The 72,089-nt window shown below is 40.4% G+C and overlaps 1 protein-coding gene across 1 annotated transcript; it reads right to left on the bottom strand.

The window, feature by feature from the left end:
* Positions 1–21,240: 21,240 nt before the first annotated feature.
* LOC126092839 (serine/threonine-protein phosphatase 2A 65 kDa regulatory subunit A alpha isoform-like) lies at positions 21,241–70,257 on the bottom strand. Its single transcript, XM_049908569.1, has 8 exons — positions 70,189–70,257; positions 66,440–66,659; positions 65,002–65,162; positions 64,548–64,706; positions 22,906–23,125; positions 22,061–22,221; positions 21,761–21,919; positions 21,241–21,321 (listed from the first exon to the last, which is right to left on the bottom strand). The coding sequence occupies exons 1-8, from the start codon at positions 70,255–70,257 to the stop codon at positions 21,241–21,243; spliced, it is 1,230 nt and encodes a 409-aa protein (XP_049764526.1).
* Between the last annotated feature and the right edge of the window lie 1,832 nt (positions 70,258–72,089).

Raw genomic sequence — 72,089 nt, 5'->3', positions numbered from 1 at the left:
GCCAATGGCGGAGATTTTTTGTTAGGGAGTTTACAAACCTATGCCCGGCGGGAAAAGGCAGGATCAGGTAGAAAATACAAAGTACTAGTTACGACAGCAACAGGAGTACTTGTCACAGGGAAAAAAACGTTTTTTTTTCCAACAAGTGTCTAAGATACTGTCATGATGAAATACGTAGACTAACTGAAGATAAGGAACAAGCATTCTTAACAATGTTAAATGCGTCTGATAATCAAGACATGAGACTATACTGTAAGAGAAACTCAGCTCTAGTAAAAAGGAAAGTGAGGAAACTAAGAAATAATAGCTGGTAAATATATTAGAGATTTTGAAGCTGACGTAAGAGGAAGAGAAGACAAAGTACACAAAATAATGAAATCTTTAAATAACGATTGTAAGGACAATCTAGAAACAAATACAGTATCTGAAACTAATTGGTTAAAATACCATACAAAGCTTTGGACAGACGGGCAAAGACACACGGACAGTTGTGGTTGAAGCAGACTGGAAAGCACAGTTAGTGACGTTGAAAGAAGGATAGGGTGTAATGACGTATAGCAAGAACAGAAAGACTTCAAGATGAGATTTAATCAGTATAGAACTGATAAAATACGCACCAAATATTGTAAAAATAAGAATATTCGGTTTTATAAGCATGTGCTGGAAAAATGGTTGTATACACTTGAAGATTGTAATATAGCTGAAATATGGTCAATTGGCGGGATAGGAAATAGACATGAACATCATAAGTACAGAGGTATTAGCCTCAGAAATACGTGCTATAAATTGTACGCTAGAAATTTCACAATACGACTGTCGTCATTCGCTGGAACTGTGTTATTAAATTTGCAAATGTTTTTCGCAAAGGACTGCATCTTCACCATGGCAAATAATAGAAAAACACAATTACTTGAATTTACCAGCCTTTGTTGCTTCCTTTCATTACGAAAGGGCCATTTGATAAAGTAGATCGAATCAAACTGTGAGGAATTTTAAGCGACAGCGGATCCCACCTCATTTTATTAGATCAGTGCAGTGTTCATATACGAACAAAATAAAAACTACGGAGAGCAGACACTATATGGCTGAAATAAACCACGACTTGTATATACACTCCTGGAAATTGAAATAAGAACACCGTGAATTCATTGTCCCAGGAAGGGGAAACTTTATTGACACATTCCTGGGGTCAGATACATCACATGATCACACTGACAGAACCACAGGCACATAGACACAGGCAACAGAGCATGCACAATGTCGGCACTAGTACAGTGTATATCCACCTTTCGCAGCAATGCAGGCTGCTATTCTCCCATGGAGACGATCGTAGAGATGCTGGATGTAGTCCTGTGGAACGGCTTGCCATGCCATTTCCACCTGGCGCCTCAGGTGGACCAGCGTTCGTGCTGGACGTGCAGACCGCGTGAGACGACGCTTCATCCAGTCCCAAACATGCTCAATGGGGGACAGATCCGGAGATCTTGCTGGCCAGGGTAGTTGACTTACACCTTCTAGAGCACGTTGGGTGGCACGGGATACATGCGGACGTGCATTGTCCTGTTGGAACAGCAAGTTCCCTTGCCGGTCTAGGAATGGTAGAACGATGGGTTCGATGTCGGTTTGGATGTACCGTGCACTATTCAGTGTCCTCTCGACGATCACCAGTGGTGTACGGCCAGTGTAGGAGATCGCTCCCCACACCATGATGCCGGGTGTTGGCCCTGTGTGCCTCGGTCGTATGCAGTCCTGATTGTGGCGCTCACCTGCACGGCGCCAAACACGCATACGACCATCATTGGCACCAAGGCAGAAGCGACTCTCATCGCTGAAGACGACACGTCTCCATTCGTCCCTCCATTCACGCCTGTCGCGACACCACTGGAGGCGGGCTGCACGATGTTGGGGCGTGAGCGGAAGACGGCCTAACGGTGTGCGGGACCGTAGCCCAGCTTCATGGAGACGGTTGCGAATGGTCCTCGCCGATACCCCAGGAGCAACAGTGTCCTTAATTTGCTGGGAAGTGGCGGTGCGGTCCCCTACGGCACTGCGTAGGATCCTACGGTCTTGGCGTGCATCCGTGCGTCGCTGCGGTCCGGTCCCAGGTCGACGGGCACGTGCACCTTCCGCCGACCACTGGCGACAACATCGATGTACTGTGGAGACCTCACGCCCCACGTGTTGAGCAATTCGGCGGTACGTCCACCCGGCCTCCCGCATGCCCACTATACGCCCTCGCTCAAAGTCCGTCAACTGCACATACGGTTCACGTCCACGCTGTCGCGGCATGCTACCAGTGTTAAAGACTGCAATGGAGCTCCGTATGCCACGGCAAACTGGCTGACACTGACGGCGGCGGTGCACAAATGCTGCGCAGCTAGCGCCATTCGACGGCCAACACCGCGGTTCCTGGTGTGTCCGCTGTGCCGTGCGTGTGATCATTGCTTGTACAGCCCTCTCGCAGTGTCCGGAGCAAGTATGGTGGGCCTGACACACCGGTGTCAATGTGTTCTTTTTTCCATTTCCAGGAGTGTATATATAAGACGTAGACAAAACTTGGATTCAGACAAACAACATTTTTAAATTAACAGCATCGGTGTGAGCAGACAGCTGTCTGCTGACGACCAAGTACCTGTTGCTCAGAACGAAAATGACCTACAACAAGCTGTTTTTAATTTAAGTAAAATAGCTAGAGAATAAAATCTGAACATCTCCATTACGAAGACAAAAGCAGTGGCATTTTCAATACACTAGTCCATAAAAGCTTACATCGAAGTTGACAAGCAGAGCATAGAAATATTTGGGGTGCAATATTACATATAGGGCAAACAATGATATACAAAATAAGTTAGACCTGTTTAACTATTTCTGCTGAGCTGCTCGTAGAACGTTGGGAAATAAAGTCTATAGAAGTACTCTACTAAAGTTCTATAAGATTATGGCAAGACCTGCAGTGTTCAATTAATGCGAAAACTGGATAGTTTAGAAGAGAGATGAAAAGAGAGTAGAAGAATGTGAAATGAACTTAACATTCAAACTGAACTCAATATGTAAAATATAAGTGACACAATAAACCAATATCAGTTAAGGTGGAAAATACACATAAACCGTACGCCAGATTCAGGAATCACTAAAACAATACAAGCCAAGAGACAAAAGTTCTTTAGGAAGAAGAGTGAAGATAACCTTTGAAGGAGATGGAAAGAACCAGCAGGACTCTTCATGTACATGACGATGATAACATTTGTTCTGAATATGCAGCTGTTAGAATATTAACTCTGACTAAATGCAGAAACAAAAACGAAGTCCGATAGCAACAAAATTGTTGCGACTTGAAGAGAAAGACAGTTTCGTGAGTAATGCTTGCTTCATTATAGGCCGCTATTTAAATATCCCAAGTGTTAACGAATGTTACGTCGTGAGGTTTTCTTTCTGTAGCTGAAGTGATGAAGTGAAGTATAATATTATCAAGCCAAAGTTATATATGTATAAAGACAAGAATAAAACCTAAGCAGAAGACCACAGTCAAAACCGAAATTCTCTTAAAATGCAACAGTCCTCTTGAAAACTTAAAAAATGGTGTTGAAAAATGAAAACTTGTTCAAGGAAAAAATTCCTCTTTCAAAAATTGAAGAATAAATTCCTTTTTGAAAACTAAGATCTCCCTATAAAACCACTTTGAAAACTAAAACGCTATCTGAAACTAAAGATCGTCTGGATGTTAAGAATCTTTTTGAATCGAAAAATCATCTTGAAACTAAAATCCAACTTTACCACCAGTTGTGTGGCCCTTCGGATGAAGCAGAATGAGCGCGCCAGCGCGCGGGCGCGCGCGCGCCTGTGTGTGTGTGTGTGTGTGTGTGTGTGTGTGTGTGTGTGTGGAATGAGGGAAGTGCTATTTCTTCGAGAGTTCGCAGCCGCCTCCTCCATAGTTATTCACTTCTAACAGTAGACTGCCAGACATAATCATGGTGTTCCCTTGCGTCGATGCAATGGCTGAATAATTTCGTGCTGGATGATGAGAAGGCCCTAGCATACACAGTGCATCTCGTGGAAAAATATCGTGAATACCCATCTGGGGCCAATAGAGGGTCCTGAGTGACAGTTCACAGGCACACAGAGAGCTTCACAATCTACACCAACTTTTAACAAGATGTCGTGTTATCAAATGAAGAATACTCATTGATACTGATTTAAATGCGTCGAGACTATTTTCCTGTACGAAACGAAAGTAGAAACGATAGTGTGTTACGCAGACGGACTTCCTTCCAATTTTTTTTTATTCCGCAATCACGGAATTCGGATAGAGGGTCTAAATATCAGGAAAACAGTTTTTAAACTTTAATCATTCATTCAGTTGTTTTATTTATGATGTTATTTGTATTTTCACTGGATTCTACCGTGTTAAAAACCAAATAAATTACAAGAAATCCTCAAATTGTTTGTGTGAGGCTCGTCAGAGTCGAGATATTCCGCGTGCACTGATTCTCTGACTTGAGGAGAGGTCTGTGGACTGGCAGCGCATTCTGCGCCAGCGAGAACCAGAGCCTACGGCCAGGTTTCCACATGCAAATAAAAGTTGCGCCACTCGAGTGGCACCGTCGAAGTTGCATGCGGAAACAAAGTTAGGTCTCCTCACTCGAGTGTCGCCCCTTTTTTGCCATGTCACTAAAAGTTTAAATCGTTGTAACTCTGTGACGCGACTAGCCTTTCACAACCAACGATTACCGTCTTCCGACTGGCATCAGACAGCTGCGTAGTATCGACCTGTTCACGTTTTTGTCAGATGCCACAGCAAAATTAACAGAGAATGATTTATTGACGACAGTGTGAGACCGAATCTGAAGGAATCTGTTATGTGCAGTTATAATGGCTCTGAGCACTATGGGACTTAACAGCAGAGGTCATCAGTCCCCTAGAAGTTAGAACTACTTAAACCTAACTAACCTAAGGACATCACACACATCCAAGCCCTAGGCAGGATTCGAACCTGCGACCGTAGCGGTCGCGCGGTTCCAGACTGAACCGCCTAGAAACGCTCGGCCACTCCTGCCGGCTATGTGCAGTTATACATGGGTTATAAAATCAGTATTGATTTTATTATTGACTTCCTTTTGTGTGTGTTACAACGTTGTGAAAATATAAGTGGAGTAATTTGTGTTAGTTAGATTTAAGGAAAGAAGGTAAATTAGTGTCTAACGTCTTGTCTGCATTGAGGCCATTAAAGACGGAGCGCAAGCTCGATTTGTTTCAAGAATGGGGAAAGAGAAAGGCCGTGTTGTTTAAAAGGAACGATTCCGGTATTTGCTTGGAGGCATTTAGGGCAATCACGGAATCTGGATGGCCAGACACGATTTGAATCGTCGTCCTCCCGAATGCGAAGCGCCACCTCACTCGGTAGGCTGGATTTACGTTTAATGTTTTGCGAATATACATTGCAAACATTAAATAACAATATGAGCACATTATAAGTTAACGTAATATACAAAGAAGCAGGACAAAATACTAATAAATTACACGTTAACAAAAGCCCGATACTCCCTATTTATATTCAATCTACAAACTCGATGACATTTAAGAGCTTTGTAATTTCTCTTATGAACACACAATAAAAAATTTATGCTCTGAATGTGTACGAGGTTCATATCACCTGATCCATGTGTAAGGCTTTATTGCACATAAATTACTTTGTAGGTAAACAAATGTAATCTATACATTTTATTAAATTTGATGTGTGTATGTGTGTGTACGTATGTTCCACATCTCCTTCTAAGCCACTACTTTTTCTCAGTTGCTAGCATTAATGCGGTGTAGGGTACAGGTTCCTTACATAGTCCACCGACTACACCCATATGTTGTGCTTCTTCCCGTACATCGCTGATGCTAAATGTGAGACATATACATAACAAATGGTAAATATCTCCAAAAAGTATGGATATGTTGACTAATGAAGAGTTGGCCGATATTCACCTCGTGCATGGTTTCACTGAATGCATTAGCCAAAAAATATGTAAGGGAACGTAAAGCCGTTGAACTTTTGAAACGGGAGAAAGGTCATGAAGCAGTTATGTAGTTAACAGCTGTAGGCCAATAAATTTGTTATCCCACCTATTCAAATTATGTGACACACTAATACTATAAAGACAGTAGCCACTCACAGAACATAAACTTATACATCAACTACACTACTGGCCATTAAAATTGCTACACCGCCAATATGACGTGCTACAGACGCGAAATTTAAAAGACAGGAAGAAGATGCTCTGATATGAACATGATTGGCTTTTCAGAGCATTCACACAAGGCTGGCGCCGGTGGCGACACCTACAACGTGCTGACATGAGGAAAGTTTCCAATCGATTTCTCATACACAAACAGCAGTTGACCGGCGCTGCCTGGTGAAACGTTGTTGTGGTGCCTCGTGTAAGGAAGAGAAATGCGTACCATTACGTTTCCGACTTTGATAAAGGTCGGATTGTAGCCTATCGCGATTGCGGTTTATCGTATCGCGACATTTCTCCTCGTGTTGGTCGAGACGCAATGACTGTTAGCAGAATATGGAATCGGTGGGCTCAGGAGGGTAATACGGAACGCCGTGCTGGATCCCAACGGCCTCGTATCACTAGCAGTCTAGATGACAGGCGTCTTATCCGCATGGCTGTAACGGATCGTGAAGCCACGTCTCAATCCCTGAGTCAACAGATGGGGACGTTTGAAAGACAACAACCATTTGCACGAACTGTTGGACGACGTTTACAGCAGCATGGACTATCAGCTCGGAGACCATGCCTGCGACTACCCTTGACGCTGCATCACAGACAGGAGCGCCTGCGATGGTGTACTCAACGACGAACCTGGGTGCACGAATGGCAAAACGTCATTTTTTTCTGATGAATCCAGGTTCTGTTTAGCTACATCGCGGTGAACGCACTTTGGAAGCGTTTATTTGTCATCGCCATACTGGCGCATTATCCGGCGTGATGGTATGGGGTACCATTGGTTACACGTCTCGGTGACCTCTTGTTCGCATTGACGGCACTTTGAACAGTGGACGTTACATTTCAGATGTGTTACGACCGGTGGCTCTAACCTTCATTCGATCCCAGCGAAATCCTAAATTTCAGCAGGATCATGCACGACCGCATGTTGCAGGTCCTGTACGGGCCTTTCTGGATAGACAAAATGTTCGACTGCCGTCCTGGTCAGCACATTCTCCAGATCTCTCACCAACTGAAAACGTCTGGTCAATGGTGACCGAGCAACTAGCTCGTCACAATACGCCAGTCACTACTCTTGATGAACTGTGGTATCGTGTTGAAGCTGCATGGGCAGCTGTACCTGTACACGCCATCCAAGCTCTGTTTGACTCAATGCCCAGGCGTATCAAGGACGTTATTACTGCCAGAGGTGGTTGTTCTGGGTACTGATTTCTCAGGATCTATGCACCCAAATTGCGTGCAAATGTAATCACATGTCAGCTCTAGTATAATATATTTGTCCAATGAATACCCGTTTATCATCTGCATTTCTTCTTGGTGTAGCTGTTTTAATGGCCAGTAGTGTAGAAGGATTCAGACCTGGAATGAGCGACATATGCCTAGTTCTAAGCCTTACAGAACACACTGAGCAGGAATATCACAGTAATTAATCACGGCATCGGCTCTGGTATATCTGTCTCCTCATTACGATACAATAAATCACAAAATCGTACTGAATAAGCTGTGTCGCTGATCCGGAGATTGCCGTTTGACTTCAGTTACTCAGTTATTTCATGAGAACAGAAAGTACTATATATGTTTCGATGAAGCAGGTCGAGAAATCAACGTAATGGTCTTCCGCAGGGAAATGTACTGACACTAACTTTCTCAGTAACATGAAGGTTTTCCTGCAAGCGTGTCAACATATTACAAACAAAAACCTTTAAAAACACAAGTATGTCCATTTCATTTAAGAGATAAATAAACACGGCAAAAACTCGAAATATATGAGATGGCCAGCAGCATGAACACACAGATACTCCCAAGTATCTAGTATTATTCCTTGGCAGGTCTTTGATATTTAAAAGTCATCACATTTAAACCGCTAAGAAAAGCAACGAGGATCAACGTTTTGAAGAAACATTTTCAATAGTGGGGAACAAATTCTTCTGGTTTCAGAATTACTGATACGGCACTACTTTTTTCCTCTGTAGTAGACACTTGCCAAGTCTGTGATGGGTCTTCCAGTACGGTAAAAGGTGTCATCCCGAATGAAACATTCTTTTTGACTACTGAGTGTACGAAGTTTACATCCCCAGATGAACTGTATAGAGCAGCTGTACAAAGAAGCAGTAAAATACACGGGATAGTTCAAATAGACCCTCAATGAAAACTTGTAATGTACCATCCAGAGAGCAAGTTTCGAGTAAATTTAAGTCCAGAATAAGGACCATGGACAATGTCGACATAGAACCTCAGAACCTGCCGAATGGTTATCATTATGAGAAACTTGAGCCAACACGTACCCAGCTGGAGCGTATAATGTGGAGGATAGGTGTTGCACCAGTTGAGACAAATATATCAATGTGGAGGCTACAACGTAAAAGGCATATTTTCTGTGATTGTGGTGAGTTACAGGTTATGTCAAACACATTATATTGTTCTTCCTACGGCTCATAAGTGCAATCTCGAAAATCTATCGCTGGTAAAAAAAAAAAAAAGCATTTACTGACGTCGCTCAGTACCGGAACAAAATTTTTAGAAGACATAACAAGGAATGGATACCATGGCTGAAAACTCGTCCACACACGTAAAAGTAAGAAGTAACACTGAACACAATGGAAGCGCTATTCTGAATGGTAATTGGCATAACAAACTGAATAAATCATAATAACGTAATTAGTCTGTAACATCTCATTATGCTAAAATAGTCGGGGCATGTCCTGGAACAACCTCCGAAATTTTTTCGGTGCAGTTCAGGTTTACCCCGTGTAGAGGTCACAAGATGTGGAGGTCTCTCGATGTGGCTTTGAATCTGGTAAGAGATAAAGCAATAGAACAAATTGTTATTAATATTTTTCTGTAAAACCCCGACGAGCAATACCAAAGGAACAAATCCAAAAACTCTTCGTTGTACGCTATCTATCAATGATAGGTCTCCAACCCTACTACTAGGAGGTAAGCTTAACAGAGAAATCAAGAAAGTATACCGCCTTTATTTTTGGGGGAAGTTCATGCCAACTTAAAAAATTGTCTTTAAGGCTGAATGTGAGTGCTGGGGTTTTCATAACAGCCATAGACACTATACTAGGACTGGAACTATTAGAGAAAGTTACACCCTATGTGGATGACCTGCTGGTAGCAACTGTGCCTTTGGAGGAACCTCTTAAACTGCTCGAGGAAGTGCTAAAGAAGTTCTCGAACAGTGAAATCTCAGCTATCTTAGAAAAGTCAAAGCCTGTGAGGGACAGGGTCAAATTTTTAGGTCACATTGTCTCGTCCCAAGGAATAGTAACAGATCCCAGAAGTTAAAAGCTATTGTAATTCTCAGCCCCCTGCCGAAAAAAAAAAACCTGAAAGCGTTTCTATGACTTGCTTACTTTTTCACAGAGTTCGTTCCTAATCAGCTTCGTTACTAATCAGTTGCTGAACAGTTGTCAATTGCTCAATCTCCTGCAGAAGAATGTAAACTGGTTCTTCTCTGATAAGTGCCAGAAAGATTTTAACAAAATAAAAGAATATTTAGTTAGCTCAAAAATCTTATAGCACCCTGACATGCAAAAACATTTTCTGCATACCCTCTGGCATCTCTTGCTCTGGATTGGGAGCAAGTCTATTCCAGGTATTAGAGAAGCATGGTAAGTCTGAAGTAAGAATAATCAGCTTGCTACTCGAGTTCTCACCAAGTGCGAAAGATCTGACTCTGCAACTGAATTAGAGGCCTTGGCTGTGGTTTGCTCGTTTCATTTTCTACGTATATGGTAAGCACTTCAAAGTTTATTCGAATCATCAAGCATTGAGCTTGTTTCTCACATGTAAAGTGCTCAACCCAAGACTTGTTCGATGGTAGCTCTTTTTACAAGAATTTGATTATGAAATTGTTCGTGTCGGAGGCAAAGACAGTGTAATTGTGGATGCTCTGTCAGGATACCTGAGCTTTCCATTCTCACTGAACAAATAGCTAATTTTAAAGTATTGCTAATGTTGGTTACGCTACATTGATAGTTTTACCTGGAGATGTGCTCGGATATGAGAGTTTCACAAGACGCTGATCCTCGTTGAACCAAAGTTAAATAATTGATAGCACTCAATATTACAAGATACATGACAGTGGTCTGTTCCATAGACAAAAACCCAGTTCAAATGCCCAGTGTGTATGTATTCCTGTTGCGTACCACGACATCTCATATGGCACATGCACCTGATATGAGGCACTTCGGCAGAGAAAAGTATCAGAAGAAGATTGCACTCCACTGTTACGATCATAATATGCATTGTCGGATACACCAGCTCTTATGCACTTGCGTTTTCTGTCAGAAGGCAAACCCATGCACACATCCAATAAGGTATCTTGACATCTGATATGTACTTCTAATCCTGGAGAAATCGTTTCCCTTGACGTAGTGGGACCAGTGCCTCAAGCTCGTGGGGATGCTAAATACATTGTAGCGATGTACGATTTGTTTTCTAAATATCTTACACTCTACGTCACAAAATTGCTACAGCAGCCCAACTATCAAAAGAATGAGGGAAGATTACTTCCCGAGCTTTGGCAAACCACATGCTCTGCTGTCCAGCCCCGAATTTTATACTTAAGGCTTGGAAATCCTTTATTCGAGAACAACAGATACGGCAAATATTAATTTCGAAATTTTCTCCTGAATCCAGTTCAGTTAAAAGAGTTTTTATGGAGTTCAACTGACTCATTACGGCGTACACTCCCCAACAACAGACTGGAATTGTGCAACTCGTAGCCCCTTCTGAACAAACAGTGATTAATTTGCCCCACGCATCCACGCTCCACGCTGCAGCTGAAATCATGTTAGAAGTCAAATAGAAGAATGAATGGATAAACCCACTCCTGCACCAGCCAGGTTGTGGCATATCAAGAGAAGAAAAAATACTCCACCAAGACGCGTTTCAAGAAGTCAGTATATGGCAAAAAGCTGTGAAATGTTCAGAAATTCAAGGTTAGTGAAAAATACTGTTGAGAACTCACCTCAAGCCCTCACTTCTCCAAAATAAAAATAAGAAATGGTAGTTGCTATATATTGGCCCTTATATGATTATAAGAATACCACATGAAGGATCGTATCTCATACACTAACTGCTGTAGCTGCTGTATATTCTATCAGAATTAAAGCATTATCTCACCAGAGAGATTTAAAGGAATATGCGCAATAAAGTGCACGAAGTCTTATTTGTAAATATTATTACTTGTGTTTATTTATTGTAGTTCTATGTCTTATAGTCTATGTGGATTTAGTACCACAAGTCTTGTTTACTGTTTAAATATGTTTGACTAGCTAAAACCCCAATTGATCTTGTACCTTTAATGTTGCGATCATTTGTTTAAAAGGTAGACAGTCTGTCCAGCATGAAGAAATTATTTGTAAATAGTTGTATAAATGCCAAAGGTGAGGAGACACTGGTTACTAAGCTTTGGCAGAGAAAAATGAGAAACCATTTATAGTAGTCTTAAGCCTCGTTGCTATACTGAAAATAAATATTTCAATAAATTATTAAACATGAAGTAACTTATGCCATATAATCTTTGGCATTAAGGATAAGAGAAGCAAAAGATTTCACCATCACTTGTATAACTAAGTTTTCGATTTGATAGTACGTTAGTAACACAGTGACATAGTACTCGAAGAAACGCGGGATATGAATTGTGACAATGAGGGTTTCACTCTACTTTCTATTTTTTCGCGACGCTGTCTTTTTTTTTGCTTTGTTTTGGTTGGTTGTCATTACCATCCGTGCTCACGTAAGTGTCGATTTGTCGCATTTGGCATAAAACCATTGTGCCCAAGTATTGACATTGATATCTGCATTGCTCGATGTATCAGGCCATTGAGTTCCACAAGACAATTACGCCCAACACTGCATTCTGTGTAATGCAATACAACTATTGTAAATATTCGTCGACGAAAGCACTGAAAACAAAGTTTTACAATCTGTGGACTGCCAAAGAAAAAGACTTTCGATATGTTCCTGTGTATAGTTACTGGAGTCCGACTTGCATCAAAGCAGCATATCCGACGCTCATACGAGCGAAGATGCTATGTGGTGCACGTAAGCAGACGATTAGAAATGACATTCAAAAGTGCTTAGTGCCGGTGTACTCACCTCTGAAGAACTGGAAGATACGTGGAAATGAATGATGAATCACAGGACACTAGTCATCTTCTGTATATCCTGCAGTTGTTGATAAACACTCGCACTTGCCAGAATTCGTTGGTTCGGTGCAAGCCGCGGACTACACCTAATTTCCTGGCCAAGCAGTAGGTGTCAATAATGGAACGTAAAAACCCAACTGCCGACGTATATCTTATAAACTAAATTGGATCTGATTGCATTAAATGCGAATCACGCACAGTTGCACTATATTGACATTTACATGTTGCTAGACATGAACTCGTAAGTGTCTTCAAAGCAACGCTAAGCAACGAAATCTTTCGTGTGTTAAGTATTATTTATTTATTTACACGTCAAGTTCCGTAGGAGCAAACTGAGGAGTAAATCTCCAAGCTCACGGAACGTGTCAGTACATGAAATTACAACACAAAAGTAATAACACATAAAAATAAAATGTTTATGAATCCAAAAAAGTTAGCCCATAAGTAACGCAATCAATAATACAACATATGATTCAGCTTAATTTTTCAAGGAACTCTTCAACAGAATAGGAGTGACCAACTAGGAAACTCTTCAGTTTCGATTCGAAAGCACGTGAATTACCGCTAAATTTTTTGAATTATTCTGGTAGCTTATTAAAAATGGATACAGTAGTATACTGCATACCTTTCTGCACAAGATTTAAGGAAATTCGATCCAAATGCAGGTCGGATTTCTACAGAGTATTAACTGAGTTTGCCGTGCTGAGTGGATGTGCGGTTAGAGGCGCCATGTCACGAATTGCGCTACCCCTCCCGATGGAGGTTCGAGTCCTTCCTCGGGCATTGGTGTGTGTCTTGCCCTTAGCGTAAGTTAGTTTAAGTAGTGTGTAAATGTAGGGACGGATGACCTCAGCAGTTTGGTCCCTTAGGAATTCACACACATTTGAACAGATTTTAACTGAGCGAAAGCTGCTTGTTCTCGAGAATAACCTGATATCGTTTACAAGAAACGACAGTTAAGAAAAATGTCAAACTACCCAGACCAGAGAAGCGGGGTCGAAAAGAGGTTCGCGAACTTACACCAGTTATTGCCCGGACCGACCGTTTCTCTGCCAAAAATATCCTTTTAGAATGGGATTAGTTATCCGAAAATATAGCGCCATACGACATAAGCGAATAAAAATAAGCAATGTAGACTAATTTTCGGGTCGAACCATCACTTACTTCAGATACCGTTCGAATATTAGAAGTGGCAGTATTAAGTCTTTGAACAAGATCCTGAACGTGGGCTTTCCACGACAGTTTATTATCCATCTGAACACCTAGAAATCTGAACTGTTCAGTTTCACTGATCATGTGCCATTCTGTGAAATTAAAACTTTGGGCTTTGTTGAATTGTGTGTAGAAACTATAAAAACTGAGTCTAAATGTGATTTAGCGTCACTTTACTAATATTTTCTACAAGTCATGATAAGAACTCATGAACAGCACTATTTGAAACTGAGGCAATGTTGCACAACATCATTTAATAACAAGCTAGTATCATCAGCAAACAGAACTGTTTTAGAGTTACCCGTGAAAGATTACCGTCAAACCTCCTTGCCTAGGGACACCAGATGAAAGTTGAAGTTGTCAAGCCCTGAATGAAAATTGCGCAACGGATAACTGGGGAGGGGAGTTTGAGAGCGCTACCTAGAGAGCGTGTCCTTTCTGTACGATACTAGGCAAGAAGCTGGAGGGCTCACACGCCGATGTGTGTGTCCCTGCATTCTGTATCTTTTATTTTAAATAAATTCCTTTAACTTGACCTTCTTTGTGATTTTTAAGGTATGTTAAAGATTGAAGACGGTTGATTACCTATTTATTTTAAACATTATCACTCGACTTTACAGCGATTGCAGCAATTGTTTCAGTTTACAGATATTACAACTTTACAACTTAATAGCTCGGGTATATTATATACCTATCTGCACGCACCTTTCTACGTGTAAGACGGAATTGCGTTGACCAAATGTATACCACCAAAGTCTCCCAATATTTTACATAGGACATTCACTATGTGAGGAGAATAACGGGCAAACTGGGGACCAGATACATTAACACAGGGGGTCAAATTTCCGAAATTAAACGAGCATATTCATTTCCTTACAAAATCCGAAGCTGGAAATAAAAGAATTAGTACAAATATTCAAATACCTCTCTTCCATGAGTGAACATTGAGACAGACGCACTGAGGGAACATCTGCTCACTTACCCGTCTTCTGTAACCCTCCCAGAATATGGCGGGCACCCGGAGGTCTTCCTTGCCCCCGGTGGAGGGGCTGGTCGGACCACTTGGCCATGACCTACTTCTCCACCTCAACTCTTGTGACACTGGAACGTCTTTCACTTTTACCTACCCGTGCTGTCTCTCTGATCCCCTACCCAGGAGTAAGGTTGGCACTACTATACTACAGAACTACTTCCCAACTAACATTTTGCCACGCTTTACGGAAAGGTGTGAGGAGGATTAGGAAAGTTCATGTGCAGGTTCACATTCACGTACAAGAAATGCATGATACGCGACACATATAAATACGTATTATGAAGCCTGACACTTTTCTTTCCACCCGTCCACATGGGTTCTGTTGCACCCGCGGCCGGCCGCGTCGTGTAATAAAACTGGCGGCGGAGCCGCCTCTGTTTGTATTTCCCAGTGCGAGCGAGCAGCGAAACCTGCTGCTTATGGAGCGGAAACTACTGTACCGTTTCATCACCCAATGCGTGGATGGAAAGAAATAATCCGGAATGTTCTTCTCATGGGAGGACAATTCTGGTTCATTTCTTTTACCAATGTTATGTTCTATGCTTACGTAAAAAGAAAAGTGGAAACAATTGCAAACAATATTTTGTGCTATAGAAAAGATAAAAACAAATTTGCAACGTCCTGCTCTTTGGCATGAACGAATATTCCCTCTACGAGCGGATCAAATATGCGGCCACTTGGCATAAGGCGATGGCATTTAAACGACATAGCAAGTGATTAATATAGGAAATGTCTAAATTAACATCCTAAGCAAACAAGTGATGACCATTCAAAATCATTCATCTCGTGATGAAAATTTAAGTTAAAATGAACTACAGAAATGTCATTTCTAAAATCAGATGGTGCTGCCAAGCACATGTAAAAATCTAAGTGAAAAGTGCAAGATCAACAAACAAATCCAATAATGCTAAAATAATTAATGAAATAATTTACGTTAAGATGAACCAAAGAAATGTCATTTGCAAAATCAAATGGTGCTGACATACACATAAAAAACTAAGTGAAAAGTGCAAAATCAACAACTCATTAATAAGTTATGTGAGAGTGACACACGTGTCTAAAACTTAATTGATATAAACAGACAAATGCAACGATGCTAAAATCATTAATACAAGCGAACTACAGATATGATAGCAAATTATGAGATAGAAAATGATCAATTATCCTTACGTACAACTTTAGCAAACACTGATGGCACAGAAATAGGTCTAAAATTGTCTACATTATACCATTATCCCTTTTTATAATGTGGTGTTACTACTGAGTACTTTAATCGTTCAGTAAACTGACCATTCCTAAAGGAATAATTACAAATACTGTTAAGTACAGGGCTAACTGTGCAGCACAGTACTTTAATATTCGGCAAGGCACTCCATCGTGTCCATGAGAGTCCTTACTATTCAGTGATTTAATTATTGACTCAGTCTCCTCCTTGTCTGTATCCCAGAGAAGTATTTCCCACATCAATCTCGGAAAGGCATTTCCCAACAGAATATCTGAGCAAGACAATCATATTTGTAAACAGGTTAAGTGTTGCTTTCAGCTGACAGTATCTTCAACTTACAGCCAGGGAAAAACCGGATGCCGCACAGATTAGAGTCGCACAAGAATAGTGTGTGTGTGTGTGTGTGCGTGTGCGTGTGTGTGTGTTTGCGTGTGTGTGTGTATGTGTGAGTGAGTGTGTAAATTATTACTTATATGTGAAGGAAAATTTTCACAGGGCAGCACTGCATGTCAAGTCTTAATGAAAAGCAGTTACTGCCCCTGTCAATGTTCCGTGTACGCCGTGGCGAGCAGTTTGAAGAATAACGCGGCTGGCAGCTGTCTTCCGTGGCGGCTGTGCTTGTTACGTCGCCGCGCCCCACCTGACGAGACGCCACCTAGCTGTTGTAGCCTGGCAAAACTCGACGCCCGCATTAGCCACTCGCTGCAGCACAATGATGCAGCAACTATGGTTCAGTCCTCGACGACATGATTTCCTTATTATGTACAAAATGTTTATCGAGAATTAAACTTCCGCAAACAACATGGACGTTAAGCAAAAAGAGAGATTTCTTCACTTTCTTTGGCAATTATCTGTCGATAAAACAATTTTGTACACTCGATGCACCGACCTTTATTATGTGTGTAAATAACGAATACTGTCCAATATATGACACTCCGTGTATATAATAAGCATGACAGTGACTCATGAACACGTTACTTAATACACAGTTTGGAGTTAGAGAACTAAATGTATAGAATACATGGTGATGTTCCTCGCTTCGTTGGTTTTTTTCTCCTTTGCCCCATTTTACCAGTTGGGGACAGGAACGTCAAAACGGGAAATGAGTCAAGAATATTAGAATAACTATTGAGTTCTCATCAAGTACTGAAACATAAAACATAATTCTGTTTTCATTTGTATACTTATCGGGCCCGGATCTAGGGGGTGGAAAATCGGGCGGAAATTCCAGGGGCGCCAAATTCCAGTTCTTGAAAAAAACTTGGTTCACAAAATTCCAAGTGTGTAGCGCATGTCTGTCTATCGATTATCCACGGAATTTTGAAACGCATCCTTGTTTGTTTTTGACTATTTTTGAACACATTTCAAGTCGATTTCTGAACGAATCATTATTTGTTTTTTGCACGCTTGCATACATGACGTCCCTTCCAGGGGAATCCCTGTCCCATCTAGAAATAAAAAACTTTCCCGCAGACAAAAGAGGACGGATCTATATGAGCTGAGCCGAATAAATCCGAAGGGGTGAGTGCCAATCGCTGTTTGTTTATATGGTTGATTGGGTGCGCGAATGATCAAAGTTGTTATAATTATGAGCGAAATCCATAGAGTCACACAACCAGGGAGCAAAAAAGAGTAGTAGTAATAACAGGTAAGCAAGATTACATTTTATCCTCTCTGTGTATCCAAGAAGTTGAAATTATGACAAAAAAATTTAACCAGAACGCTAATTACTAAGAGCTAGTTGTACAGTCCCTGGTAAGCAGCTGCTTAAGTTCTATTCTCGGAACAGCGTGGAAAACGCGTTGTAAAAACATGTAACAACGCCTGACTGGACGATAAACGCGTTGTAACTAAACCGGCTATTCTGGCAGGGTTAGTGAAGTTAACGGAGAATACGTTTTGACAGTGACAGGAATAGTTACGGAATAAGTGATGACAAGATAGTTTGTAAGAAAAAGGAAGGAAAAGAAACGGAGACGAGACACGAAATTATATAGAAGTACATGACTATTCCAAATTTATACAAAAATTTGGTGCTACTACTTTTCGATCCTGTGTTTGAGAAATTTGAGCGTATGAATGAAATGTGAAACTGTTTGATAGCAAAAGTTTGTGCTTGCAGTAGGCCTAATAGGCATTTGATATTGGTATTTCGTGGATTATAGTGTGTCGTGTTATTTATATAAATGAGGTACATAAAATTGACAATTTGTGCTAAACCAGTTGCGCTTATTTGGCATGTTCTACAATTGCTGCAATACTGGAAAGACGTATTTCGTTTAATCTAGCAGACAGTGACAAAATTGACGTAATCAAATCTTGGATACTATTTTTCCTAACAGCTTTTTCAGTATTAGACAACGAAATTTTGATTTTTCATGTAGTCAAACGATTGACGAACTTTGATGAGGTACTACACAACAAACGCAACCATTATTAACTGTGAGCTTCTTCTTTTACGGGGGAGGGTAGGATGTCAAACCTGACGACTGAGAGCAAGAGAGGCACTACAGGACATTTTAATTTACACTGTCCTGAATATAGATTTGGTGACTTCCATTGCTAAATATACATGTTTGAATTCCACAGGGCGAAGTAGTGACGTGCGAAAGAAAATTGCTGTGTGTAGAGTCGTGGAATTTCACTTTGACACACTTAGGAATAAATAACATGTCTTACATTTCTTCTGACATATACGTTTTGTATAATCAGAAAGAAGTTTGCTACAAAATAAACATATTTTTCGCAAGTCGATTTTTTGTTTAGATTTTCACGTCACATATCAAACATTCTGGTGGGTTAGGGAGGGGGGCACTATCAAGTTTTTACTCTGGTTCGGAATTATCGTATATCTGGGGCTGATACTTATCAATGAAACAATTACCCTGAGCAATTTGCAAGAAGTTACTGTATTTGTAAAGCTTCCTTAACGATTCATCCATTAAATAATTTTGTTTTAATTCTTATGTTACGTTCTGTCTTTATACCTAAAGGTAACATGAAAATAATTTGTGAGAGATAACGTCCCCATACAATTGCTGTTAAATGTTTCTGGTGTACGAAGTTGACAAGCATTCATGGGAGGCGATAAAATGTTTCATTACTTTTTACCATAAATTTTTGTTCTGATAATTTACTTACAAGAGAAACTATGACTTTTCTATATGTTCAAAGATTACATTTAACGTGCCGATACTTCCAGAAGTTGTAAACATGGTGAATGTAAAATCACTGACTAAAACGGAAAAATTGATGCTCTTTTATCTTCTGCTTGCACTATCACTTTTTTGTCATTGGAGTTCGAGCAGAACAAATGTAAGTGTATATCAATCTATCCGTGGTGAAGGATATTTAAATTGCGTTGTATCGGCTCCGTTGTTAAGTCAAGCCATTACCGTGTCTCTTATTCATTTATGCTGGTTTCTTCGCATGTTACCTGCGAAATAGACGAGATTGGCGGCGCACAGTTCGGACATGAACGATCGGGCGTAATTAGTGACCTTTCGTTAATTACTTTTCAGTTAAGCGTGAGAACGTCCCAGAGATATTGACTCCGATCATTTCTCGGCTGTTTGCAATATGCTTAGGTCTGATGTGAATCACGTTTCCGGGCACTGATGTGTGCTTAATACCATGTAGATCTACAGATAAAAATAAAGATGCTGGAGTTTAATCGGGTAAATTGTCCTGTTATAGTAGGGAATATTTCAGTGGCCCACTACAGTGTGCATTTTGAGTAAAATCATCCAGCCCCAATTAAAGTTGACCAAGTGTCGCGGTAGGTGTGTAATTTGCCTGTTATTTTAGCACCTTCAAATTTTCAAGGTCCCGACGATTCTATCGCTTTCTCCTTTACCTCTGCAAGATCACTAGTTTGTCACTATCAACGTCAACACCTCATTAACTCTCAGTGTTCAACCAGATTACCGAAGCTTTATTTTACTCTTCAAACAGATTTCTGAATCTTTGTTTTACTAAACTATAGTCGGTCAGATTCCTTCTTTGATACCCTGACATCTTCAAGGTAGACATTTAGTTCTTTCATGTTAATAAAATAAAATAAAAACTTGACATTAACGGAACAAATTCTTTTGTTAGTCATGTACACTTCCATGCCGTTATAATAATTCTTTACGGGCCTTGTGAACCCACATTCACCTCTTAGTGGTTTATCGTGTTTATGTGCAGAATTCAGAATTACGATATGGTATTTGCTTAAATTGTTTCCCATTTGCTATAAATCATTGAATTACAAAGAAGACGCATCTTACTGCACCCTTTTCTCCATTACAACACGAGAAATTAGCAGTCATGAAAGTCAGGAATCGTGGAAAACATACATCGACTTCATTACGCTATACTGTAATGTTTGGATATATGATGGAGGAAATTAAACCGGGAAACATGAATTGTAACAGATTTCCTTACACGGAGGGAGGTAGATGTAATAATCTTGGCACAACTGAAATTGCCCCCCCCCCCCCCCCCGCCATTCACCCATCACCATGCATGCACTGCTTTTATTTTTTGCCGTAGTAGTAGGGCAAGAAACATCGATTCCATAAGAAAACTCTTTACACATAGTATGTGATGTGTATGTGAGTGTGTGTGTGTGTGTGTGTGTGTGTGTGTGTGTAGACTGAGGGGGCTGTGGGGGGCTATGTATAATTGTAAGTGTGATTAACTGGTACTGAGGGAGAGAGGACAGAATATTGAGACACACAATACATGTAGATGGAATTCATGATGCATTATCTGTATGCATTTATGTGTAGTGCATCATCTTATACTACAGTTGCTATTAACTCATTACATTACACAATAACTTTTGGTTTATTCTCCTGATATTTTGTGTTTACCTTTTGCTCTGTACAAAACTGGTGTGAAATCAATTTATCATGTTTCATTTCATGAAAATAAAAGTAGGAAAAAAAGACAAAACGAATCAAACTGTAACACTGTACTTTATTGCTTCAGATTTAGAAGACCAGGCACATTCGTCACACTAATATTTTAATTTGGGTCAACCAAAAGTACCACTGTATATAGCATGAGTATGTCTTCCGTTTCAAGATCACTGCAGAAGCCTTGCAATTGATATGCTGCACCTGCCCGGCTGTTATGCCCAAAGTCCTTCAGCAACTCTAGTATTTAAGAACACCACACTTAAAACACTTGCAGATGATGTGCTTCAGCTGTCCCTCGTTATACCGCAAGAGTCCTACAACAAATTGTGAAGAATTTGGAGAATAATAACACTTAAAATGTGTGTAACTGATGGCCTGCGGATACCCGTTCTTAATTTTCAGAGTCCTTCAAATAATCTTCAGTAATTTTGAGACGATCACACTTGAAACAACTGATACTGTTGTGTTGCTGCTGTCCATCTTCCTATGTCAGACTCTTGAGTAAATCATCAAGCATTTGGAGAAGATCTGACTTCAACGTGCCTTCCTGTAGACCTCTTAAAACCTATAAAAGAGGAAAAAAATCATATAAGTTATACCGATTTCAGTAACTTCAATTACGTATTAATCTCCATCCCAAAACCTTCATGTACAGTAAGATGGTAAGTTATGAAATGTATACTAAATGATGATATATACAGAAGGAAAATGTTTTTAAACTCACAATGTCATTCGCCCTCGTCTATTACAGAACTCCTACTAAATAAATCGTGTCTACCAATTCCTTGTTTCTGTGTAATTATCAGACCTCAGGTATACTATACTGACAAACAGGTTTCTTGTAGTAGAATATAAGTGTTCGGAGTTTCTCATCAATAATCATGCTGCATTAAATATTTCAGCACATCACCTAGGATTTAACAATGAATTTCGCATTACAATCTAATATTTAGAGACAGTATGGATAAATCCAACAGTGTAACATATTTTCTTGACATACATACCTCGACAATTTTGGTGACGATCAGGTAACGAACACTCGAAGACGGATCATTAATATACTTCTGCAACTCTGAAAGCAGCTCCCTGCAGAGTTCGTCAGGAACGCGCTGGTACATCAAAATATTCACTAACGATTCAGCAGCTGCCAGACGTATTATTACCTAAAGAAGCAAACATAAGAGTTGATAAATACCTCAGATTAAGGTACCCTTTCTGAGTTATAACAACATCTAGTGCATTATTGATAAGAATATTGAAATAGCAGAGTATCAATTCTAAATAGGCATAATAAATCGGCATACCTCTTTGTCCTTCTGTAGCATATGAAATAGGGGTATAATATCGACTTCAAAATGGCTTAAATCCACCACTTTCGCAAACTCATCCAGTTTTCTGGCTGCATTTTCCCTCACGGCAACACTTTCATCGATACACAGACGATAATATGTTTGGCGCACGAAGGCTGCAAAAAAAAGAAACGGGTAGGTTAGATTTTTTAATCACAGACTGACATTAGGAAACACGTTTGTGAGAACTTAATATGAAGGGTGGTCAAAAACAGTCTGAAAAGCTTGTAAGTCTGTTGTAGGGCAATATGTGCCAGAAAAAACTGGTAAGAAATAAATTCGTTCCATTACGCCTTTTACGAGTTATTGAGAATTAAAGTTAGCCAATCAGCTCGTTTTGTGCGCGCACTCTACAGATATGGGAAGTTTGAGATTGGTAAGCACTTCCTTTACCGCGAAGAGTACAACTAACGTCTCATAAAAGTATCATGTGATATGAAATAATCCTTCACCTGACTGCACATTCTTTACGAAATGCGTGTGCTGTAATTTTAGAAAATGTAACCCGGCATCATCGATTGCTCTCAGTAGAAAGTAGTATCCCACATGTTGATACTAATGTATAATGTAGTATCACAGCTAGAAGAAGTCTCTATTTTTGCAAAAAGCCACAAAACCTACTCGACATCAAACGTACATTGCCTGAGTCAACTCATCACAAGCTGGTCAGTCCTTTGTGGAAAAAGAAACAACATTTCTACACAGTAATAAAATAATTTTTCGATATGTAAAAGACAAACATTTCCTACTGCACTCTCGATAATCCAGAATAGTACAGTTAGTTGGACTGGGCGAATTACCTTTTCCAGCCTGCGAAAGTCCTGCATAGCACTTACACATGAGCGTGCGTGCTAAAATTCTAGACTTAATTGACTCTTCTGCTGTCAATATACTCAAGAGTGAGACGAATCGATCTTCGAAGTATTGACGAAATATTGTTGGTGTTGTCTCCCTCTTCCAGCACTGCGCTGTGTCACACACATCTGGTTCCTCTGTTGTTGGGTTGTACTCCAGAGCAGTCTGAAGAGAAAATAGAACAAATATAGAAACGAACATAGAAAAACTATGAAATGTGAATATTCTATTAAAACATTTCAATTAAAAGCTCAGAAAAAAGTATCTCTGTATGTGAAGCAAATGGCTATTATAACAATCATGTGGGTTACAGAACACATGTTTCTAGAAATCAGGAACTCTCTGATACACTTATCAAAGGCACGTCACAATGTGTCACCGAAGGCACAGTAATTTCTTTGAAAGTACCTACTAAATGTTTGCAAAGAGTTCTGAAAGTCGTTACTAATTTTCTGTTTTCTTTATCGGTAGTTTGTAAACTTTTTGTCCTAAAACAAGTAACAACTACATGAATACCATTTCGGTACTCAAAAGCATCAGTCACACAGTATGTTCGGGAATAAATAGTTGAGATGCTTAGCAACTCAGTGATGATGATGATGAGCGTTTGGCGTCATTGGCCGGGAGGCCCCTCGCGGGGCAGGTCCGGCCGCCTTGGCGCAGGTCTCATTATATTCGGCGCCACATTGGGCGACCTGCACGCCGGATGGGGATGAAATGATGATGAACACAACACAACACCCAGTCCCTGAGCGGAGAAAATCTCCGACCCAGCCGGGAATCGAACCCGGGCCCGGAGGACGGCAATCCGTCACGCTGACCACTCAGCTACTGGGGCGGACAGCAACTCAGTAATTACAGTCGATCTATCGCAATTTCCACTTCAGGTATGAAATGAGTCCACAGATTTGCACAACAAACCTTTCATTAGCCTCAGTCATTTACTACATACTGAGGCATACACCTCGTAAATTAAATATTTTATAAAATTAATAGTTTCATAGTTCCACTTTTTATTTCATAGTTCCATCTGGTTACAAAAATTCTGTCTACTGGAGAATGGTACTTCTGATAGAAGTCGAACTGGAGAAGTTAACTAGGAACACGGTACGCAATACTGTCTCTGCGACTAATCTTAGAAAATAGACTGATGACAACCCACACTGCAGATTTCTAAAGAGACTTTGATTGTTCTGATTACTATAGAGTATTAGAAATTTCAAATAGTTCTCAGCTATGAATAACTAGTGGAAGCCTATCTGCGTCGTGTACAATAAAACTGCAATTATAAGAATCGGAGAATACAAAACAGAAGTAGTAAAAATTAAAATAGTTTTTTGCCTTTCGTTGATGTTATTCAATAACTACTTCGAGACATTTGTTAAGGAAACCAAGGATCAATTCTGAAAGGATGTTAAGTTACAGAAACGGAAAGAAAACTTTTTAAGGTTTGCCACTGACATTGCAATTCTGTAACATACGGAAAGTGGCTAGAAGGTCATTTGAAAAGAAAGAATGGAGTCTAGAAAAAAAAAACATTAAAATTTGTTGATGATATTATTTCAGTGATGACAAAGTACTTAGAAGAGCAACTGAACAGAATGGACTGTGACTTGAAATTCAGGTGATGGTGAGGAAATTAAATTAGAAAATCAAACACTAGTCGCCGAACTTTTATGGTTCGATAAATATGGTGCCAGCGTTTACTGTTACTTGTAAACTGTGAATGTATTATGGCAATACAGACGAATGTCTTGCAGAGGTTCAGCAGCCTAAGCTGCAGTTGGAGCCGTCACAACTATCAATTGTCTAGTAGTTTCTGTGCGGAGTGATTCAACATGAAACGGCAACATAACTGTATTCTTTATCAAGACATATGTTAGACTCATATTGCTTAAAAGAATCCTAATAAACAGAAATTAACGCGCGAATGAAGTCACCCGCGAACGATTAGACCTCGAGCTCGGTTTGTCGGTGTGGAATGCTTGCCACGTTTGAAAGAAGAGCTGGATGATTTTATAAAACACCTTCTTTCGTTACCAGTTCTTTTTCGCTATCAATTATTTCTTGCACGACCTTTTTCTGGTAATGGTTCCCTTTCTCAAGCGCATTTTATCGTGTGTTATAGTACTTATAAGTGATGTTTTCGAAGTGTGTGGTGCTGCACTTCTCTGTAGCCTTTACCGTAATACGCAAACACGAGAAGTTATCTAATTAACGCTCGATCTTTACATATAGGTTATGTTGAATCTTGAATAAGCTTTTCCTTACGGCTTACTTCTGTTTCATTTATGCAGAAGCTCACACACATTAAATATCAGTCACACAACTTACACGGCACAATACGCGCTGAAAACAGCAAACATACAATAACAAACAGTAGCAAAGATATTTTTACATGTAGCGAGCAGTGATTACGCTATAGATCGCTCACGGAATATGTATATTACTCTTTCATGGAGAGGGTATTTTTCGTCTGTAATCTGAGTAACTATTTCATTTTATTTTGTTTACAAAGTTAGTAGTTCTTACGCAGCACTATTTCATTTTCGTCTTTAAGGATCCTAATTAAGCAGCTAAAGGAATTCACTGAATCACTTTCCAGTTTTTCATTGAATTTTTTGTCTTCTTAATTTTTATCGTGTGAACATATCTCCGCTTCTTCAGTCAGATCCATTTTACGACTTTCAATTAGTCGGTGGAGCCCAATGACATTTTGATCTTCGTTAACGAATTGGTGACCTGTACTGTATATGTGTTGACCTATTGATAATGTGGTATGTCTGTTGTGTGTACAGGCTACCATGCGCTATGTAAATGTGGTGTGAAATTCTTTGCCTGTTTATCTTAGGCAGAACATGGAGCATTCCTTTCAAGTCATGTTATATATTCAAAAATCTGAATATATGTTATGATTGGACTCTGTGGTATAGATGTACGCAATCCAATTTCTGCCTTCTTTACTTTGAAGATTTTGGAGTATTTTGTATCTACAAACTGGTGGATACAAATTTGTTTTTATCTTTTTTCTGTAGTGTGTCTTGTATCTAGATCTTTCTTTACTATACTCAGTAATGAGTCAGCCACGGAAGTAATTTCCTGTTCCATGTTTACTTGATTCAGATAACACTGACATCCTCGCTGCTTGTGTGTGTACGTTTCGGTGGCATGCGTTTGAGGGTATTGTGATATTGGTCATTGTACCATCCTATAAATCTTGATTACGATTGTTGTGATATTTACGTCCATGTAAATAATACATTGTCTTCTTTTTGCTCCCCTGTGTAGAGTAAACCAAAAGAAAAAGAAACAGTTATGTGACTGAAGTGGCCTTCCTTAAATTAAGAGCTCTAACGTTTGGTGTTGTGCAGACAGTCGGTATTTTAGCCAAACTCATCTCATTAGCTGTCAAGGAGTGTAAAAGGAGAGCTAAAATTTGTGCAATTCACTTAGACAATTCTGTAAGTTCCTCTAACGTACAGAAAACATCAGCCTGGCGCAAGGAACAATATCTGTCGGTGACCACTGTTTACGTGCTCTTGTATACTAGTGACACGACAACCTTGTCTGGTAGCAAGGCTCACTTACCTCCGACTCGCCGTCGCTCACTTCCTGGACACACATCAGTTCTTCATCAGCGTCCTCGTCTCTACGCCTTCGCCTACAGAACGCCCACAGGCAACAGGTTTGTTCACAGGAGAACAAACGATTCCTCAGACGCGCCCACATCTGTGGCACACAACAGTCTGTGTCACATGCTGCCCATTGGTACGGGAAACGCAACTGCCCTAACTGTTACCAAAGCCAGATTCCTCCTGCCTGCTGTACACAATCAGCCGATATAACACAACACTTTGGAGTAACCAGAAAGCCAAAAATATGCCCAGGCATGGCAACCACTGATACGTAAGAGTAATTTCAGAGTCGGTTAAACTGTATTATTACAAATATTAGCAATTATCTAAGGAATAAAATGCTGCGGTTTTAATATCTTTAACACTGCAGTGGCCGTAGGGAAAATAAAAACGAGAACAGCTTGCATCACGTGGGTCTGTCTTCGTGTTAGCATATTCGTTATAATGCGAGGTTTAGTTTTCCTGCGCATGTGTTTGTGTGTGTGTGTGTGTGTGTGTGTGTGTGTGTGTGTGTGTGTGTGTGTGTGAGAGAGAGAGAGAGAGAGAGAGAGAGAGAGAGAGAGAGACAGATTGTGAGTGTGGGCAATATGCACAGGTGAAGATCAAAGCAACCTGTTGTAGCTGTGAGGAATATGGTGGCAAACAAAAGTACAAAGGAGTTCTAGACGTCACACTAGCATCCTCACTTGAAATACACATAGGGCTCACTCCGAGGACACACTTAGTACTCTAAAAATAATCATAGTTAATGTTAAAAACAAGTTTTTAATTTCAGTTATTGACTCACCAAAGAACCTTACAACATACCTGTACAATCAGATCGTCGCATAGACACAAATAGGTTGAATAGGAGTGAGTGGTAATGGAATGATAACCAAGTGGAAACGATCGATAACATTAACGTTATCGGACCCAATTGGGAAAATTGCTGTACTGATTATGAACGACTAGTCGTTCTTCATGCAACCGTTTACGATTGATCGGTGAATTATAGAAGCGTGCGTGCGTTGATAAGGACTCAGATCGTACCTGTTTTTTTAGAAGAGTGGAGGGATGGCTTTGAAGATATACAGACACATTTGAAACACGAAAATTTTTGTTTCCTTGGAAAACATGTTTTGCCATCCGTATATGGACATAGTAGACCAAGCGAGGTGGCACAGTGGTTAGCTCGCTGGACTCGCATTCGGGAGGACGGCGGTTCAATCCCGCTTCCGGCTGTCCTGATCCTGATCCTGCCTAAATAGGTTCAGGCAAATCGCGGGATGATTCCTATGAAAGGACACGGCCGACTTCCTTCCTCATCCTTCCTAATTCCATGAGACCGACGACCTCGCTGTTTGGTCTCATCTAAACGCAAACCTTCATAGTAGAATCTCTACAAGGAACAACTGGGCTCGTGAAAAGTGGCTCGTACGAAACACCAGGTTGTTCCAATTGTTTAGAAACTCCAGAAGGCTGTACGTAATGAAGCCTAGATTGACGCTTGGGATCTCTATTTTAGACAAACGTTCGATATAGTCGCACACCGTTCTGAAGTAAACAAGCTATAGGCATACAGAATAGTGGCGCTGGATTGGGGAAAGGCTGTAGACTTCCTAGATAAGACAAGTCGTGACGTAGTCCTTAATGTCGTTCTTTCTTTGTCCGACAGACGTTACGTTTATTCCAAAGCAGCAGAATTCCTCGGCAGTATAATAGGATATTTGCTGCATATCTAGGAATCACTTCCACGCTGCTTGGCGGTGTTGTTGGTGCAGAAAATAGGTGGGGGGGGGGGGGGCGGGGGGGCCAGAGTTGGGAAAATATATAACAAATATTTGCGGACGTGTGTGCAAGTACTACGCTTACATGATGAGGTTGTCATAGGAGAGAAATTAGTACCGGGCTGCATCAAACACGTCAGAAAACTGAAGAAAGTGGGCACTAAAACATTTCTGCAATTTAAATACATCCCTTTTTTAGCAAAATGTTTGCTCTTTCTCGCGAGCATACTTGGAATCTTCAGGAAAGCACATATACTTGATCAAATTATGGGATCAATGTTATAAACTAAAAATTTTCCCGACACTACACATTCAAACTTGTGAACTCTGTTGAATGATGTTAATATGCTATTAGTTAATCATTTGTTTCAGCTCCTACTGTTTGCAAGAAATCGCATACAGCGTTCTACCATTCATTTCATCTGGGAGATTTACTTGTAAAGTAACACAGCATACACGCAAAACTTTCAATCTGTATGCCTGTGACACACGTTACATAGTATAATAATTGCCGCAGCGTCGGTAACATTAGCACAGAACTAAATTTGTATCTTAGTTTTATTTTGTTGTATGTCGTTTGACAACGAAATATACGAGTAAAATATTAAAAGTGACAGAGACTGTCTTTAATTTAAAATGGTGGACTCACATACTGTGCAGCGCTTCTGATACTGCATTGACCCTGATACTAAGTCTGAGAAAATTGGAAATGAAAGCTTAGGCATGAACAAAAAAATATGCGGATGGACGAACATAAACAGCTGGGCTTAAAACTCGAGCGTGAACTTGCAATTCAATCTTTCTCACTTTCTGATATGCTACATGTTCAATAAATCCACCATATGAAAGAAATGGCAGTTGCCACTCGCACTAACTCTAGCTGAACTACGGAATTCCATAAATACATCCTAACGAGATGATCCATATAAATAACACGGTCATCATAGAGAATGGTAAAAATCTAAACGTAAGTACTACGCAGCATAAACCAGATTTTTTTCGTTGTAATGAAGTACGCAGTATATCTGACAACAACATGTTAAATTCATAAATTACCGATAATGCGTTAGCAGTAACCAGTGAGGTAGTTGTTACAATTGCCTCCTCCTACGTTTACATCTACATCTACATGGATACTCTGCGAAATCACATTCAAGTCCTTTGCAGAGGGTTCATCGAACCACTTTCACAATTCTCTGTTATTCCATTCCGTGTAGCGAGCGGGAAGAATGAACACCTATATCTTTCCATACGAGCTCTGATTTCCCATATTTTATCGTGGTGATCGTTCCTCCTTATGTAGGTCGGTGTCAACAGAACATTTTCGCATTCGGAGGAGAAAGTTGGTGATTGGAATTTCGTGAGAAGATTCCGTCGCAACGAAGAACGCCTTTCTTTAATGATTTACAGCCCAAATCCTGTATCATTTATGTGACACTCTCTCCCATATTTCGCGATAATACAAAACGTGCTGCCTTTCTTTGAACTTTATCGATGTATTCCGTCAGTCCTATCTCGAAAGGATCCCACACCGCGCAGCAGTATTCTAAAAGACTGCGGACAAGCGTAGTGTAGGCAGGCTTCTTAGTAGGTCTGTCACTTCTTCTAAGTGTCCTGCCAATAAAACGCAGTCTTTGGTTAGTCTTCCCCACAACGTTTTCTATGTGTTCCTTCTAATTTAAGTTGTTCGTAATTGTAATACCTAGGTATTTAATTGAATTTAAGGCGTTTAGATTAGACTGATTTATCGTGTAACCGAAGTTTAACGAGTTCCTTTTAGCACTCATGTGGATGACCTCACACTTTTTGTTATTTAGGGTCAACTGCCACTTTTCGCACCATTCAGATATCTTTTCTAAATCGTTTTGCAGTTTGTTTTGATCTTCTGATGACTTTATTACTCGATAAACGACAGCGTCATTTGCAAACAACCAAAGACGGCTAGTCAGATTGTCTCCCAAATCGTTTACCTTTGTGAACGCCAGAAATCACTTCTCTTTTACTCGATGACTTTCCGTGAAGTACTACGAACCGTGACCCCTCTGGCAGGAAATCACAAATCCAGTCACATAACTGAGACGATATTCCGTAAACGCGCAATTTCACTACGAGCCGCTTGTGTGTTACAATGTCGAATGCCTTCAGGAAATCCAGAAATACAGAATCGATCTGAAATCTTTTCTCAATAGCACTCAACACTTTATGTGTATAAAGAGCTAGTTACATTTCACAGGAAAGATGTTTGTAAACCAATGTTGACTGTTTGTCAATAGACCGTTTTCTTCTAAGTAATTCACAATGTTTTAACACAATAAATGTTCTAAAATCCTGCTGCATATGGACGTTAATGATATGGCCCTGTAATTTAGTGTATTACTCCTACTACTTTTCTTGAATATTGGTGTGACCTGTGCAGTTTTCCAGTCTTTGGGTACGGATCTTTCGTCGAGGGAACGGTTGTATATGATTGTTAAGTATGGAGCTAATGCATCAGCCTACTCCGAAAGGAACCTAACTGGTATACAGTGTGGACCGGAAGACTTGCATTTGTTAAGTGATTTCAGTTGCTTCATTACTCCGACGATATTTACTTCTGCGTTACTCATGTTGGCAGCTGTTTGTGAAGGCATTTCGGAAGACTGTGTTTAGTAACTCTGCTTTTGCAGCACTGTCTTCGATAGTATCTCCATTGCTATCGCGCAGAGAAGGCATTGATTTTTTCTTGCCGCTAACATACTTCACATACGACCAGAATGTCTTTGGATTTTCTGTCAGGTTTTGAGGCAAAGTTTCGTTGTGGAAACTGTGTTAGGCATCTCACATTGAAGTCCCCACTAAATTCCGAGCTTCTGTAAAAGATCACCGGTGTTCGGGATTTTGTGTCTGTTTAAATTTGGCATGTTTGTTCCGTTGTTTCTGCAACAGTGTTCTAACCCGTTTTGTGTACCAATGAGGATCAGATATGTCGTTGTTAATTTATTTGGTATAAATCTCGCAATTGCTGCCAATACTGTTTCTTTGAATTTAAGCCACATCTGGTCTACTGGAATGAGTGTAGATTGTCTCTTAGGAAGGCGCCAAGTGAAGCTTTATCTGCTTTTTTGAATAGGTACATTTTCCGCTTATTTTTCGAGGATTTGGAGATAACAATATTCAATCTCGCTACGACAACACTGAGTTAACTAATTCCTAAATCGGTTTTGATAATCGTTTTTAACTCAGGATTATTTGTTGCTAGGAGGTCAAGTGTGTTTTCAAAACCGTTTACTATTCGCGTGGGCTCATGAACTAACTACACGAAATAATTTTCAGAGAATGCGTTTGGCACCATTTCGGATGACATTTTATGAGTGCCTCCGGAATTAAACTTGTAGTTTCGCCAACATATTGAGGGTAAATTAAAAGTCACCACCAACTATTATTGCATGAATCAGGTACGTGTCTGAAATCAAACTCAAGTTTTCTTCGAACCTTTCAGCAACTGTATCATCTGATTAGGAGGTCGGTAAAAGGATCCAATTATTGTTTTATCCGGTTTGTCGACAATGACCTCGGCCCATACTAACTCATAGGAAGTAACTACTTCAGTTTCGCGACAAGTTAAACTACTACTGACAGCAACAAACATGTCACCGCCAACCGTGTTTAGCCTATCCTTTCGGAATACCGTTAGGTTCTTCGCAAAAATTTCGGCTGAGCTTATATATGGTTTTAGCCAGCTTTCAGTGCCTATAACGAATTGAGCATCAGTGCTTTCTATTAGCGTTTGGAGCTCTGGTACTTTCCCAACACAGTTACGTCAATTTACAAGTGTTATACCAATGGTTCCTGTATCTACGTTCTTCCTGTGTTCGGCCTGCACCCTTTGTGACTGAAGCCCTTGTTGTGTTTTCCCGAGACCCTCTAACCTAAAAAAAACGCCAAATCCACGCCACACAGATCCTGCTACCCGTGTAGCCGCCTCCTGCGTGTAGTGGACACATAACCTATTCAGCGAAACCCGAAACCCAACCACGCTTTGGCGCAAGTCGAGGAATCTGCAGCCTACACGGTCGGTGAACCGTCTTAGCCTCTGATTCGGAACCACCACTCGGCTCTGTACCAAAGGTTCGCAATCGGTCCTGTCGACTATGTTGGAAATGGTCAGCTCTGCTTTCATCTTGCAAGCAAGACTGGCAGCCTTTACCGCTTCTGTTAGCCGCTCGAAACCAGAGAGAATCTCTTCTGATCCAAAGTGACACACCGACATGAGCAACCACCTGCAGTTGCCTGCACCCTGTGCTCTTTATGGCATCCGGGAGGACCCTTTCCACATCTGGAATGACTCTACCCGGTATGCACATGGAGTGCACATTGGTTTTCCTACCCTTATTGTCAGCCAAGTCCCTAAGGGGCCCCATAACGCACCTAACGTTGAACTCCCAACTACCAATAATCCGACCCTCTGCAATTGTCCGAAACTTGCAGCTTGAGTGCTTCCTTCTAAAACAGGACAGGCGATTGCATCTGGCTCAGCGACAGTGTTTGCCACAGACAGCACCTGGAGCCTGTTTGTCAGACAAACCGGAGAGGCCTTACGTGCGGCCGCCTGGGAAGTCTTTCGCTGCCTGCTTCGCCCTGGGGCGATCTCCCTGTCGACCACAGGTGAGGGGTCAGCCTGAGTGCGAGCAGTAACTGGGTTGGCGACCTGTGAGGACCGATCGGAGGACTATGAAGTGCTGGACGTGCGGTGGATCCCCACGTCCGGCCCAAAACAGTGGTACTCATCCACTGCAGACTCAAGCTGTGTAACCGAAGCCATCACAGCCTCAAGCTGAGAGCGAAGTGTCACCATCTCGCATCCGCTCACAACAATCGCAGTCCCTGTCCATACTAAAGACCGTTGAAAACTAAACTATGCAGATAAACTGAATATCGGCACGTGCTGCGCAACTGTACTGTAGACCCTGACGAAAGGGCATGAACTGTTTCTAGTAATACGCCGATATTCTAAAACCTAACTAAGGAAGCACGCAGGTCAAACTAAATGGTTTGCCCCTGATTACGAACTTGTAATGTCTCACAAAATCGGTTTACTTTCCGACGCAAACAAAAACGCGACAACTGTGGCTACTAGATATTAAATTTACACGCAGAAACTCAAGAAACCAAACTATTAAAGAACACAGATGATGCAATAAAATTCGCTCCTGGTTAGGAACTCGTAAATGACAAAAAAGCGGTTACTTCTGAGTTGCGGCGTCTGTCTCGGTTGGCTACTGCTGCCTTCTTGGCTTTTATATACTAAATAGACCTATACTAAAAATGCACCAGTCAGATCGCTGATAGTAGACTCCAGCGAAGCCTCAACCTATTCCACACTTTAGTGGAGTGTCATAAGATATTATAATTACACATTGCTTTACATGTAACGTATGTTTCTTTCCAGTTTTAACATTAATAACTTACACCTAGCTCCAGAAGAACAGATATGGTGTATCTCGCAAAATTACAATCGTACGCCACATATCTCGAGGCAGGCTGTATCTCTTCAGCAGTATTTCGTAAATCAATCAAAAATTACCGACGTCTTATCCGGACAATGAAACGAAAGACATTCAGTGCTTACCTCGACAGATAACAAGAGCCTTCACCGGCAACGCAAACAGGATTCGTCAGTAAGCTCACGACCCGTTCAGTATTTGCCTCAGACTGTCGCCAGGCAACGATACACCTCTCCTCCATCATATCTCATTGTTGAAGACTTCGCTCTGCCTCGAAGCTTAGTGGAGGATACGGGACGCTTCCAACACAAGAGATGACAGCTTTCATGCATGTCTAACATAACTGACTGCTGTTGTGGTTAAGACCGACATTGAAATAGGTAATTTGTTTCCAAACTCTGTACGACGTCCATAGCAGACGCTCGCAGTGTAGCTTATTTGGATTGTCTTTGGGAACAGAAGTTCTTATCTGGGTGGAGATCAAACCAAAAGCCTTCAGCATCTCCTGCTTGATCAACTGGCAAGGTGTACGTGCTAAGTGTGGTACCGATGGAGAGGGGAACCGTATCTCTTCTTTCACACGACGATCGAATTATATCTTATGCGATGTATAGAATTTCTGAAGCACTGCCCCAACATCTTTTCTGGTACATCGTACCAACGTCATCGTCTTCCTTTCCTATGTTATTTTCATATTGAGCCGGGTGGAAACGACGGTACGCCCCGTAACTTTTCGTTCCTTACTCTCGTGAGTCTTACGCGAGACCCTAACGGACGCACATTCTTCTTCGAATACAGGTTTTCGAAATTTACCTAACATGATTTCGTGAGATCTACGTCGTCTTTCTTCAAGGGATCCTCGTTTAAATTACCTAGGAATTTCTGATGTACTTTCGTACGGGCTACACCTACCTGTAATGATTCTAACACCAGTTCACTGTTTGTTGCCAAGCCTACTTGATAAGAATTCAAAATACTTGAACGATATTCTAGAAATGATCTTGGTAGCTGCTCGTGTTCGGTAATCTGTAGAGATCCAACAAAACTAAGCTTTCCTTTCGCCCTCCGTATCAGTGCCCTTACATTATTATAGCATTTCACATCATGACTTGGCATCATCCGCAACTGTTTGTCTGCTGTCATGTGCTCGACATATTGATCAGCAAACTTGAAATGACATTATGCGGTCTTTATGTTTGTTGTTTTAGTATTAGATTATTTTCTCTAGAAAACCAACATTTATTGTAGAGATTACACGTAATACAAGAGATACCTGATTTCAATTTGAGCACCACGAAAGTAATAGTAATTAAGAAAATGAGACCTGAATTGTAGTGACAGCTGCCTCCTCAAGTCACAACACTACAATTAGCCCACAATCTATATAACTGTTTGTGGGCAGTATTATTACTAATACAGTTCTAATAATACAATTGCCACTGTGACAGTGTGTTAAGAATCGGAATTTCTTTTCAGTTCTTATTTAATATTAATAAGGGTTATAAAATAAAATACGAAGTTTGGAAAACATAAATAAGTAATCATTAAATAGAATACAAAGGGTAATGTAAGGTGTGAGGGAAGTTGGTGAAAGAGAAAAATGTCCCTGAAATCGTAACTGTGTCACTGATGAAGGTTCAGGAAAACTTCTAGGCTGTCGTCATTGAAACAGCCTTACAAGTATTTGGTTTTACAACTGGTATCTTTTTCTATACATAATTGTTTTGATTAATTGTGTTATGAATTACTCCTAATCTAATGTTAGTTACACAGTTTTTGTACTATTTTATTTGTTCTGTTGTATCACATTCGTCTTTTGACCTTGAATGGATAATTAAATTAATGTCTGAATGTCACATTCACTTTCTGTAACTGTTATTTCATTCTATTTACTGTAAGTGTATGTGTCTTTTTTGCCACATGTTTTGTTGTCGTGCTTGTGTTGTGTTTTGTAGTGTTCTTAAGTATGGTTTGTTTTGTCTGTAAGCTTCATGAAGCGTTTGAGAAACGACATCTGCTAGTCTGCTCACGATGTGCCATTTGTTCTGAACTCTTAGTGTATTTCCTAGGTCTCGTAATTCTGTATTCAGTCTTAAGTGTGTTTCTGTGTTTCAGTGGAGAACTACATGTTCACCAGTGCCATATTCACCACATTCACAATGTCTTTTAGACCCCACGATGGAGATGGGCAGCATATGGACCACGCCCTGTCTGGAAATGGATCGTTCCTTTTGTGGGGTCAATGTATTTCAGTCTAATGCGATCTCGTGTATTAGGGAAAAACTAGTGGAGACGGCGTCCCTTGGCTTTCTGGTCACATTCTTCCTGTCATTTCTCAGTCCACTATATGTTAAGCTGTATTCGGTCTATTATGTTGCGTCCAGTTAACGTCTTGTATGGTCTACCTTTCTTTAACCAGTATGTCGCTGGTCGGTAACGAATAGTGATAACAACGGAGCCTACACTGGTGACCACATACAGTTCCTCTATGAATGTTGTTCTAAAAGGTCCACATATTCTACCGAGCACTCTCGGTTCGTCCACGTCTTACAATGTTTTTATGGGTGATCACTACGAGGGCATTTGCCAGGGTGCTCGCAGCAAAACAAACTGTTAACTCAAAGACTGCCATGTGATAGCCGCAAAGTCTGTAGTGGAATTCTTAATGGGGCCGTGTTATGTATAGCTAATGTATGCATTACTGTCATCGCTTTGTCAGTTGCTTCCCCGCTCTTAAACGAGATATTGTTTAGTTTTATTGTAGGCTTCCGTTCAACTATTCTGTGCTTGCAGTAGTCTACCAGACTATTATACAAACCTCAAGGAGTGTCTATATCTCTTAGTCTTCCGCAGAAACCCAGCCACCAGAGGTTGTCAAAAGTTCCAGAAACGTCTATCAATACAACCGCAAAGAAGTGGGATACGAAAGTACTAAGGAACAACGAGATATGCTTGACGTTCTCTAAGGCTATAGAAACAGCTATAAGGAATACCTCAGTAGGGAGTACATTTGAAGAGATTCGGACATTTCTAAAAAGGGAAATCACAGTTCCTGGAAAGAAAAACATAGGTCTGAACAAAATAACTGTGAAGAAACCACGCGTAACAGAAGAAATACTTCAGCTGATCAAAGAACGAAGGAAGTACAAAAATGTTCAGGGAAATTCAGGAATACTGAAATGCAAGTCATTGAGGAATGAAATAAATAGGAAATTCAGGGAAGCTAAGACGAAATGGCAGCATGAAGAACGTAAAGATATTGAAAAAGAAATGTTTGTCGGAAGGGCTGCCTCAGCATTTACAAAACTCAAAACTACTTTCGGTGAAATTGAAAGCGAGGGTGGTAACATTAAGACTCAACGGGAATAGCGCTGTTAATTGCAGAGGAGTGAGCGGATAGGTGGAAAGAGTACGTTGAAGACGTTAATGAGGGGGAAGATTTGTCTGATATGATGGCAGAAGAAGCAGGAGTCGATTTAGAAGAGATAGGGGATCCAGAACTCCATCATAATTTCTGAAATGATTGACGGTAAGTAGCTGCTATTCACTTTGGTATGTAGAATGTATGAGTCTGGCAACATACGATCTGACTTTCAGAAAAATATCATCCATACAATTCCAAAGACTGCAAGACCTGGGAAGTGCGAGAATTATCGCACAATCAGCGTATGGTTCATACACCAAAGTCACTTACAAGAACAATATATCGAAGAATGGAAAAGAAATTGGGGCTGTGATGCATGACGATCACTTAGGGTTTATGAAAGGTAAAGGCATCAGAGAGACAATTCTTGCGTTGCAGTTGATAACGGAAGCAAGATTAAGGAAAAATCAAAACAGTTTAGTCGATTTGTCGACCTGGTAAAAGCGTTCGACTGTCAAAAATAGTGCAATATATTCGAAACTCTGAGAAAAATAGGGGTAAGCTATCGGCAGAGACAGTTAACATGCAATAATATACAATATGTACAAGAGGAAAGAGGAAACAATAAGAGTGGACCACCAAACACGAAGTGGTCAGGTTAAAAGGGGGTAAGACAGGGTGGTAAACTTTCGCCGCTATTGTTGAATCTGTACATCGAAAGCGGAGCGATGGAAATAAAAGAAAGGCTTAGGAGTGGAATTAAAATTCAAGGTGAAAGTTATATCAATGATACATCTCGCTGATGACATTGCTATCTTGAGTGATTGTGAAGAAGAATTTGCTGAATGGAATGAACAGTCTAATAAGTACAGAATATGGATTGAGAGAAGATCAAAGAAAGGCGAAAGTAATGAGAAGTAGCAGAAATGAGAACAGCGAGAAACTTAACATCAGGTTTGATGGTCACAAAATAGATGAAGGCAAAGAAATGTGCTACCTAGGCAGCAAAATAACTTATGACGTCAAATGCAGACCAACAATGGGAAAAAGGGCATTCATGGTGAAGTGAAGTCTGCATGTATCACACATTGACCTTGATTTGACGAAGAAATATCTGAGAATATTCGTTTGGAGCATAGCACTGTGCGGTAGTGAAACACGGACTGTAGAAAACCAGAACAGGGGAGAATCGAAGCATTTGAGCTGTGGTGCAACAGACGCATGTTGAAAATTAGGTGGACTGATATGGTAAGAAATGAGGAGTTTGTGTGCAGAATCCGAGACAAAACGAATATATGGAAAAGACATACAACGAGAAGGGACAGGATAATACTGTAACGCCTATTTTCCACCCTTTTATATCTGTATCGATAATTTTATGCCAGTTAGTAGTGGTCCTTATATAGAATATTTTAGTGTGTCTTCTTATTTTTCGCTTTTCAAATTGTGTTTTTCTGTGTCATCGTGTGAAGTATTGTGACGACCGTGACATGTGAAAAATGTTATACTAGGTTGAAAGTAAATTGAGAAATGACAGTGACGACGAGTGTAGTTTGTTGGTACCACCTTGTAACGAGTTGATAAATGTTCAAGACAGTAATTTGGTAATTCTGCGTAGGGACATGGACCAGGCAATAAATGAAGGTGATGAAATGGAAACAATCACTGATATTCGAACTATTGTCGATCAATCGATCAGTAACTCTTCGCCTCAGGAATGCGGAGTAATAGAACTAAACCTTGTAAATACCGTACATTCAGGTTTTGTATCATCACCCTTTTCTCAATCAAGTCAAGATTCATTCTCTGCTTTTCAAAATATGTGTTGCCGGGGCAAACACACTGACGAAAGACACAATGGAACATGTTTCAGACACTAATGCATTGTTATTGCTATTAATTCAAAAACTGGAATAATTAATTCAAAATGTGAAACAAATACAGCAACAGCTAATGCAACAAAAGGAACTACATCAGAAACAAACACTGCAACAGCTTCAAAAATTTAATACAATTCACCAACCACTTGAACAAACACATGAAGATTTAACCGCTGGGACACCCGAAATCGAAACGAAATATAATAAAGTTTCTGAAGATGTAAAAACTCAATGTGTGAACATTTTCAACCTATCTTTTCGCGACATGAAGACAGATTACAGAATCATGAAGCCGACATGAAGGAACTGCAGATCATTGTGCGCGAAAATCACGACACCTTGCAGGCTGGAATTGATTCAGTTGCATCTACCAATGCGGTCGCGCAACTTGTACAAAATCAGGAAGGCTTAAGGGACACAGTGGATACGATTTAGACACAGGTAGATGCTCTAAAGCTTGTTTCAGAAACGCACACCGAGGAGGTCAGAGCAATGTCGGAAAGAGTAGTCGAACTTTCGGATCAGCTGGCTGATTTGTGTGCAGGGGTGGATGATGGTCTGAATGATGCAAGACCGGTGGCCTTTACTGATGCAGGGGAGTGCGGGGAAGTCATGAATTTCATACAAAGTCAGAAACAAATCAACACGCAACACAAAAGAAAAATGCGTGAGGTACAAGATCAGTTGGCACGCGTAATACAAGAATTACATATTTCGGAGGATACTCGCGTTCCCACACGGGAAGAGGTATTTAGAAATACGGAAAGGTTACAAAGCAATAATTCTTGGTATTTCGGAGATCTTGAAAGGAGTCGGCAGGTTGCACCGAACTTTGAGATGGAACCGCCGACACAACATAGGAATGACAGTTTTTCAAATCGGCGACACAATTACTTTCACTATAAGCTCTTCATCAATACTCGTAAATTCAAAACACTCAAGAATTCTAGTAATGATATACATCCACAGTCTTGGCTTTGTCAATTTTCTTACTGCTTTCCTCATAATTGGTCATTAAAATACAAAAAAAGGGATTACACAACATTTCTTGTGTAAAACCGATTATTGAGAAACAATTTGCTTTCTGACATAGTCTTTGCCATTAAACTTTTCACTTGAAGTTACTATTACGCTTTGTCACATTTCGCATGGAGCGATGTTTTGAAGTCAACTATGCACTCAGCAACCTATGGAATTTATTAAGACAGTAATTTTACGTGTTCATTTTTATAGGGAACAGACGACACAGTCTCATGGTGTGTACATTTTTGCTTGTTTGTTGCACAATTAAGTCACGACCATAAAGTCTACATTCTTGGAACACACACTGCTAATGAGGTTTTACTGCAACATTTTCGTTTACTTGTAAAGACATTTTTTAATTAAAGTACTTTCTGAGACGTCACAGATGATATAGTATTTGGCTTGTTTGTCAGCTACACGATTATACTAAGACGTTACTTATGAGTGACACAGTTTTCATAATTGCATTAGCGCTGTATCTGTTTTATGTCTGGACAGTTTTTCTACGTTCTTCTGGAAAGCAAAACATGTTTTTGTAATGACACTTGTGGCATAGCTACAGTGAGACACTTATTTTCGTAACACAACAATCCGTTACAGTACAGTACTTTCAAGGTCACGGCAAAGTACGTAATAACTACAACATCTGCACGCCTGGTACTTCACTTTTGTATATGACAGAGGTAAGTATATTGATATTTGGAGAACTTCCTTTACTGCAACATTTTGGTTTACTTGTAAAGACATTTTTTAATTAAAGTACTTTCTGAGACGTCACAGATGATATAGTATTTGGCTTGTTTGTCAGCTACACGATTATACTAAGACGTTACTTATGAGTGACACAGTTTTCATAATTGCATTAGCGCTGTATCTGTTTTATGTCTGGACAGTTTTTCTACGTTCTTCTGGAAAGCAAAACATGTTTTGGTAATGACACTTGTGGCATAGCTACAGTGAGACACTTATTTTCGTAACACAACAATCCGTTACAGTACAGTACTTTCAAGGTCACGGCAAAGTACGTAATAACTACAACATCTGCACGCCTGGTACTTCACTTTTGTATATGACAGAGGTAAGTATATTGATTTTTGGAGAACTTCCTTCATGAACGACGATAACTACAACACTTGCCACATTTTTACCGTTAAGGTATGACTTAAATTATCTTACAGTAAGAAGAATAGTTTAGCGCTACAGGACACGCATTTGAGTGATTAATTTCTTACTTCAAATATTTTTAGAAATATTTTTAACTACTGTGATATAGAGGAGGTTTTCGGCGATACATTTCATTCCGCAGTTTTAATCTGAAAAATCTGAGGGAATAGTTATATTAGCCCTCATGGGGTACGCCTACTTTGTGTACTGCGCGTTTCGAGAGCGCAAGGTGCCCTAGCTAATATGGAATTTGCTTATGCAGTTTTAAAAATCGGTACCATATTTTTTATAACACAGAACTACACAGCTATATGATCATTTAACTGAGAGAGTCAAATTTTTTTTCACTACATCGCTGTCTAGGTAATTACACACTTGGATTACTTCACTCTTATGGAATTATACTTTGTCTGCGTTTTGGTAACTGTTCATATATTTTCGGAACCATTATTGTGAGAGCTTTGAGAGAAGTATTTTGTAGGGGTCATGATTTTTGAAGTACTTTTGAGGTAGATGACACTACTGAAACGAACAGAGAGAATTTTTTTTAAGGTTTGAGATTATTGAAAGAGGCTGAGACGATTTCGAGATTTGACTGATCTGTTATGATGATGTTATTACGACGATGATGTGTTTTATGATGTTGAGGTATGTTTATGATCGGTAAGATGATGCTATATGAGGAATATGATGCTACTTGTTTATTGTGATGAAGTATTAAGGAATTTTGTATGTGTAATGAGGCAGTGAATGATGACTAGTGATTAGGGACTCTGGTTTGTAAAAAAATTGTGGAAACCAAGAATTGTACTTTATGAGTTATAAAAGGTAAGTATAAAGGTATGTATATATGTGAAAGTGAGTACCACAGTGCCGACATAAATTCTTGGACACTGCTATTTATGACATTTCGTTTCTAAACACTTCCAACGTAAATTTTAAACCTGTGAAATTTTTTATTTGTATGAAACTGTCACTGTAGCGGAAACCGTTGTAACTATTTCGGTAAAGAGTACATGTGACCTTGATATCACGCTGCGCCCAGCTGCGCGCTGGCCGCTTTCAAATATACAAATTGTTGTGTGGACTTTAAAATTTCCTCGTGCCACTTCAACTACTTTGAAGCTTGCTGCAATTCTGCAAGCGCTCGCGTAGCTGTAGAAAAGAGACCCCGTTGACCTCGCTATTGATATGTCTTTGCAGAATGCACCACAAACACGACAGACTATTACTTGGAAACATATTATTACACTTTGGAGCATGTACCCTATTTTGTTTACTGAAATGCTAATGAAGTTATGAGAAATATTCTTACATATACGCATCTGGTTATGACAAGTATCTTTCTACGACAGTTGAGAGAATTTTTACTAACTCATGAAATCCCACATGGCTATTGAATGATGTTTCCATGCTTTACTTTGTACATATTTGCGTATTTTATTTGATATGTAGTTTCTAGCTGCGTAGTAGCATTGGTTTTGTAAAATAAAATTTAATACATACGCTAATGTGAACACTTTCTGTCAACAGATCCATTAAATAACAATTTTATGATCCACATTCTTAGAAAAGGAGCACTAGGAAAGGAAAGAAGTACAAGCTGGAGAAGGGACTATTAAGAGGAATTGCATACGTAATTTTCCTTTTCAAAGACTTGGTAACTTTTTAGAAGAATAAGTTGTTGTGGTGCTCCACTCAAGTGTTAAGATATGAAAGACATTCCTGTATCTTCATTGCTGTCTTTACTGTAATATTTTTGTCTGCTTGTGCTTTATTATATTTAGTTATAAGTTATTGCATTTGCTGCTGCTGTTTGTTAGGCGCTCTTCTACTGAGTTTTACTTTGTGTTACTCTGATAATCCATTTTACCAATGATTTATTTTTCTTGATTGCTGCTTATTGCCTTATATAAATTGTAATATTTCATTTGCTTGTAATATTTCTTTTGCTTGTAATATTTCATTTGATTTGCCACTTTATATTTTTTGTCTTACTTCTTTGGAAGACTTACAGGCTATGAACACATCCACATTCACTTTGGAGATCGAAAATGTGTTACGTGTTGATACCACCCCACAGGCGTCGTAGCATTGGTAACAGAATTGCAAGTTTCTGTTCGATGCCGATAGCAGTCGGGAACTACTTCACTACTTACACCTTCGTTCATGCTTCTTCCTGGTGACATCGAACTAGAGCGTTTTTCTTGTTGCATCAATCTTTGTACATTTGGAGAAATACAAATTAAATAGCTCTCCCATTCATTGTGTTAACTAGTTCGCTAATTATTTCTGCTCCTATCTCGCTTTTCTACAATGACAGTTCCCACTCCACTCTGCAGTCTACCTCTTCTTACCACTGTGAACGAAGTCGTACACAACAGAAAATGTCTAGAAAAGTAAGAGAGAGACTGTTAGCTTCAAGGATGTGAGAAGAAGTGCTAATAAAAGAATAAAACGTGTGATCTACGTGAGAAAATTAAAGCTCAGAATAAATTAGTACAATGTAGCATGCAGAATATTCTAGCTCAGAATGTTCTGGAACTGGGTTGCGCAGATTTATTACACCCTCTACTGAGAACTGTAGGAAGTGGTCGGTGTATTTTGGTAATGAACGACATATTTTCCAAATTCATATGACTGTACCGGATTACCCGAGCTAACGGTAAGACAACGGCTGCGAAAACTGACCAATACATAGAAGAGGTAGCCACACATAAAGCCATTTTAACCGACAATGGTCCGAAATATATATCAAGAGAGTTGAGAAACAAGTTTGTACCACGTAATATTAAGGTGTTACTCGTTACCATATGGCCAGTAACCCTGTAGAATATTAACTGAGAAAGATAGCACAGTTGGCCAGAAGGTGCTGTTCTCAAAGACAAATCGCTTGGAGAAGGTACGTCAAACTATTTGAGAACTTTATTAATTGCACGACGCATGGAAGCCCCGACCAGACGCCATACATTGTGATGAGAGAAGAACAACCTGATGACCTGAACGGAAAAAAGTAAATTTATCTGAACAAAGAAAGGTCAGTATTGAAGAGCTAATGCGAGAAGGAAGCGTTAAGTAGGAAAAGACACCACGATGAAAATTTGAAACGAAAAAAATGGTTCAAATGGCTCTGAGCACTATGGGACTAAACTTCTAAGGTCATCAGTCCCCTAGAACTTAGAACTTCTTAAACTTAACTAACCTAAGGAAATCACACACATCATTGCCCGAGGCAGGATTCGAACCTACGACCGTAGTTGTCACGCGGTTCCAGACTGTAGCGCCTAGAACCGCTCGACCACCCAGTCAGGCGAAACGAGGCAGTGGAGTTAGTTTTGGTGCGTTGTCACGAGAAAACAAATGAAGACGCAGGAGAAATAGAGAATTTCTTTTATTTGTCCGAAGGGGCCATTTGTGATCATGAGGAAACCAGTGCCAAATGCCTATGAACTGACAAAACGTAATTCAGATGAGAGATATGGTAACAGAAATATCACTGATTTAAGGAGATATTATAGAAGAGAAAAATGAGAAGCGCGTTGAATAAATGAAAGGTGCCATGTCAGCCGATATTTGTAAACAGTGCAGCGAGCTGCTGATTTACTGGTAAAGTGGGCGTGGTCTACCACACTACGTAGCAGCAGGAAATACAGACTGATTGTTGAGTGTGCGTTTGTGAGTGTGGGTGTATGTAACACGTTAAACACTATAAACGCTTCATTAGTGAAATTCTGTCTATAACAAGTTATTATTTGATCTAGTCTTTGTGTGCACCGTATGAATTCACGACCAGACGCTGTACATTGTGATGAAAGGAGAATAACATGATGACCTGTACGGAAACAATATATACATTCTTTGAATGCAATGTATGTCTACGCATTTTACATATATACGTTATTTCATTGTAATTCTATACCACACACCGATAAGAGAATTAATATGTGTGCTTAACTTTAACAATGCAGAGAGACAGGGACAGTTCAAGGGCGGCGTAGGGCGTTCAGCATAGGACTAAGACGACATTATGTTATGGAAAAATCTCGCCAGTTTTATCGAGAAGAGAACCGTTTATCCGTAAGAGAAGAAGTAAGAGGTTTGAACAATATGGTTTGTTGAAGATACAAGATGAGGACAGTCGTACTGAGAGATAAGGTGACATTTGTGTTCCCGATATACACTGATCGATCAGAACATTATGATCACCTGGCTAATAGCCTATATGTCCACCTGTGGCATGGATAATATCGGCGACGCGTGGCGGCGTGGAAGCAATGAGGCCTTAGTAGGCCATTGGAGGAAGTTTTCACCGAGGGGGCGATGAGCTCTGACACTACGTGCGATCACATCTCAGATATATTCGACTGGGTTCAGATTTGGCGAGTCGGGAGACCAGCACATCAACTGGAACTCGCCACAATGTTCCTCCTGGCGTTGTGACATGGCGCATTATCTTGCTGAAAGATTCGACTCTCATCGGGAAACGTGGTCGTCATGAAGGGGTGTACGTGGTCTGCAACCAGTGCACTATACTCATTGGTCGCCATGGTGCCTTGCACGAGCTCCACTGAACACGTGAACGACCACGTGAATGTTTCACAGAGCATGATGGGGCCACTGTCAGCTTAGTTCCGTCGCGCAGTACAGGTGTCAAGGAGCTGTTCCTCTGGAAGACGACGGTTTCATACCCTCCCATCGGCATTATGAAGAAAATATCGGGATTTATCAGATCTGCCACTGCGTCAGTGTCCAGCGCCGATGGTCACTTGGCTATTGGCTCATCGGCTGCGGAGGCCCCATCGTAACGAATGTTCAGTGCACGGCGTGTTCAGACACACTTGTAGTCTGTCCAGCATTAAACTCTGACGTCAGTTCCACCAGAGTTCACCGCCGTCCTGTTTTACCAGTCTGTCCAGCCTATGACGTGCGACATTTGTAATGAGGAGTGGCCGCCGAACCCCACGACATCTGGAAATGGTTTCCCCTTGGTTTCGCCACATGTTGAAGACACGCACCACAACACTCCTCGCAAATCTGACAGTTAGCGCAGTTTGCGAAACGCTCGTGCCGAGCCATTGGGCCATCACCTGCCCTAAGTCAAACTCAGATAGATCGTGCACCTTCCCCATTCTACGCACGGACATCACGCTCACTGATACTATATGCACCGTGCGTGTGTCTTTCCTCACCAAGTGACGCTCACTTCTATCGGCTCGAAGATTTTTTATCCATATTAGGTAGGTGGTGATAATACTATGGATGATCACTGCGTTTATTCTGTGGATAATAACAGCCAATAACTTAGACAGGAAGGCGAATTCTCAAGAGGAGAAGATCGCAGGACAAAGAAGAAGTAGAAAAAAGAAGATTTGGAAGGAACAAGAGACTGAGGAAGATTCATTGTAGAAGATAACGCAATATACTTCGAACATACTAGAAGAGTAGAACGTGACAGAGCCAGCTGGTAGTAAATTGCCTATTGGCTATTGTCTTGGGGGTCTTCGGCTGACGTTCATCTAATGATTTTTCTGACGTTTCGCCAGCACGAGTGGCTGGCATTGTCAAAGCTTCATCCTCCGTTGCCGGTGGTAAACTGGAGCCGAGCTCGCGGCTGCAGACTATATGTACTTGGCGCGCGCCAACGTCCGAGGGCTTCTCCGCGGTCATTTCCGGTGCGGTTCTCCTCTTGCTACCTGCGACGGTCGTTCGCTGCAGTACGGGAAGCCAGCATCCGTTTACCTCAAGGCTTTCCTCTTTCTTGTTCAAACTGTTCGCGTGTTTTTATATTTCTACAGCTTCTCTGAACAAGCGCAAGTGATAGTGCTTCTCTACAGCCAGTACTTCCGTGTCGGCGAATTTTATTACGTGGTCGGTCTCATTCAGTGCGTGCTCTGCCACGGCCGATTTCTCCACCTGCCCCAGCCTGCAATGTCGCTTATGCTCTTTGATCCTGGTGTTAATGGAGCATCCAGTCATTCCGACATAAACTTTTCCGCATGTGCACGGTATACAGTATATTCCCGACATTGCAAGTGGGTCTCTTTTCTCCTTCGCCGATCTAAGACACTCTTTGATCTTCCTTGTCGATTTGAAAATCGTCTTTACGCCATGTTTGCGCAATATACGGCCGATTCTGTCCGTCACTCTGGGAATGTATGGCAGAAAGGCCGTACCCGACATTTCTTTTCCTGGCTCCTTACTTCGCCGAGTGTTTGGCTCTATTACACTTGTAATGTAATTTGTGGAGTACCCATTGCTCCTCAGGATAGTTTACAGGTGTTGCATTTCTCGTTTGAGGTGTTACGGCTCACATATTCGTCCTGCTCTCGTTAGAAGCGTACTGATCATGCCCCTTTTCTGGCTCGGGTGGTGGTTTGACGGTTTGTGCAGGTATCGGTCCGTGTGTGTCGGTTTTCGATACACGCTGTGTCCCAGGTTTTCGCCGTCCCTTATGACCAGCACATCTAGAAATGGCAGTTTCTTGTCCTTTTCTACTTCCATGGTAAATGTTATGTTGGCATGGAGGCTGTTCAAGTGTCTTAGGAAGTTCCCGAGCTGTTCTTCACCATGGCTTCACACCACGAAAGTATCATCGACGTACCTGTACCACACCTTAGGTTTGCAAGTCGCCGAGTCCAGTGCCTGTGCTTCGAATTGTTCCATGAAGAAGTTGGCCACCACTGGACTGAGAGGACTACCCATGGCGACGCCTTCCTAGAAATCGCCATTCCACGTGAAATAGCTCGTGGTGAGACATGCATGGAAGACCTTTCTGATGTCTTGCGGGAAAATGGAACCTCCCTCGCCTTTGTGTCAAGATGCCGAGATGATTGTGCTACACCGAACTTTTTGTGATGTAAGCGTCTATTAACCACCATCCAAACACATCGCATCTACGACAGAATGGAACGAGCTTTTCTTCGTGAGCGAATACATACAACACGGAAAGACTTGGCAAGAACGGATCAGGAACTTCTGGACATTTTCTATCAACTAAGTAGCAGAATGCTTCGAGACGACTGGGACAAGATCGACAGCATCATTCACAGGAGCATGCAGAACGAACTCGAGCGCTGCACCGAGCGACAGAAGAAAAAGTTTGAAAGATGGCGGAAGCAGACTGACAAGGCGATTCCCGACATGTCACACACAGTGGTCAACCTCACTGAACGACAATTGACCGAAGAGGAAGTGTCAAAACGGAGGGAATTTCGCTATCATCCCGAGAACTATACCTATGGAGGACATCATTGCCAACAATGAAGCAGCCATTTTGACCCTTCCTTATGAAAGGGCAGAGGAAATACGCACTGAAACAGAGAGGATACTGCGCCGAGCAAAACCACCAGCTTGCAACCTGAAGAAAGAAGAGGTACAAGCCATTAAAAATCTCAACGCCGATAAGAGTATATTGGTACTGCCTGCCGATAAGGGGAATGCGACCGTCGTAATGAAGACCGAAGATTATGAGCAAAAGATCCGAGACCTATTATATCCAACGACGTACCGAAAACTAAGCGCAGAACCGACGCAGCGTATCACACGGAATACGAATCGATTAATCAAGGCGTCTTCTCAGCAGGCGGACATACAGAGAAACCTGCGCAGCACAGAAGCCCTACCACCTCGGCTGTATGGATTACCCAAGATCCATAATAACAACATTCCACTGAGACCGATCGTTAGCGCTCCTGGCTCACCGGCATATAAACTGGCAAAACACTTGGCCTCTCTGCTCCAGCCACACGTGGGGAAGACCGACACATACATTAAGGACTAGGGACATTCCATTGAAAAGCTGTAGAAACTGAAACATGCACCAAACAACATCCTGGTCAGCTTTGATGTTGTTTCGTTATTTACGAAAGTGCCACTCAGTGACGCTCTGGAGCACATCGGTTCCATTTTCCCGCAAGACATCAGAAAGGTCTTCCATGCATGTCTCACCACGAGCTATTTCACGTGGAATGGCGATTTCTAGGAAGGCGTCGCCATGGGTAGTCCTCTCAGTCCAGTGGTGGCCAACTTCTTCATGGAACAATTCGAAGCACAGGCACTGGACTCGGCGACTTGCAAACCTAAGGTGTGGTACAGGTACGTCGATGATACTTCCGTGGTGTGGGGCCATGGTGAAGAACAGCTCGGGAACTTCCTAAGACACTTGAACAACCTCCATGCCAACATAACATTTACCATGGAAGTAGAAAAGGACAAGAAACTGCCATTTCTAGATGTGCTGGTCACAAGGGACGGCGAAAACCTGGGACACAGCGTGTATCGAAAACCGACACACACGGACCGATACCTGCACAAACCGTCAAACCACCACCCGAGCCAGAAAAGAGGCATGATCAGTACGCTTGTAACGGGAGCAGGACGAATATGTGAGCCGTAACACCTCAAACGAGAAATGCAACACCTGTAAACTGTCATGAGGAGCAATGGCTACTCCACAAATTACATTACAAGTGTAACAGAGCCAAACACTCGGCGAAGTAAGGAGCCAGAAAAAGAAATGTCGGGTACGGCCTTTCTGCCATACATTCCCAGAGTGACGGACAGAATCGGCCGTATATTGCGCAAACGTGGCGTAAAGACGATTTTCAAACCGACAAGGAAGATCAAAGAGTGTCTTAGATCAGCGAAGGAGAAAAGAGACCCACTTGCAATGTCGGGAATATACCGTATACCGTGCACATGCGGAAAAGTTTATGTCGGAATGACTGGACGATCCATTAACACCAGGATCAAAGAGCATAAGCGACATTGCAGGTTGGGGCAGGTGGAGAAATCGGCCGTGGCAGAGCACGCACTGAATGAGACCGACCACGTAATAAAATTCGCCGACACGGAAGTTCTGTCTGTAGAGAAACACTATCACACGCGCTTGTTCAGAGAAGCTGTAGAAATATTAAAACACGCGAACAGTTTGAACAAGAAAGAGGAAAGCCTTAAGGTAAACGGATCCTGGCTTCCCGTACTGCAGCGAACGACCGTCGCAGGTAGCAAGAGGAGAACCGCACCGGAAATGACCGCGGAGAAGCCCTCAGACGTTGGCGCGCCAGGTAAATATAGTCTGCGGCCGCGAGCTCGGCTCCAGTTCACCAACGGCAATGGAGGGTGAAGCTTTGACATTGCAAGCCACTCGTGCTGGCGAAACGTCAGTAAAATCATTAGATGAACGTCGGCTGAAGACCCCGAGACAGAAGCCAATAGGCAGTTTGCCAACAAGCGGCCACGAAAGCCTTAACAATTTTGTAGCTGGTAGTAAACTGGAACAATTCATCAACGCCTCAAATCATCCCCTAGTATACAGGAGCAAATATATGAATGTAAATTACATTCTAAATTTGAGTCTGAGTTGTGTTATGCTGCCGAGGCGTGTACAGCGAACTATTGTCGTTGGTGTAATAAACTGTATTGCATGTTTAGATGAGGTCATGACTGATATTGTGTCTACGGCCTGACCGTCAAATAGTGTTTCACTTTGAGAAAAACTAATAAATGGGTGTGCTGTGTAATAAAGGGTAACTTACTCAGCTGACCATGGTTAGTACTGATTGGTGTTTTCTATGATCCGCGTTCGATTGCGCCTTGTCATGTTTTACGGTGGAGCAGTAAATATTGGTTCCTTTTTTTAGTGTGTTTTGACAGTGTGACTCTTCTGGAGTCGCTCCATTTGATTTATGGAATACAGCATCGCTGTATTTTGCTCCAGACCAGCAATCAATCAGTCCACGAAGCGTCGGCACCAAAGATATAGCAGCAGTCACCCCAGGTACAAAGCAGCTAAAAACACATCTATGCAACCACACCACAAGATGTTAACTGGCATTTGTCGACACAAAATTCCCGAGTGTAAATATTTAAAGTGTGTCACATGGGTCCATGTCAGCTTTCGATTTATCTCTCTCGCAACTCTCATGCAATAACTCAGCAGATTAAATTTACGTATGTGGTATAAATGGCCAATGCATGGACTTTACACTACTTTTCACGTAATGCAGTGTGTTGACATGGTGATTTACATGGAAGACACTGGTTGTACAACCTTATTACTCCGCAGACATTACAAAACTGTAGAGTGTAGACCGGTTTTTACAAAATTGATAGAAGTAGACTGCTTCCTGGCTTTATTGCTACTTTGGAACTCTGCCTACCTACGTTCCCAACTACATTTCCTATCACATCAACACTTACTTTCAAATATTATTACGAAGTTTGTCTACGTGCGTGAACAACTTACATGTATTCATTTAGAGTGTGGTATGTGTATTTTGTGCCCACAACATCGGTCTAATGAGTTGACAAAACGTAGAGAAATGACAGATGTTTACTGCTTGTAGGCCACTGCAGAATAGGACGCATAGCTGGGCTACACCAATATTAACTTTTCATACAACAGTATTAACAGAACAGCAAAAGTATAGGAACCAGTCATAGGAAGTTAGAAGCAATTACGACCATTATAGCATCTGCCTATCACCTATGGTTATTTGCGATCTGGTACAATTCCATGTTTTAATTACTTAGACGTCATCGACAATAAAACTTTAGACATGAATCGTTTGCCTCCACTGTGAGCGAATATAATTTTGGAAAGAAAAACATTAGAAACGCTACGTAACATTCTTACAACATGGAGGGTCTTCAGGCAAATGTGTCCAATTCTTCCCGAACTCCTCTGTGTTTGTGTGTTGCAGATCGCGTGGATGAAATCTTTCCGAAGATATGATGGTGTGTCTCGGAATAATAGATTCTGCAAACCAACTTCTATAGTCGTTTCATTGCCAGTTCCTCCAATGATTGTAGAAGTTACAAAGGCATGTTACCTACGCTTTTTGCCTTATTTGATCTCTAAAGCTCTGTTAATCTCCAACTCTAAGAGCCCAATGAGCCTACGAAGCCCTAAGCTGCCATCGCTCACCGCTGCCCTCCTGTGCCATTCCTCCTCTCCACCGTCGCTTCGACTACGCCACTCAGAATCGAGCCGTTTCGTAATATGTTCAACACCACCTTTTTTCTTAGCCCCATTCCATTTTTATTACGCGTTTTTTCCTGGTTTACGCGTTCCAGAACGTCATTCCTTACTCGAGCTCTTCATATGATTTTCAACAGTCTCATGCAACACCATTAAACATTTCAATTTTTTTGCCATAAATTTATATTCTTGTAATTTATAATGCGGCTATAAAAGGAGCTGTGAGTTTGATATTAATTCTTTCCTCAGACTCGTATAAGTTTTTATTTGTTTCGTGGTCAACAGTTGTGAAACTCTAATTCCTCACTCTCAGACCCTACCCTATGGGGAGGGAGGGAGAGTTTTAGTTTAAGCGAATCAAAATTTACGAAGTAAATAAGTATTTTTTTAATTTATCCATAACATTTTCCACAAAAAAATGAGAACATGGGTTTTCTTGAATTACAGCGCCAACTAACAAGAATCAAAACAAACGTTTAACACAATATGTACGCAGTTTTTTATGTAGAATCTAATTCTGCAATAAAAATGGGATTCCTATTTGAAATTTTAAATTTGCCTCCCGCCCCATCCCCAGGGAGCTGGGGTGGTGGTCTAATTTTAGCAGCAGGAGATGTCCCCCTCGAAAATAATCAACTTTGGATTCTACACATTTTATCGTGCGAAGCTTATTTTTCGACTTATCTGGTGTGTCAACTTAAAATTTACACCCTGTATATGACAACGTTGAGAAGGCTTTCCTGGCTAAGTTTTGATCAGGGGCTGACCAGGAGCGTTTTAGGAAGAAGGTGTCTGGCCCAGAAGCTCACGAAGTCAAACAGGGTAGCTTGAGAAAATACTTTGAGCACTATATCAGTAAGAGAAGGTACTCGGACAATACTGTCGCGCACAAAGGTGTGCTGTGGATTTTAAAAGCAAAATTGGTGATTAATATACGTGAGACGCTAATCACGATATCGGACGTTTGTTTGGAATACATCCTTCCACTCCCAGATTCGATCGATTTCGTACGTCTAGATTTCAGATATGCTAACGGGAATGGCGTTATGCAGCTTGTCACCACAGGCTCTTACGCCAACAATCATGGGCGCGGTAACAGTCGCTGAAGCAACGGCGCAACGCCGCAAACAACTCTGGCGAATCACAACAGGCATGTAAACACTTAGAACTCGGCGCCGTTTTACCGACGTCCGGTCGAAACTTGGATAACATGCAAACCGCAATGGGGCCACACAGAACCAGTCACACGCAAATTTTTTCAACCAGTGGCACAAAAATCATGAAAATCGGCCACCGCCACGAAATTCTAATCATAACAGACAGATGAGAAATTAGACCAAATTGCACACCTCCTCAAAACAGTAATTATGACGACGGGCACAAAAACGAACCTTGGAACCTCCTCCGAATTGGCCACGACCTGACAATCATGACTTTCTTGTTGTTGTCTGGACTAAGTGTCATACTGGATGCACAAGCTTCTTTTAACTAAACTGCGTGCCTATGGAATATAGCCTGGTTTCGTGATTTCCTGTCAGAAAGGTCACAGTTCATAGTAAAAGACGGAAAGTCATCGAGTAAAACAGAAGTAAAATCCGGCGTTTCCCAAGGAAGCGTTGTACGCCCTCTGTTGTTCCTGATATATAGTAACGACATAGGAGACAATATGAGTAGCCGTCCTAGATGGTTTGCAGATGATGCTGTCATTTACCGTCTTGTAAAGTCATCGGATAACCAAAACTAATTGCAAAATGATTTAGATAAGATATCTGTACTGTGCGAAAAGCCGCAATTGATCCTGAATAAAGAAAAGTGTGATGTTATTCATATGAGTACTAAAGAAAATCCGCAAAATTTTGATTACGCGGTAAGTTCCACAAATCTGAAGACTGTAAATTCAGCTAAATACTTAGGGATTGCCGTGCGGGATTAGCCAAGCGGTCTATGGCGCTGCAGTCAAGGACTATGCGGCTGGTCCCAGCGGAGGTTCGAGTCCTCCCTCGGGCATGGGTGTGTGTGTTTGTCCTTAGGATAATTTCGGTTAAGTAGTGTGTAAGCTTATGGACTGATGACCTTAGAGGTTAAGTCCCACACGAGTTCACACACATTTGAACATTTTTGAATTTAGACGTCAAAATTACAGACAGAAAAAATTGGAACGATCACACACATAGTATTGTGGGTAGGGCAAACCAAAGATTGCGATTCATTGGCAGAACACTTAGGAGGAGCAGCAGGTCTACTAAAGAGACTGCTTACACCGCGTTTGTAGGCCCTATTCTAGAGTACTGCTGTGCGGTGTGGGATCTGCACCAGGTGGGACCGACGGATGACATCGAAAAATAACGATGAAGGGCAGCTCGTTTTGTATAATTGCGAAATAGGGGAGATAGTGCCACACACATGATACATTAATTGGAGTGGCAGTCATTAAAACAAAGGCGTTTTTCGTTGCGACGGGATCTTCTCATGAAATTTCAATCTCCAGTTTTTTCCTCCGATTGCGAAAACATTCTCATGGCACCCATCTACATGGGGAGATATTATCACCACGATAAAATAAGAGAAATCAGGGTTCGCCCAGAAAAATTTAAGTGCTCGTTTTCCCCGCGCACCGATCGAGAGTGGAACGGTAGAGAGACAGCTTGAAGGTGGTTAATTGAATCCCCTGCCAGTCACTTTATTGTGAATAGCAGAGTAATCATGTAGATGTAAATTTAGATGTAGACGAACTCCGTTCTCTCTGATGACAATCGTCGGACAGAAAAAGGCCGCCACTTCCACCGAACAACGACATACATAGCGGTATAATGGTGATGTAGACATTAGGGAAGAGCTCTGTGATGACTCTGAGTCCTGTGAGGAACCTGTACAAGAACTTGTTCAGGCCACACTCCTTATAGTTTGGGGAGGAATTCCAGTCATTTTTATACCTGACCCAGGTACAAACATGAATGTTCTTACTGAGAGTTTTCTTCAAGAATTACCAATAAGTGAAAGTAAAGTAGTGTCATAACTAGCAGAAGAAGAAGCAGTGTCAACACCAGCAGATGAAGGAGTGTCGTCACCAGCAGGAGAAGCTATCATCACCTGCAGAAGAAGAAGCTGTGGCAGAGATCCCACAGGCAAGATACGGGCGAGATGAAAGAACAAAGAAGCAGGAATTTTTGTACCAGCAGGTAAAAAGAAAGGTGCCATAGAAAGTCAAAACATTAACACAAATATTTCTAATATAAGTACCTTGCAGCAGAATGTACAGTAAGCATCCAGTAAATGAGAACAAATAGAGGTACTACCAGCTGCAGAATTACCACATGTATTTATTATGTTAGAACATGGGCTAAAGGGAAATGATATTAAGGTTTACAATATACGGGAATATAAAAAAGTTGCTAATATCTGCAGTTCTGAAGATAAGGGCGGAAGAGTGAACGTCTAAGAACACAGAAACATAGAGGGTATCATTCCATGGTCAGTAGACACGGTACAGAAATGCTGCTTGAAGCTGCAGCAACACAGACAACATATAATGGGGAAAGTGTGTGATAATGGGGTTCTACAGATCACCAAGCAGTCAGATAAATGGATTTCAGAAAGAGTCAGAAGTCCTGTTAGATAAGGCTAACAGGGAAGTCCCTTACATAATTCTACCAGGCGACCTGAATATTAACACACTAAAAGACAATTGTTATACAAGGTGTTTTGAAGATCTGATTAAAACTTGTGGACTTAATTTAGCACTGGAAATTCCTACAAGATGCTGTAAAAATACAGAATCATTAATAGGTCAAATAATTACTAATATATCGTAGAGCAGGCAACCTGTAGAGGTTATATACACAACCATTGCATACCACTATGGGATATTAGTTGAAGCAGCAGGGAATGTAGGAAGGCCAGAAAAATTATTTAAACAGTTTAGACAAACTAATCAAACAAAGATAGATAGGCCACAAAAGGTATTGGAAACCGAAGACTTCAGTGAAGTATATTTAACAGAAAATCTAGATACATAATGGGAATCATCCTGCAATACATTAGGCCATTGCATATCCATTAGTACGTACGGAAATAAATGAGAAGTATAATAAAAACCGCTTCACAGCAGATGTAAAAAGGAAGAAGGAAAAGGTGAAAACTATGTGTGAAAACTGTTGGCTAAGGCCAACCCCAGAAAATAGGGATTCATATAGGGAAAACTGGGATGCACAAAACGTCAACACTACTTTAAACAAACATTATATGGAAGTTGTGTACAAATAAATAAATCAAAATTATACTTCAAAATTAAACACAATAAGCAATCCAAATAAAAACAAAATCCTTATGACCCCAACTAATGAATCAGAAATTGTAAAAACAATTCATAGCCTAAAAACAAAAAACATGGAAGGACAAGATGGTATATCCACTAAACTAATAATATGCTGTTTACAGTGGCTAGTAAAGTCATTAGCCCATCTTATAAGCTTAACTACAGAAAAAGGAATATTTCCAATGTGTCTGAAAAATAGTGAAGTAATCCCTATACATAAAAAAGGCTGCAAAAAAGACCCAGGCAATTACAGGCCCATAAACCTCACATCTGTTCTCTCTAGAACATAGAAACCATGATAAAAGACAGAATAATACATTTTACACAAAAATGCAATATTTTAAACGACGAAAAATATGGGTTCAGAAAGAGCAAATCTACCAAGACAGCAATAGTTGAATTCATAACACTTGTAACTAAAACATTTGGTTAACAGAAGAAAGACTGCGGTGTTTTCATGGAACTATCTGAAGCATCTGATTGTGTACCCAACGACATCCTATTAGAAAAGCTTCATTATTATGATAGAAGGGGGGAAGCAGTAGACATGATTAAATCGTTTTTAGAAAATAGAAGCAAGTGTGTAGATATAAAATAAAAAGCGAAAAATTATATTAAAAGTGTCTTTTCAAATTTTGAAACTGTGAAACTTGCTGTTCCTCAAGGATCATGTCCATGCTCCACTGTTTTTCATTCTACATATTAATGATATGGCCAAAAATGTATCTGATAGTGTAGTCATGTATGCAGGTGACACTTCATTTCACTTCATTTGTTGTTGCAAGTTCTACAATAGATGACCTGCAAGAGAAAAAAAAAATATATATATATATATATATATGCATTATATGTATGTAACTAGCAGATATGTGTAAGAGTCACATTATAAATGCAATCACACATTAATTGACATTTATCGCTGTATTTCACTATGTATATGTAAGCTTTATGTAAATATGATGTTTCCAATATTGTTGTAAGAAATGATCCACGGATAATAAAGGACAAGACCTACTCCCCCAGGACAGAACTGTTTGGTGTCAGGCGCTATTGGTGCCAGCTGCCAGAGGGTAGAAAAGCTAGTGCAGGTTGAAATTAGATTTGAGGATGAAACAATTAATTGCACGTTACTTGTGGTGAATGGGTTAAGAGCCAATTGCCTATTGAACATGGAATTTAGGAAGGAAGGAACACAAGGATCGACCTTCCAAGGGGCCAGTGCCATTTGATAGTCTGCGGTATAGAAGTTGTATTAAATTTAATTAAAACAAAGGCATATAATGGTAAATTTTGTCAAGGACTTAAACTAAGAATCATACTGTACAACAGTTTACCACAGTGTATAAAGATGACAGAAAGTGTTTTGGTGTTGTATACAAATCACCACTGTGGTCATGTCAATATCGCCCCAGTTTTGTCAAATTGGATAAAGGATATCTGTTACTATGAAATGCATGCGTAAGAAAGTCCAAGAATCAAACTGTTTGTGTGAAGATCAGAGGCTCGTATAGTAAATCAGCTGATGTCCTATGTAAAAGTTTTCTCCAGTAAACCTGGAGTGATTAATGGGCATAAGTATCATATGAATGTGGTCCACCATAAGAAATACTGACACAAATCCTATTCCGTCCCATGGGCAAGAGAGGAGGCTGTAAAACATGAACTTCGAACGATGTTGGCGTGGGACGTACTAGAAACATTTTTGTACCCTTACAGTAGTCAATTGTTAGCCATATCAAAGTCTGGTAGAGGTGTCTACCTTGTTTTAGATGCAAGATCTATCAATAAAATCATAGATCCTGCAAAAACCTGACCAGTAATACCAAAGGAACAAATCCAAGAACTCTACGTTGTATGCTGTCTATCAGTGACAGATCTCCACTCCTACTTCTAGGAGGTATCCTTAACGGAGAAATCACGAAAGTGTACCGCCTTAATTTTTGGGGGAAGCTCATGCCAATTTAAAGAATTGTCTTTAAGGCTGAATGTGAGCGCTGTTGTTTTCATAACGGCCATAGACACTGTACTAGGACTGGAACTATTAGATAAAGTTACACCCTATGTGGATGACCTGCTGCTAGCAACTGTACCTTTGGAGGAACATCTGAGCAAAACAATCATATTTGTAAATCGGTTACGTGCTGCTTTCAGCTGACAGTATTAGTAACTACAGCCAGTGAAAAACTGTATGCCGCACAGATTCGGGTCCGACAAGTATAGTGTGTAAGTGTGCGTGTGTTTGTGTGTTATGTGTGTCAGTGTGCTAATTATTATTCATTTTAAGGGGAAATTTATCACAGGCAGCATTGCGTGTCAAGTCTCAATGAAAAGCAGTTACTGCCTCTGTCAATGTTCCATGTACGCCGTGGCGAGTGGATTGAAGAATGACACGCCAATGACCTGTGGTGCGGCTGTCAGCTGTCTTCCGTGGCGGCTGTGCTTGTTACGACGCCGCGCCCCAGCTGACGAGACGCCACCGACCTGTTGTAGCCTGGCAAAACTCGACGCCCTCACTAGCCACTCGCTGCAGCACAATGATGCAGCAACCATGGTTCAGTCATCGACGACATGATTTCCCTGTTATGTACAAAACGTTTATCGAGAATTAAACTTCCGCAAACAACATGGACGTTAAACAAGAAGAGAGATTTCTTTACTTTCTTTATCTGTCGATAAAACAATTGTGTACACTCGGTGCACAGACAATTTTTATGTGTGTAAATAATGAAAACTGTACAATATATGACATTCCGTGTATATAATAAGCATGACAGTGACTCACGAACACGTTACTTAATATACAGTTTGGAGTTAGAGAACTAAATGTATAGAATACATGGTGATGTTCCTCTCTTCGTGGTTTTTTTTCTCCTTTGCTCCTTTTTCCCAGTTAGGGACAGGAACGTCAAAACGGGAAATGAGCCAAGAATATTAGAATATCTATTGATTTCTCATCAAGTACTGAAACATAAAACATAATTCTGTTTTCATTTGTATACTTGTCGGTTCCAGATCTATGGGGTTGAAAATCGGGGTGTCTATCCAGGGCGGCAATTTTAGGGGCGGCAAAGTCTAATTATTGAAGAAAATTTGGTTCACAAAGTTCCTAGTGTGCAGCGCATGTTTGTCTATCGATTATTCATTACATTTTAAAAAGCATCCCTGTTTGTTTTTGAATATTTTTGAACACATTCCAAGTTGATTTCCGAATGAATCATTATTTGTTTTTGAATATGTGCATAGCGTACATGTCGTCCCTTCCAGGGGAATCCCCATCGCATCTAGAAATAAAAAACTTTCCTGGAGACAAAAGGGGACGGTTCCATATGAGCTGAGCCGAATAAACCCGAAGGGGTGAGTGTCAATCACTGTTTGTTTATGTCGTTGATTGGGTGTGCGAATGATCAACGTGTTTATAATTATTATCGAAATACATAGATTCACACGACCAGAGAGGAAAATAGAGTAATAGGAATAACAGGTAAGCAAGATTACTTTTTATCCTCTCTGTGTATCCAAGAAGATGAAATTTTGACAAAAAATGTTTGCCAGAATGCTAATTACTAAGAGCCAGTTGTGCAGTCCCTGGTTAGCAGCCACTTAAGTTCTATTCTTGGAACAGCGTGGAATACGCGTTGTACAAAAATGTAATAACGCCTAATCGGACAATAAACGCGTTGTAACTAAACCAGCTATTCTGGCAGGGTTAGTGAAGTTAACCGGAGAATAAGTTTTGACAGTGACAGGAATAGTTACAGAATTAGAGATGACAAAATTGTTTGTATGAAAGAGGAAGGAAAAGAAACGGAGACAACACACGAAATTATATAGAAGAATATGACTATTCCAAATTTATACAAAAATTTGGTGCTACTAATTTTCGATCCTTTGTTTGAGAAACTGGAGCGTATGAATGAAATGTGAAACTATTTAATAACAAAATACTTTGCTTTAAGTAGGCCCAATAGGCATCTCATATTGGTATTTCGTGGATTATAGTCTGTCGTGTTATTTATGTAAATGAGGTACTTAAAGCTGACAATTTGTGCCTAAACAGTCACGCTTATTTGGCATGTATCACAATTGCAGCAATATTGGAAAGACGTACTTCTTTTTATCTAGCAGATAGTGACAAATATGACGTAATCAAATCCTGGATACTATTTGTACCAACAGCTTCTTCAGTGTTAGACAACGAAATTTTGATTTTTCAAATTGTCAAACGATTGACTAACCTTGATGAGGGACTAGATTTTTTCGCAGATAGAAATTACGCCATGCAAAGCTGTAGCAAAACTAGAGATTATAAATTGCTGGGGCAGAAGGTTTGAACAAATGTGTACTGTCTTGCTTGTCTCTTGGCTTTTTACGTTTCCAATACTTAATTTTATGTCACACAAAAGAAAAGTTATTAGCTCGTAGGCAATAGAGAGTGCAAATTTTCTGAACAGTTCTTTTCTCCCTGTCACAAACAAACGCACCCATTATTGACTGTGAGCTTTTTTTTTTAGGGGGGAGGGTAGGAGGCCAAACCTCACGACTGAGAGCAAGAGAGGCACTACAGGACATTTTAATCTCCACTGTCCTGAATATAGATTTGGTGACTTCCATTATTAAATATACACTTTTGAATTCCACAGGGCGAAGTAGTGACGTGTGATAGTAGAATGCTGTGTGTAGAGCGTGGAATAGCGCTTTGACACACTTCCAACCAAATAACTTGTCTTACATTTCTTCAAACATATATGTTTTGTACATCGAACTCTTCAAAAAGAAGTGCGCTACAAAATGAACATATTTTTCACAAGCCGACTTTTTGTTTCTGATTTTGACTTCATATCTCAATCTGGGCGGGGGGGAGGGGGAGGGCGCCACTATCAAGTTTTTGCCCTGGTTCGGAATTATCGTATATCCGGGGCTGATACTTAGCAATTAAACAATTACCATGAGCATTTTGCAAAAATTACTATATTTGTAAAGTGTCCTTAACAATTCATCCATTAAATAATTTTTTTTCTATTTCTAATCTTACGTTCTGTCTTTCTATCCTAAAGGTAACATGAAAATAATTTGCTGAGAGATTATGTCCACTCCCAATTGCTGTCAAGTGCTCCTGGCATACGAAGTTGACAAGCATTCAAAGGTGGTGATAAAATGTTTCATTATTTTTTATCCTAAATTTTGTTCTGATAATTTGCTCACATGAGGAACTATGCCTTTCCTATGTATTCAAAGATTATATTTAACGTACCGACACTTCCAGAAGTTCTAAACATGTTGAATATAAAGGCACTGACTAAAATGGAAAAAGTGATGCTCTGTTCTCTTCTGCTTGTACTATCTCTTTTTTTGTCATTGGAATTCGAGCTGAACAAATGTAAGTGTATATCAATCCATGCGTGATGAAGGATATTTAAATAGCGTTGTGTCGGCTCCGTTGTTAAGTCAAGCCATTACCTTGTCTTTAATCATTTATGATGGTTTCTTCGCATGTTACCTGCGAAATAGACGAGATTAGCGGCGCACAGTTCGGACATGAACGATCGGACGTAATTAGTGTCCTTTCGTCAATTACTATTCAGTTAAGCGTCAGAACGCCCCCGAGATATTCACTCTGATCATTTATTGGCTCTTTGCAATATTTTTCAATTAAAACTACGCGGGTCTGATAGAACCACGTTTCCGGGCACTGATGTTTGCGTAATACCATGCAGATCAACAGATAAAAATAATCGGGTAAATTTTCCTGTTAAAGGAGGGAATTTTTCTGGGGCCCACTACAGTATGGATTTTCAGGAAAATCATCCAGCCTCAATTAAATTTCACCGTATGTCACGGTATGTTTCTAATTTGCCTGATATTTTAGCACCTCCAAATTTTCTAGGTCCCGATGATTCTATCGCATTCTCCTTAACTGCTGCAAGATCACTAGTTTGTCATTATCAACGTGAACACCTCAATAACTCTCGCAGTGTTCAACCAGATTACCGAACCTTTCTTTTACTCTTCAAACAGATTCCTGAATCTTTGTTTTACCAAAGTATAGTCGGACTGGTACCTTCTTTGATACCCTGGCATCTTCAAGGTAGGCATTTATTTCTTTCATGTTAATGAAATAAAATACAAACTTCACACTAATCGAACAAAACCTTTTGTTAGTCATGTACACTTCCACGCCGTTATAATAATTCTTATGGGCCTTGTGAACCCACATTCGCCACTTAGAGGTTTAGTATGTTTATGTGCAGAATTCAGATTTACGATATCGTATTTGTTTATATTGTTTCCCATTTGCTGCAAATCATTGAATCATTGAATTATAAAGAAGACCCATTTTACTGCATCCCTTTCTCCATTACAACACGGGAAATTAACAGTTTATAAAACAGTCAGGAGACCTGCTAAACATACATCGACTTCATTATGCTATACTGTAATGTTTGGATATACGGAGGAGGAAAGTAATCCAGGAAACACGAATTGTAATAGATTTATTTACATCGAGGAAGGTAGTTGCAATCATCTTGGATCAACTGAAATTGCCCCCACCCCCAATCACCCCATCATCATGCAAGCTCTGGTTTTATTTTCTTATTTTTTGCAGTAGTAGTAGGGCATGAAACATCGATTCCATATGAAAACTCTTTACACACAGTGTGTGATGTGTGTGTGTGTGTGTGTGTGTGTGTGTCTATGCTGCACGACAGTCGGAGGAAGAGATAGAGAGAATGGGGGCTATGTATAATTGTAAGTGCGATTAAATGGTACTGAGGGAGAGAGGACAGAATTTTGGGACATACGATACGTGTAGACGGAATTCATGACGCATTATCTGTATGCATTGAAGTATAGTAGATCAGCTTATACTACAGCTGCTATTAACGCATTGCATTACAGAATAATTTTCGGCTTATTCTTCTGATATGTTTAGTTTAGCTATTGCTCTGTACAAAACTGGTGTGAAATCAATTTACCATGTTTCATTTCATGAAAATAAAACTAAGAAAAAAATACAAAATGAAACAAATATTAACATAGTACTTTATTGCTTCAGATTTAGAATACCAGGCACATTAGTCACACTAATATTTTAATTTCGGTCAACCAAAATTACCACTGTTTATAGCTTAAATATGTCTTCCACTTCAAGGTCACTGCAGAAGCCTTGCAATTGATATGCTGCAGCTGCCCGGCTCTTATTCCCACATTCCTTCAGCAACCTTAGTATTTGTGAACGCCACACTTAAAACACTTGCAGATAATGTGCTACAGCTGTCCCTCTTTATACCGCAAGAGTCCCACAACAAATCTTGAAGAATTGAAAAAATAAGACTTAAATTGCTCGTAATTGATGGCCTGCATCTATCCGTCCTTAATTTTCAGAGTCCTTCAAAGTATCTTCAGTAATTTTGAGACGATCTCACTTAGAAAAAATTGATACTGATGTATTGCTGCTGTCCATCTTCCTACGTCAGCGTCTTCAGTAAATCGTCATGTATTTGGAGAAGATCTGACTTCAACGTGCCTTTCTGCAGACCTCGTAAAACCTATAAAAGAGGAAAAAATCATGTAAGTTATAACGATTTCAGTAACTTCAACTACGTATTCCATAACCTTCATGTACAGTAAGATGGTAAGTTACGAAATGTATACTAAATGATGATATATACAGAAGGAAAATGCTTTTAAACTCATAGTGTCTTTGGTCCTCCTCTATTACAGAACTCCTACTAAACAAATTGTGTCTACCAATTCCGCGTTTCCGTGTAATTACTAGACCTCAGGTATAATATACTGAGAAACAGATTTTCTTGTAGTAGAATATAGGTGATGGGAGTTTCTCATCGATAATCATACTGCATTAAATATTCCAGCAAATCACCTAGAATTTTACAACGAATTTCGCGTTACAATCTAATATTTAGGGACTGTATGGACAAATCCAACGCTGTAACTTATTTTCTTGACATACATACCTCGACAATTTTGATGACGATCAGGTAACGAACACTCGAAGACGGATCATTAATATACTTCTGCAACTCTGAAAGCAGCTCCCTGCAGAGTTCGCCAGAAACGCGCTGGTACATCAAAATATTCACTAACGATTCAGCAGCTGCCAGACGTATTATTACCTAAAGAAGTAAACATAAGATGTGATAAATACCTCAGATCAAGATACCCATTCTGAGTTGTAACAACATCTAGTGCATTATTGATGAGAGTATTGAAGTAGCAGACCATTATTAGGTTAATAATTAACAATCATAATGACAGGTGAAAGAAATAGTTTTTATCCTAATGGGTCTAATTCTGTCATTATCCCTAATCAATACTGAACATGATTTACTCTAAATTGAGGCAAAGAAAATATTTAGCGTATCTAAACCAAAACAATGAATTCTAAATAGACATTAAAAATCTGCATACCTCTTCGTCCTTCTGCAGCATATGAAATAGGGGTATAATATCGACTTCAAAGTGGCTTAAATCCACCAATTTTGCAAACTGATCCAGTTTTCTGGCTGCATTTTCCCTCACGGCAACACTTTCATCGACACACAGACGATAATATATTTGGCGCACGAAGGCTGCAAAGAAAAGAAACGGGTAAGTTAGTCATTTTAAGCACAGACTGACAATAGGAAACACATTTGTGATAAGTTAATATACAGGCTGGTCAAAAACAGTCTATGAAGCTTGGAAAGGTGTTGCAGGGGAATATAAGAGGGAAAATAGCTGTTAAGATAAAAATTCGATACATTGCGCCTTTTCGAGGTGTTGAGCATTGAAGTTAGCCAATCAGCTCGTTGTGTGCGCGCGCTCTACAGGTATGGGAAGTTTGAGATAGCTGGGATATCGCAGGACCCACAGAGCCAGACAACTATTGATTCTTTGGCCTCAGCACTCATGAACTTCATTGGCAAGTATTTCATCTTTACCCTGAAGCTTAACGTCTCTCGATCGTAATTATTAACCGTCTTCCATCATTAATACACCACAGAAATTACCATCGTGACACCCTGAGGTAGCCCCTTGAGTACCGATCGAGGTGGCGCAGTGGTTAGCACACTGGACTCGCATTCGGGAGGACGACGGTTCAACCCGGCGTCCGGCCATCCTGATTTAGGTTTTCCGTGATTTCCCTAAATCGCTCCAGGCAAATGCCGGGATGGTTCCTTTCAAAGGGCACGGCCGACTTCCTTCACCATCCTTCCCTAATCCGATGAGACCGATGACATCGCTGTCTGGTCCCCTACCCCAAAACAACCAACCAACCAACCCATTGAGTACACAGTTCCCCATTTCGGGAATTCATATTAAATTAAACTCGCATTCAGTAATTGGTCACTGAGCATCCTAAGGAGTCTGCCGCTCCATTTGTAAGTATATACTTTTGTGTACTAGATATTTGGGTAAGGCGTTACAGATATACTGGTAAGCACTTCCTTTATCGCGAAGAGTACAACTAACGTCTCATAAAAGTATCATGTGATATGAAATAATCCTTGACCTGACAGCACGTTTTATTAAATACGTGTGCTGTAATTTCAGAAAATTTAACCCAGTATCGTCGATTGCTGTCAGTTGAAAGTAGTATCCCACATGTTGATACTAATGTATAACGTAGTATCACAGCTCGAAGAAGAGACATAGTCTCTGTTCTTGCAAAAACTGTCAAAGCCTACTCGACATCAAACGTACATCCCTGTGTCAACTCATCACAAGCTGGTCAGTCCTTCGTGGAAAAAGAAACAGCATCTCTACACAGTAATACAAAAAAATTTTCGAGAAGTAAAAGACAAACATTTCCTACTGCATTCTAGATAAGCCAGAAGAGTATAGTTAGTTGGACTGGGCTAATTACCTTTTCCAGTCTGCGAAAGTCCCGCATAGCACTTACACAAGAGCGTGCGTGCTAAAATTCTAGACTTAATTGACTCTTCTGCTGTCAATATACTCAAGAGGGAGACGAATCGATCTTCGAAGTATTGCCGAAATATTGTTGGAGTTGTCTCCCTCTTCCAGCACTGCGCTGTGTCACACACATCTGGTTCCTCTGTTGTTGGGGTGTACTCCAGAGAAGTCTGAAGAGGAAATAGAACAAATATAGGAACGAACACAGAAAAACTAAAAAATGTGAATATTGTATTAAAACATTTTAATTAAAAGCTCAGAAAAAAGTATCTCTTATGTGAAGGTAAATGGCTATTATAACAATCATGTTGGTTACAGAACACATGTATCTAGAAACCGGAAACTCTCTGATACACTTATCAAAGGCACGTCACAATATGTCACCGAAGGCATGATAATTTCTTTGAAAGTAGCTAGAGTTGAATGTCGTTACTCATTTTCTGTTTTCTTTATAGTTAGTTTGTAAAATTTTTGTCCTAAAAGAAGTAACAACTACTTGAATACCATTTCGCTATTCAAACAGCATCAGTCACACAGCATATTTTGGAATAAATAGTTGAGATGCTTAGCAACTCAGTAATTACAGTCGATCTATCGCAATTTCCACTTCAGGTACGAAATTAGTCCACAGTTTTTCTCAACTATTTATTTACTACATACTGAGGCAAACACCTCGTAAATTAAATATTTTATAAAATTAATAATTTCATAGTTCCACTCTTTCATTTCATAGTTCCACCTGGTTACAAAAATTCTGTCTACTGGAGAATGGTACTTCTGATAGAAGCCGAACTGGAGAAGTTAACTAGGAACACGATACGCAATACTGTCTCTACGACTAATCTTAGAAAATAGACTAATGACAACCCACATTGCATGTTTATAAAAAACTTTGATCGTTCTGATTACTATACAGTATCTGAAATTTCAAATAGATATCAACTATAAAAAACTGTGAGTGGAAGCCTATCTACGTCGTGTACAAAGAAACTGCAATTATAAGAATCGGCGATTACAAAACAGGAGTGGTAAAAATTAAAACAGCTTTTAGCCTTTCGTTGATGTTACTGAATAACTACTTTGAAACAGTAGTTAAGGAAACCAAGGATCAAATGTGAAAGGAAGTTAAGTTCCAGAAACGGAAAGAAAACTTTTTAAGGTTTGCCACTGGCATTGCAATACTGTAACACACAGAAAGTGGCTTACAAGATCGATTGAAAAGAATGAATGGAATCTTGAAAACAAAACTTTGAGATTTGTTGATGATATTTTGTCAGTGATGACAAAGTACTTAGAAGAGCAACTGAACAGAATTGACTGTGACTTGAAATTCAGGTGTTGTTGAGAAAATTAAATTAGAAAATCAAGCAATAGTCACCGAACTTTTCTGGTTTGATACATATGGTGCTATCGTTTACTGTAACTTGTAAACTGTGAATGTATTATGGCATTACAGACGAATGTCTTGCAAACGTTCAGCAGCCTAAGCTGCAGTTGGAGCAGTCAGAACAATCAATTATCTAGAAGTTTCTGTCCGGAGTGATTCAACATGGGACGTCAACGTAACTGTATTCTTGGTATATGTATGTATATGTTAGACTCTTATTGCTTAAAAGAATCCTAATAAACAGACATTAACGCGCGAATGAAGTCACCCGCGAACGATTAGATCATGAGCATGGTTTGTCGCTGTGGAATGCTTACCAAGATTGAAAGAAGAGCTGGATGATTTTATAAAACACCTTCATTCGTTACCAGTTCTGTTTGTCTATCAATTATTTCTTGATCGACCCTTTTCTGGTAATGCCCATTTCGCAAGCCCATTTGATGGTGTGTTATAGGCCGTATAAGTGATTTTTTCGATGTGTGTCGTTCTGCACTTCTCTGTTGCCTTTACCGTAATACGTAAACACGAGAAGCTTTCTAATTAACGCTCGAATTTGACATATAGATTATGGTGAATCTGGAAGAAGCTTTTTCTTGCGGCTTTCTTCTGTTTCATTTATGCAGAAGCTCACACATATTAAATATCAGTCACACAACTTACACGGCACTGTACGCGCTGAAAACAGCAAACATACAATAACAGTAGCAAAGATATTTTTACATGTAGCAAGCAGAGATTACGCTATAGATCGTTCACGGGGTGTGTATATTACTCTTTCGTGTACAGGGTATTTTTCGTCTGCAATCTGAATAACTATTTGATTATACATTGTTTACAAAGTTAGTAGTTCCTACGTAGCACTATTTGATTTGCGTCTTTAAGGATCCTAATTAAGCAACTGAAGGAATTCACTGAATCACTTTCAAGTTTTTCATTGAATATCTTGTTTTCTTAATTTTTGTGGTGTGAACATATCTCTGCTTCTTCAGTCAGATCAGTTTTACGACTTTCAATTAATCGGTGGAGCCCAATGACATTTTGATCTTCGTTAACGAATTGGTGACCTGTACTGTGTGTGTGTTGACCTACTGATGATGTGGTATGTCTGTTGTGTGTATAGGCTACTATGCGCTCTGTAAACGTGGTGTGAAATTCTTTGCCTGTTTATCTTAGGCAGAACATGTAGCACTGCTTTCAAGTTATGTTATAGATTGAAGAATCTGAATATATGTTATGATTGGACTCTGTGGCATAGATGTACGCAATCCAATTTCTGAATTGTTTATTTTGAAGATTTCGGAGTCTTTTGTATTTACGAACTGTTGGATACAAATTTGTTATCTTTTTTCTATAGTGTTTCTTGTATCTAGATCTTTCTTTACTATACTCAGTAATGAGTCAACCACTGAAGTAATTTCCTGTTCCATGTTTTCTTGATTCAGATAGCTTTGACATCCTTGCTGCATGTTTATGAACGTTTCGATGGCATGCGTTTGAGGGTATTGTGATGTTGGTCATTGCACCATTCCTATAAATCTTGATTAAGATTGTTGTGATATTTACGTCCAGGTAACTAATACTTTGTCTTCTTTTTGCTCCCCTGTATAGAGTAAATCAAAAGAAAACGACACAGTTTTGTTACTGAAGTGGCCTTCCTTAAATTAAGAGCTCTAACGTTTGGTGTTGTGCAGACAGTCGGTATTTTAGCCAAACTCATCTCATTAGCTGTCAAGGAGTGTAAAAGGAGAGCTAAAATTTTTGCAATTCACTTAGACAATTCTGTAAGTTCCTCTAACGTACAGAAAACATCAATCTGACGCAACGAATAATATCTGTCGGTGACCACTGTTTACGTGCTCTTGTATACTAGTGATACGACAAAGTTGTCTGGTAGCAAGGCTCACTTACCTCCGAATCGCCGTCGCTCACTTCCTGGACACACATCAGTTCTTCATCAGCGTCCTCGTCTCTACGCCTTCGCCTACAGAACGCCCACAGGCAACAGGTTTGTTCACAGGAGAACAAACGTTTCCAGAGACGCGCCCACATCTGTGACACACAACAGTCTGTGTCACATGCTGGCCACTGGTGCGTGAAACATAACTGCCCTAACTGTTTCCAGAGCCGGATTCCTCCTGTCTCCTCTACACAATCAGCTGATATAACACAACACTTTGGAGTAACCAGATAACTACAAAATATGCCCAGGTGTGGCAACCAGTGATACGTAAGGGCAATTTCAGAGTCGGTTAAACAGCATTATTACAAATATTAGCAATCATCGAAAGAATAAAATGTTACTGATTAAATACCTTTAACACTGTAGTGGCCGATGGAAAATAACCACGAGAACAGCATGTATCACGTGGGTCTGTCTTCATGTCAGCATACTCCTTATAATGCGAGATTTGGTTTTCGTACTCACACACACACACACACACACACACACACACACACACACACACACACACACACCTGCGACTGTAGCGGTAGCGGTTCTAGGCGCCACAGTCTGTATCCTCTACCGCTACAGTCGCAAGTTCGAATCCTGCCTTGGGCATTTATGTGTGTGATGTCCTTAGGTTAGTTAAGTTTAAGTAGTTCTAAGTTCTAGGAGACTGATGACTTCAGAAGTTAAGTCCCATAGTGCTCAGAGCCATTTGAACCCTGCATATCTATTGGGCGTTTGTCAATCGTGAAGTGAAGAATGACGTGGATAGCATGTACAAGTCAAGATCAAAGCAACATATTTTAGCTGTGAGGAATATGGTGGCAAACAAACGCACAAAGGAGTTCTAGAAGCCACACTAGCATTCTCTCTTGAAATACCCTCAGGGTTCACTCCGAGGAGACAGTTAGTGCTCTGAAAATAACCATGGATATGGTTGAAAGCTACATTTTAATTTCATTTATTGGCTCACCAAAGAACGTCACAACACAGTTGTACAATCAGATCGTCGCATGGAGACAAAAAAGTTTAACCGGAGTGAGTGGTAATGGAATGATAACCAGGTGAAAATGATCGATAAGGTTAACGTCATCGCACCTGATTGGGAAAACTGCTGTACTGATTATGAACGCCTAGTCTTTCTTCATGCAACTGTTTACTATTGGTCGGTGAATTGTAGAAGCGTCGTGCACGATTGATAAGGACGCAGATCGTACCTGTTTTTTATAAGAGAAGAGGGATGGCTTTGAAGATATACAGACGCATTTGAAACACGAAAATTGTTGTTGCCTTGCAAAACATGTTTTGCCAGCCGTATGTGGACATAGCAGACCGAGGGAAGTGGCACAGTAGTTAGCGCACATTCGGGAGGACAGTGGTTCAATCCCACGTCCGGCCATCCTTATTTAGGTTTTCCGTGATTTCCATAAAATGCTTCAGGCAAATGCCGGGATGGTTCCTTTGAAAGGACACGCCCGACTACCTTCGTCATTCTTTCCTAATCCTATGATACCGCTGACCTCACTCTTTGGTGTCTTCCACCAAATCAACCCAATAATACCCAACCCTTCATAGTAGAATCTCTACTGGGAACAACTGGGCTCGTGAAAACTGGCGTGTACGATTCACCAGGTTGTCCTCATCGTTTAGAAACTCCAGAAGGCTGTACGTAACTAAGCCTAGATTGACGCTGGGGTGCTCTATTTTCGAGAAACGTTCGATACAGTTACACGCCGTTCTGAAGTAAACAAGCAATAGGCATACAGATTAGTGGCACTGGATTGCGAAATGGATGTAGACTTCCTAGTTAACGTAAGTAGTTACGTAGTCCTTAATGTCCTTCTTATTTTGTCCGACAGGTGTTATGTTTATTCTAAAGCAGCAGAATTCCTCTTCAGGATGATAGGAAATGTGCTGCGCATCTAGGAATCACTGCCACGTTACTTGGCAGTGCTTTGGCGCTGAAAATTGTCGGGGGCAGAGAGTTGGGAAAATGTATAACAAATATTTGATGACGTTGTGTGCAACTACTACGCGTACATGAGGATGTTGCCGTAAGAGAGAAATTAGTACCAAACAAGTCAGAAGACTGAAGAAATATCATCCACTTGTAATTAAAACATTCATGTTATTTCAGGACATCCCTTATTTCATAAAATGTTTGCTCTTTTCCTCAAGCATACTTGTAATCTTTAGCGAAGGCAAATATTCTTCGTGAAATAATGGGATCAAAGTAACATACCAGAAACGTTCCTTAGACTACAC

Source organism: Schistocerca cancellata, chromosome 7 (assembly GCF_023864275.1).
Source record: "Schistocerca cancellata isolate TAMUIC-IGC-003103 chromosome 7, iqSchCanc2.1, whole genome shotgun sequence".
NCBI classification, from domain to species: domain Eukaryota; kingdom Metazoa; phylum Arthropoda; class Insecta; order Orthoptera; family Acrididae; genus Schistocerca; species Schistocerca cancellata.
This window is presented reverse-complemented; position numbering and strand designations above follow the sequence as displayed.

What these genes read in the sequence shown, in the direction of transcription:
- LOC126092839 (XM_049908569.1), bottom strand. Translation starts at nt 70,257, where the DNA reads ATGAAGACAGACCCACGTGATACATGCTGTTCTCGTGGTTATTTTCCA. An exon ending in ACTTTCGCAGACTGGAAAAG is followed by an intron (nt 65,163 to 66,439) that starts GTAATTAGCCCA and finishes TTTTCTTTGCAG; the next exon opens with CCTTCGTGCGCCAAATATAT. An exon ending in TCGTCACCAAAATTGTCGAG is followed by an intron (nt 21,322 to 21,760) that starts GTATGTATGTCA and finishes CCTCTTTTATAG; the next exon opens with GTTTTAAGAGGTCTACAGGA.